Consider the following 72,089-nt stretch of genomic DNA (forward strand, 5'->3'; position numbering starts at 1 on the left):
CTATCACAGAAGTGCCAATGTCAACCAATACAGAGAGCCATATGGAAAGTTCTGGATCTTCTTCAGAAGAAGAATACATTCCTGTTGGATCACAAGAAGGTAATTTCACTGGTAAATCTTCATCTGAAATGTCAGGAATATCCTCTGAAGAAGACACAACTGCTGGATATGAGGGTTCTGGAACAGAAATGTCAAGCTCATCCTCTCAAGAAGACACATCTACTGGACATGAGGGTTCTGGATCTCAACAAATTACTTTTACTAGCAAAGCACCAAGAAGCACCACTGTTAAAAACACAACAACGATGACAGTTAATGTATCATCCACGACAATAAGTGAAGGCCCAAAAACACCTATCACAGAAGCGCCAATGTCAACCAATACAGAGAGCCATATGGAAAGTTCTGGATCTTCTTCTGAAGAATACATTCCTGTTGGATCACAAGAAGGTAATTTCACTGGTAAATCTTCATCTGAAATGTCAGGAATATCCTCTGAAGAAGACACAACTGCTGGATATGAGGGTTCTGGAACAGAAATGTCAAGCTCATCCTCTCAAGAAGACACATCTACTGGACATGAGGGTTCTGGATCTCAACAAATTACTTTCACTAGCAAAGCACCAAGAATCACCACTGTTAAAAAAACAACAACGATGACAGTTAATGTATCATCCACGACAATAAGTGCAGGCCCAAAAACACCTATCACAGAAGCGCCAATGTCAACCAATACAGAGAGCCATATGGAAAGTTCTGGATCTTCTTCTGAAGAATACATTCCTGTTGGATCACAAGAAGGTAATTTCACTAGTAAATCTTCATCTGAAATGTCAGGAATATCCTCTGAAGAAGACACAACTGCTGGATATGAGGGTTCTGGAACAGAAATGTCAAGCTCATCCTCTCAAGAAGACACATCTACTGGATATGAGGGTTCTGGATCTCAACAAATTACTTTCACTAGCAAAGCACCAAGAATCACCACTGTTAAAAACACAACAACGATGACAGTTAATGTATCATCCACGACAATAAGTGCAGGCCCAAAAACACCTATCACAGAAGCGCCAATGTCAACCAATACAGAGAGCCATATGGAAAGTTCTGGATCTTCTTCTGAAGAATACATTCCTGTTGGATCACAAGAAGGTAATTTCACTAGTAAATCTTCATCTGAAATGTCAGGAATATCCTCTGAAGAAGACACAACTGCTGGATATGAGGGTTCTGGAACAGAAATGTCAAGCTCATCCTCTCAAGAAGACACATCTACTGGACATGAGGGTTCTGGATCTCAACAAATTACTTTTACTAGCAAAGCACCAAGAATCACCACTGTTAAAAACACAACAATGATGTCAGTTGATTTATCATCTTCCACAACAAGTGCAGGCCCAAAAACACCTATCACAGAAGTGCCAATGTCAACCAATACAGAGAGCCATATGGAAAGTTCTGGATCTTCTTCTGAAGAATACATTCCTGTTGGATCACAAGAAGGTAATTTCACTGGTAAATCTTCATCTGAAATGTCAGGAATATCCTCTGAAGAAGACACAACTGCTGGATATGAGGGTTCTGGAACAGAAATGTCAAGCTCATCCTCTCAAGAAGACACATCTACTGGACATGAGGGTTCTGGATCTCAACAAATTACTTTTACTAGCAAAGCACCAAGAAGCACCACTGTTAAAAACACAACAACGATGACAGTTAATGTATCATCCACGACAATAAGTGAAGGCCCAAAAACACCTATCACAGAAGCGCCAATGTCAACCAATACAGAGAGCCATATGGAAAGTTCTGGATCTTCTTCTGAAGAATACATTCCTGTTGGATCACAAGAAGGTAATTTCACTGGTAAATCTTCATCTGAAATGTCAGGAATATCGTCTGAAGAAGACACAACTGCTGGATATGAGGGTTCTGGAACAGAAATGTCAAGCTCATCCTCTCAAGAAGACACATCTACTGGACATGAGGGTTCTGGATCTCAACAAATTACTTTCACTAGCAAAGCACCAAGAATCACCACTGTTAAAAAAACAACAACGATGACAGTTAATGTATCATCCACGACAATAAGTGCAGGCCCAAAAACACCTATCACAGAAGCGCCAATGTCAACCAATACAGAGAGCCATATGGAAAGTTCTGGATCTTCTTCTGAAGAATACATTCCTGTTGGATCACAAGAAGGTAATTTCACTAGTAAATCTTCATCTGAAATGTCAGGAATATCCTCTGAAGAAGACACAACTGCTGGATATGAGGGTTCTGGAACAGAAATGTCAAGCTCATCCTCTCAAGAAGAAACATCTACTGGACATGAGGGTTCTGGATCTCAACAAATTACTTTTACTAGCAAAGCACCAAGAAGCACCACTATTAGAGACACAACAACGATGACAGTTGATTTATCATCTTCCACAACAAGTGCAGGCCCAAAAACACCTATCACAGAAGCACCAATGTCAACCAATACAGAGAGCCATATGGAAAGTTCTGGATCTTCTTCTGAAGAATACATTCCTGTTGGATCACAAGAAGGTAATTTCACTAGTAAATCTTCATCTGAAATGTCAGGAATATCCTCTGAAGAAGACACAACTGCTGGATATGAGGGTTCTGGAACAGAAATGTCAAGCTCATCCTCTCAAGAAGACACATCTACTGGACATGAGGGTTCTGGATCTCAACAAATTACTTTCACTAGCAAAGCACCAAGAAGCACCACTGTTAAAAACACAACAACGATGACAGTTAATGTATCATCTCACGACAATAAGTGCAGGCCCAAAAACACCTATCACAGAAGCGCCAATGTCAACCAATACAGAGAGCCATATGGAAAGTTCTGGATCTTCTTCTGAAGAATACATTCCTGTTGGATCACAAGAAGGTAATTTCACTAGTAAATCTTCATCTGAAATGTCAGGAATATCCTCTGAAGAAGACACAACTGCTGGATATGAGGGTTCTGGAACAGAAATGTCAAGCTCATCCTCTCAAGAAGACACATCTACTGGACTATGAGGGTTCTGGATCTCAACAAATTACTTTCACTAGCAAAGCACCAAGAAGCACCACTGTTAAAAACACAACAACGATGACAGTTAATGTATCATCCACGACAATAAGTGAAGGCCCAAAAACACCTATCACAGAAGCGCCAATGTCAACCAATACAGAGAGCCATATGGAAAGTTCTGGATCTTCTTCTGAAGAATACATTCCTGTTGGATCACAAGAAGGTAATTTCACTGGTAAATCTTCATCTGAAATGTCAGGAATATCGTCTGAAGAAGACACAACTGCTGGATATGAGGGTTCTGGAACAGAAATGTCAAGCTCATCCTCTCAAGAAGACACATCTACTGGATATGAGGGTTCTGGATCTCAACAAATTACTTTCACTAGCAAAGCACCAAGAATCACCACTGTTAAAAAAACAACAACGATGACAGTTAATGTATCATCCACGACAATAAGTGCAGGCCCAAAAACACCTATCACAGAAGCACCAATGTCAACCAATACAGAGAGCCATATGGAAAGTTCTGGATCTTCTTCTGAAGAATACATTCCTGTTGGATCACAAGAAGGTAATTTCACTAGTAAATCTTCATCTGAAATGTCAGGAATATCCTCTGAAGAAGACACAACTGCTGGATATGAGGGTTCTGGAACAGAAATGTCAAGCTCATCCTCTCAAGAAGACACATCTACTGGACATGAGGGTTCTGGATCTCAACAAATTACTTTCACTAGCAAAGCACCAAGAAGCACCACTGTTAAAAACACAACAACGATGACAGTTAATGTATCATCCACGACAATAAGTGCAGGCCCAAAAACACCTATCACAGAAGCGCCAATGTCAACCAATACAGAGAGCCATATGGAAAGTTCTGGATCTTCTTCTGAAGAATACATTCCTGTTGGATCACAAGAAGGTAATTTCACTAGTAAATCTTCATCTGAAATGTCAGGAATATCCTCTGAAGAAGACACAACTGCTGGATATGAGGGTTCTGGAACAGAAATGTCAAGCTCATCCTCTCAAGAAGACACATCTACTGGACATGAGGGTTCTGGATCTCAACAAATTACTTTCACTAGCAAAGCACCAAGAAGCACCACTGTTAAAAACACAACAACGATGACAGTTAATGTATCATCCACAACAAGTGCAGGCCCAAAAACACCTATCACAGAAGCACCAATGTCAACCAATACAGAGAGCCATATGGAAAGTTCTGGATCTTCTTCTGAAGAATACATTCCTGTTGGATCACAAGAAGGTAATTTCACTAGTAAATCTTCATCTGAAATGTCAGGAATATCCTCTGAAGAAGACACAACTGATGGATATGAGGGTTCTGGAACAGAAATGTCAAGCTCATCCTCTCAAGAAGACACATCTACTGGACATGAGGGTTCTGGATCTCAACAAATTACTTTTACTAGCAAAGCACCAAGAAGCACCACTGTTAAAAACACAACAACGATGACAGTTAATGTATCATCCACGACAATAAGTGAAGGCCCAAAAACACCTATCACAGAAGCACCAATGTCAACCAATACAGAGAGCCATATGGAAAGTTCTGGATCTTCTTCTGAAGAATACATTCCTGTTGGATCACAAGAAGGTAATTTCACTAGTAAATCTTCATCTGAAATGTCAGGAATATCCTCTGAAGAAGACACAACTGCTGGATATGAGGGTTCTGGAACAGAAATGTCAAGCTCATCCTCTCAAGAAGACACATCTACTGGACATGAGGGTTCTGGATCTCAACAAATTACTTTCACTAGCAAAGCACCAAGAAGCACCACATTTAAAAACACAACAACGATGACAGTTAATGTATCATCCACGACAATAAGTGAAGGCCCAAAAACACCTATCACAGAAGCGCCAATGTCAACCAATACAGAGAGCCATATGGAAAGTTCTGGATCTTCTTCTGAAGAATACATTCCTGTTGGATCACAAGAAGGTAATTTCACTAGGTAAATCTTCATCTGAAATGTCAGGAATATCCTCTGAAGAAGACACAACTGCTGGATATGAGGGTTCTGGAACAGAAATGTCAAGCTCATCCTCTCAAGAAGACACATCTACTGGACATGAGGGTTCTGGATCTCAACAAATTACTTTTACTAGCAAAGCACCAAGAAGCACCACTGTTAAAAACACAACAACGATGACAGTTAATGTATCATCCACGACAATAAGTGAAGGCCCAAAAACACCTATCACAGAAGCGCCAATGTCAACCAATACAGAGAGCCATATGGAAAGTTCTGGATCTTCTTCTGAAGAATACATTCCTGTTGGATCACAAGAAGGTAATTTCACTAAGTAAATCTTCATCTGAAATGTCAGGAATATCCTCTGAAGAAGACACAACTGCTGGATATGAGGGTTCTGGAACAGAAATGTCAAGCTCATCCTCTCAAGAAGACACATCTACTGGACATGAGGGTTCTGGATCTCAACAAATTACTTTTACTAGCAAAGCACCAAGAAGCACCACTGTTAAAAACACAACAACGATGACAGTTAATGTATCATCTCACGACAATAAGTGCAGGCCCAAAAACACCTATCACAGAAGCGCCAATGTCAACCAATACAGAGAGCCATATGGAAAGTTCTGGATCTTTTTCTGAAGAATACATTCCTGTTGGATCACAAGAAGGTAATTTCACTAGTAAATCTTCATCTGAAATGTCAGGAATATCCTCTGAAGAAGACACAACTGCTGGATATGAGGGTTCTGGAACAGAAATGTCAAGCTCATCCTCTCAAGAAGACACATCTACTGGATATGAGGGTTCTGGATCTCAACAAATTACTTTCACTAGCAAAGCACCAAGAAGCACCACTGTTAAAAACACAACAACGATGACAGTTAATGTATCATCCACGACAATAAGTGAAGGCCCAAAAACACCTATCACAGAAGCACCAATGTCAACCAATACAGAGAGCCATATGGAAAGTTCTGGATCTTCTTCTGAAGAATACATTCCTGTTGGATCACAAGAAGGTAATTTCACTAGTAAATCTTCATCTGAAATGTCAGGAATATCCTCTGAAGAAGACACAACTGCTGGATATGAGGGTTCTGGAACAGAAATGTCAAGCTCATCCTCTCAAGAAGACACATCTACTAGATATGAGGGTTCTGGATCTCAACAAATTACTTTTACTAGCAAAGCACCAAGAAGCACCACTGTTAAAAACACAACAACGATGACAGTTAATGTATCATCCACGACAATAAGTGAAGGCCCAAAAACACCTATCACAGAAGCGCCAATGTCAACCAATACAGAGAGCCATATGGAAAGTTCTGGATCTTCTTCTGAAGAATACATTCCTGTTGGATCACAAGAAGGTAATTTCACTAGGTAAATCTTCATCTGAAATGTCAGGAATATCCTCTGAAGAAGACACAACTGCTGGATATGAGGGTTCTGAAACAGAAATGTCAAGCTCATCCTCTCAAGAAGACACATCTACTAGATATGAGGGTTCTGGATCTCAACAAATTACTTTCACTAGCAAAGCACCAAGAATCACCACTGTTAAAAACACAACAATGATGTCAGTTGATTTATCATCTTCCACAATAAGTGCAGGCCCAAAAACACCTATCACAGAAGTGCCAATGTCAACCAATACAGAGAGCCATATGGAAAGTTCTGGATCTTCTTCTGAAGAATACATTCCTGTTGGATCACAAGAAGGTAATTTCACTGGTAAATCTTCATCTGAAATGTCAGGAATATCCTCTGAAGAAGACACAACTGCTGGATATGAGGGTTCTGGAACAGAAATGTCAAGCTCATCCTCTCAAGAAGACACATCTACTGGACATGAGGGTTCTGGATCTCAACAAATTACTTTTACTAGCAAAGCACCAAGAAGCACCACTGTTAAAAACACAACAACGATGACAGTTAATGTATCATCCACGACAATAAGTGAAGGCCCAAAAACACCTATCACAGAAGCGCCAATGTCAACCAATACAGAGAGCCATATGGAAAGTTCTGGATCTTCTTCTGAAGAATACATTCCTGTTGGATCACAAGAAGGTAATTTCACTGGTAAATCTTCATCTGAAATGTCAGGAATATCGTCTGAAGAAGACACAACTGCTGGATATGAGGGTTCTGGAACAGAAATGTCAAGCTCATCCTCTCAAGAAGACACATCTACTGGATATGAGGGTTCTGGATCTCAACAAATTACTTTCACTAGCAAAGCACCAAGAATCACCACTAGTTAAAGACACAACAACTGATGACAGTTGAATTTATCATCTTCACGACAATAAGTGAAGGCCCAAAAACACCTATCACAGAAGCACCAATGTCAACCAATACAGAGAGCCATATGGAAAGTTCTGGATCGTCTTCTGAAGAATACATTCCTGTTGGATCACAAGAAGGTAATTTCACTAGTAAATCTTCATCTGAAATGTCAGGAATATCCTCTGAAGAAGACACAACTGCTGGATATGAGGGTTCTGGAACAGAAATGTCAAGCTCATCCTCTCAAGAAGACACATCTACTGGACATGAGGGTTCTGGATCTCAACAAATTACTTTCACTAGCAAAGCACCAAGAATCACCACTATTAGAGACACAACAACGATGACAGTTAATGTATCATCCACGACAATAAGTGCAGGCCCAAAAACACCTATCACAGAAGCACCAATGTCAACCAATACAGAGAGCCATATGGAAAGTTCTGGATCTTCTTCTGAAGAATACATTCCTGTTGGATCACAAGAAGGTAATTTCACTAGTAAATCTTCATCTGAAATGTCAGGAATATCCTCTGAAGAAGACACAACTGCTGGATATGAGGGTTCTGGAACAGAAATGTCAAGCTCATCCTCTCAAGAAGACACATCTACTGGACATGAGGGTTCTGGATCTCAACAAATTACTTTTACTAGCAAAGCACCAAGAAGCACCACTGTTAAAAACACAACAACGATGACAGTTAATGTATCATCCACGACAATAAGTGAAGGCCCAAAAACACCTATCACAGAAGCGCCAATGTCAACCAATACAGAGAGCCATATGGAAAGTTCTGGATCTTCTTCTGAAGAATACATTCCCGTTGGATCACAAGAAGGTAATTTCACTAGGTAAATCTTCATCTGAAATGTCAGGAATATCCTCTGAAGAAGACACAACTGCTGGATATGAGGGTTCTGGAACAGAAATGTCAAGCTCATCCTCTCAAGAAGACACATCTACTGGACATGAGGGTTCTGGATCTCAACAAATTACTTTCACTAGCAAAGCACCAAGAAGCACCACTGTTAAAAACACAACAACGATGACAGTTAATGTATCATCTCACGACAATAAGTGAAGGCCCAAAAACACCTATCACAGAAGCGCCAATGTCAACCAATACAGAGAGCCATATGGAAAGTTCTGGATCTTTTTCTGAAGAATACATTCCTGTTGGATCACAAGAAGGTAATTTCACTAGTAAATCTTCATCTGAAATGTCAGGAATATCCTCTGAAGAAGACACAACTGCTGGATATGAGGGTTCTGGAACAGAAATGTCAAGCTCATCCTCTCAAGAAGACACATCTACTGGACATGAGGGTTCTGGATCTCAACAAATTACTTTCACTAGCAAAGCACCAAGAAGCACCACTGTTAAAAACACAACAACGATGACAGTTAATGTATCATCTCACGACAATAAGTGCAGGCCCAAAAACACCTATCACAGAAGCACCAATGTCAACCAATACAGAGAGCCATATGGAAAGTTCTGGATCTTCTTCTGAAGAATACATTCCTGTTGGATCACAAGAAGGTAATTTCACTGGTAAATCTTCATCTGAAATGTCAGGAATATCCTCTGAAGAAGACACAACTGCTGGATATGAGGGTTCTGGAACAGAAATGTCAAGCTCATCCTCTCAAGAAGACACATCTACTGGACATGAGGGTTCTGGATCTCAACAAATTACTTTCACTAGCAAAGCACCAAGAATCACCACTGTTAAAAACACAACAACGATGACAGTTAATGTATCATCTCACGACAATAAGTGAAGGCCCAAAAACACCTATCACAGAAGCGCCAATGTCAACCAATACAGAGAGCCATATGGAAAGTTCTGGATCTTCTTCTGAAGAATACATTCCTGTTGGATCACAAGAAGGTAATTTCACTGGTAAATCTTCATCTGAAATGTCAGGAATATCCTCTGAAGAAGACACAACTGCTGGATATGAGGGTTCTGGAACAGAAATGTCAAGCTCATCCTCTCAAGAAGACACATCTACTGGACATGAGGGTTCTGGATCTCAACAAATTACTTTACTAGCAAAGCACCAAGAAGCACCACTGTTAAAAACACAACAACGATGACAGTTAATGTATCATCCACAATAATAAGTAAAGGCCCAAAAACACCTATCACAGAAGCTCCAAAGTCAACCAATACAGAGAGCCATATGGAAAGTTCTGGATCATCTTATGAAGAAGAGAGTTCTGTTGGATCACAAGAAGATAATTTCACTAGTAAATCTTCATCTGAAATGTCAGGAATATCCACTGAAGAAGACACATCTACTGGACATGAGGGTTCTGGATCTCAACTAATTACTTTTACTCGCAAAGCACCAAGAATCACCACTATTAGAGACACAACAACCATGGCAGTTAATATATCATCCACGACAATAAGTGAAGGCCCAAAAACACCTATCACAGAAGCACCAATGTCAACCAATACAGAGAGCCATCTGGAAAGTTCTGGATCTTCTTCTGAAGAAGACAGTTCTGTTGGATCAAAAGAAGGTAATTTCACTAGTAAATCTTCATCTGAAATGTCAGGAATATCCTCTGAAGAAGACACATCTACTGGACATGAGGGTTCTGGATCTCAACAAATTACTTTCACTAGCAAAGCACCAAGAATCACTAATATTAAAGACACAAGAACGATGACAGTTGATTTATCATCTTCCACAACAAGTGCAGGCCCAAAAACACCTATCACAGAAGCACCAATTTCAACCAACACAGAGAGCCATATGGAAAGTTCTGGATCGTCTTCTGAAGAAGACAGTTCTGTTGGATCACAAGAAGGTAATTTCACTAGTAAATCTTCATCTGAAATGTCAGGAATATCCTCTGAAGAAGACACATCTACTGGACATGAGGGTTCTGGAACAGTAATGTCAAGCTCATCCTCTCAAAAACACACATCTACTGGACATGAGGGTTCTGGATTTCAACAAATTACTTTTACTAGCAAAGCACCAAGAAGCACCACTGTTAAAAACACAACAATGATGACAGTTGATTTATCATCTTCCACAACAAGTGCAGGCCCAAAAACACCTATCACAGAAGCACCAATGTCAACCAATACAGAGAGCCACATGGAAAGTTCTGGATCTTCTTCTGAAGAATACATTCCTGTTGGATCACAAGAAGGTAATTTCACTATTAAATCTTCATCTGAAATGTCAGGAATATCCTCCGAAGAAGACACGACTGCTAGATATGAGGGTTCTGGAACAGAAATGTCAAGCTCATCCTCTCAAGAAGACACATCTACTGGACATGAGGGTTCTGGATCTCAACAAATTACTTTTACTAGCAAAGTACCAAGAAGCACCACTATTAGAGACACAACAACCATGGCAGTTAATGTATCATCCACGACAATAAGTAAAGGCCCAAAAACACCTATCACAGAAGCGCCAATGTCAACCATTACAGAGAGCCATATGGAAAGTTCTGGATCATCTTATGAAGAAGACAGTTCTGTTGGATCACAAGAAGGTAATTTCACGAGTAAATCTTCATCTGAATTGTCAAGCTCATCCTCTCAAGAAGACACATCTACTGGATATGAGGGTTCTGGATCTCAACAAATTACTTTTACTAGCAAAGCACCAAGAATCACCACTATTAGAGACACAACAACCATGGCAGTTAATGTATCATCCACGACAATAAGTAAAGGCCCAAAAACACCTATCACAGAAGTGCCAAAGTCAACCGATACAGAGAGCCATATGGAAAGTTCTGGATCATCTTATGAAGAAGAGAGTTCTTTTGGATCACAAGAAGATAATTTCACTAGTAAATCTTCATCTGAAATGTCAGGAATATCCTCTGAAGAAGACACAACTGATGGATATGAGGGTTCTGGAACTGAAATGTCAAGCTCATCCTCTCAAGAAGATAAATCTACTGGACATGAGGGTTCTGGATCTCAAAAAATTTCTTTTACTAGCAAAGCACCAAGAATCACCACTATTAGAGACAACACAACCATGGCAGTTAATGTATCATCCACAACAATAAGTAAAGGCCCAAAAACACCTATCACAGAAGCTCCAAAGTCAACCAATACAGAGAGCCATATGGAAAGTTCTGGATCATCTTATGAAGAAGAGAGTTCTGTTGGATCACAAGAAGATAATTTCACTAGTAAATCTTCATCTGAAATGTCAGGAATATCCTCTGAAGAAGACACATCTACTGGACATGAGGGTTCTGGATCTCAACTAATTACTTTTACTCGCAAAGCACCAAGAATCACCACTATTAGAGACACAACAACCATGGCAGTTAATATATCATCCACGACAATAAGTGAAGGCCCAAAAACACCTATCACAGAAGCACCAATGTCAACCAATACAGAGAGCCATCTGGAAAGTTCTGGATCTTCTTCTGAAGAAGACAGTTCTGTTGGATCAAAAGAAGGTAATTTCACTAGTAAATCTTCATCTGAAATGTCAGGAATATCCTCTGAAGAAGACACATCTACTGGACATGAGGGTTCTGGATCTCAACAAATTACTTTCACTAGCAAAGCACCAAGAAGCACCACTGTTAAAAACACAACAATGATGACAGTTGATTTATCATCTTCCACAACAAGTGCAGGCCCAAAAACACCTATCACAGAAGCACCAATGTCAACCAATACAGAGAGCCACATGGAAAGTTCTGGATCTTCTTCTGAAGAATACATTCCTGTTGGATCACAAGAAGGTAATTTCACTATTAAATCTTCATCTGAAATGTCAGGAATATCCTCTGAAGAAGACACAACTGCTGGATATGAGGGTTCTGAAACAGAAATGTCAAGCTCATCCTCTCAAGAAGACACATCTACTGGACATGAGGGTTCTGGATCTCAACAAATTACTTTTACTAGCAAAGCACCAAGAAGCATTACTATTAGAGACACAACAACCATGGCAGTTAATGTATCATCCACGACAATAAGTAAAGGCCCAAAAACACCTATCACAGAAGTGCCAAAGTCAACCGATACAGAGAGCCATATGGAAAGTTCTGGATCATCTTATGAAGAAGAGAGTTCTTTTGGATCACAAGAAGATAATTTCACTAGTAAATCTTCATCTGAAATGTCAGGAATATCCTCTGAAGAAGACACAACTGATGGATATGAGGGTTCTGGAACAGAAATGTCAAGCTCATCCCCTCAAGAAGATAAATCTACTGGACATGAGGGTTCTGGATCTCAAAAAATTACTTTTACTAGCAAAGCACCAAGAATCACCACTATTAGAGACAACACAACCATGGCAGTTAATGTATCATCCACAACAATAAGTAAAGGCCCAAAAACACCTATCACAGAAGCTCCAAAGTCAACCAATACAGAGAGCCATATGGAAAGTTCTGGATCTTCTTCTTCTGAAGACAGTTCTGTTGGATCAAAAGAAGGTGATTTCACTAGTAAATCATCATCTGAAATGTCAGGAATATCCTCTGAAGAAGACACATCTACTGGACATGAGGGTTCTGGATCTCAACTAATTACTTTTACTAGCAAAGCACCAAGAAGCACCACTATTAGAGACACAACAACCATGGCAGTTAATGTATCATCCACAACAATAAGTGCAGGCCCAAAAACACCTATCACAGAAGCGCCAATGTCAACCATTACAGAGAGCCATATGGAAAGTTCTGGATCTTCTTCTGAAGAACATATTCATGTTGGATCACTTGAAGGTAATTTCACCAGTGTACCTTCATTAGAAATGTCAGGATCATTCTCGCAAGAAGAAACATTAACTGGACATGAGGGTTCTGGATCTCAACAAGTTAGTTTTACCAGTGCAGCACAAACAACCACCATCACTGGAGCCCAAACAACAATGACAAATGTAGACCCAACAACGTATCGCAAAAAAGTGCCAATGTCAGAAAATACTAAGGGCCATATGGAAAGTTCTGGATCTTCTTATGAAGAATATATTCCTGTTGGATCACAAGAGGGAAAGTTCACTCGTGAACCTTTATTTGAAATGTCAGGATCATCTTCTCAAGAAGATACATCTACTACATATTTACCAGCCGCCACAAGGGTAATCTTAGCATCTGGTCCAGAAGATTCAACTGAAAATTCTGGATCTTCTGATGGAGAATTTGTTCCTTTTGGATCAGAAGAAGGTAATTTCACTAGAGACTCTTCAATCGAAATGTCTAATATTTTTTAGTGCTTTTAAGTTTTTTTTTTTTTTCATTCTTATTTCTCACAAAAAGAAAAAAAAACCAATGTCTTAACATGTTTTTTCCCTCTTAAAAAGACTCCTCAGTTGTACATTCAAGTGAAGGAACTACTCTGGTAAGAGCAGAGAATAGTTCTGATGCTTCTGAAGCTTCTGGATCTGCATTTCTGGAACTCACGTCTACTACATCTGAAGGTTCTGTAGCTAATTAAGGTAATTAAATTCATGTCTTCCTACTTGTATTCACTAGTATAATTATTCTGTCAAATCTATATAAATACTGTGTTCATACTTTGTTTTGTTTTTTTCACCACAGCTGCAGTACACTTTACCTCCTCAAACAACTCATGTTGAAGGAACCACTCTGGTGCTCATTGGAGCTGTAAATGGGACCTTAGCAAGTTCTGAAGCTTCTGGATTTTCATCTCCAGAAGAAATCTCATCTGCATCTGTGGATAGATGAAACCTCTGCTAATAATTGACACAACTAATTCTAGAAATTCTGCTAGTTAAATAATGTTAAACTACATATTTTTGCTGATATTTTTCCAAAGTCCTCTTCACACTCAGCAACAATTTTATGAAAAGTAAAATAAATTATGGTCAAATTTAGGTCAATGTGAGTAACTGTCATTCAGAAATTGCTTATAATTAAATAAATGCATCATAGCAATTCTCTGTGTGTTTGTGCTTTATATAGTGCCCAAGGTCTTTGATGAACGTCACTCAGACAATTTTCCATATGTCACAACAAAACTACAGAGTAGATTTTGATTGTACTTCACAGACTTTAGTTTTAAATGCAGACGACAGAAACATTAACTACATACTGTATACACACGTGGACAAAATTGTTGGTACCCATTGGAAAAAAAAAAAATCTCACAATGGTCACAGAAATAACTTGAATCTAACAAAAGTAATAATAAATAAAAATTCTATTGCTTTTCAACCAAGCTTCAACAGAATTATTAAAAAAAACAACAACTCATGAAACAGGCCTGGACAGAAATGATGGTGCCGTTAAGTTAATATTTTGTTGCACAAGGCGACACTGAGGCAATCACTGAAATCAAACGATTGTGAATGAGACAGTCAATGATAGATAGGGAAGGGCCCATGTTAGTAATGACATGGAACTATGTGTAACAGTTTCAGTGACTCAAATGGTCACGATTGCATAAAATTACAGCACACATATGAAATACCACGGTACAAGTCTGCCCTAGAAAGCACACAAGTTCAATATTCACCATCAGGGAACATCATAAAACAAAGGGTGCATGAAAATGTGATTAGCACAATCAACCGGTGACTCTTAGTGAGTCCATAAGTCCCTTTATTATCCAAAACTGTCTTTAACTATTCCTAAACTATATATATATATATATATATATATATATATATATATATATATATATATATATATATATATATATATATATATATATATATATATATATGTATGTGTTTTTATTTATGTGTAGCAAACACAGCGGACATGTCAAAAGTCTTTTGAGCGTATCACATGCTCGGTGCATCACACACCTTTAATATTAAGAGTACCAAACGCTGGAGAACCACATGACACTTAAGCCTACTGGTACCAAACACACAAAACATCCCAAAAAAAGTTTTAAAAGTTATTATTATTATTATTATTATTATTATTATTATTATTATTATTATTATTATTATTTTTAAGCATACCATATAAGAGGTGTACCAAACGCCTTTAATATTATGTGTACCAAACACTTCTATGCATACCAAACATGGGCGAACTAACATGCCACTTCAGTCTACCACAGACAGTGTGTACCAAACACACCGACACACACACACCGACACACACACCTACCGATAAGTCATTCCCCTACTTAGTCATTTGATTAAATATATAGATAGATAGAGAATATCTTATAGATGTCCTGAACATATATCTGTATCACACAGCTGTAGTCTAGTCCTCATTTTCACTTGAGCATTTGTACAAAAATTAACTATAGCAATACCATAATAAACTATAGTAGTGGTTAGACAGGAAAGCTAAGCCGAGTTATTAGCATTTATTTTTAGTGTGACCTGAATAAAAGCCTGTCTGGGGACATACCAATTCCTTGAATCTCTTTTCTTGTCAAGGACGTTGTTTGTCCTAAGATAAAGGTGGAGCTATATAATGCTTATATAATGAAAACTTGTGACCTTACAAATCAGCAATAATCATAATTATAATAATAATAGAAGGGAAATAAAATACATAATTATAGTAGTTATAATAAAGTGAAAATAATCTGTACCATTTTCTTTCTAGGGAGATGTGTTCTATGTAGTATTTTTGTATTGTATGAGGTGTAGGTTTGCCTTGTCAGACATATTGAAGGTGTTACTGCAGATTTGGGCCCAGAAGTCGGCATCAGGGGCAATTCCCAAGTCTTGTGCCCATTTTTCTTTTGGTATTACCATAGTTTTGTCTGATTGTGAGATCATTCTGTAGATATTAGCTGTTATTTTTTTTTTGTTTATTTAATATTTATTATTTTTGAGATGTACGGGGGGAGGGGGAGGTTAATATTTTTTGTATTGCAAACTCTTTGGATCAGAGGATTTGAGTTGGTGGTATTGTAGGTATTGTGTCTCCCTGAAGCCGAACCTCTGGAGCAAGTGTGCGAAAGAAACCAGTTTGTTGTCTTGAAATATACTGTACGCTGTAGATGTGTGATTCCTTTCTCTTTCCATGAGTGGAAGTATATGGGTTCCTTGTCTTGTAGGAGATCTGTATTGTTCCAGATATTGTCAAGTCAGATGATGCTATGGTGGAGGTAGTAATTTTATAAAATTTCCACCAGGCTGTCAGATCTGAGGATTTTGTTAAAAATTTAAAGCATGGTTGATGTTTGCTTGTATGGGCTTGGAATGGGAGGTCAGATTTGGGAGGCCATCACAAATTGCCTGCTCAATATCAGACCAGATGTTTTCTGATGTGGGAGGATGAGTCCATTTGAAAATATATTGCAGTTGCATTGCTATTGAGTAGTGAAAAAAGTCCACTTTATGATTTAAGTTTTTGCAGCGTGGATAGTTTTATTCTGGGAGGTTTATTTTGCCAGTAGAATTTTGATATTGTAGAGTAGATGGATTGGAACCAGTTTTAAGTTGGAGGGGTTGGGATCATGGAGAGGAGATCATTTATTTTAGGGAGAATTGACATTTTAACTGTTGTAATTCGGCCAATTAGGGATAACAGAAGATTCATCCAAAGTTAGAGGTAATCTGTTTTGTTTTTTATTTTTGTCTATTTCTAGAAATGACTGGAACCATTATTTGTCACATACATTTTTCAGTTTAATTTTATTTCTATAGCACATTTAAAACAACTTGAGTGTGCTTCATATGCAGTCAGCAAAAACAAATATACGGACACACAGCACAAAGGAAAAGAACAACCTGCAACCAGGTTCAGGAAACAGCAGAAGAAAATGAGGAAATGAATAGCATCTATGTGTGATCTTTGTGTAATCTGAATAAAAGTACACCTAACAATACATTACTGTCAGGGAAATACCAAATGTTAATTGCTTTTCTCGTCAAGGGTGTTTTTTGTCATAAGATAAGGGTGGAGTTACTTTATATAATGGAAACCTGTCATCTCACAAATTTAAATAATCTCAAACCTCAGACCCTCACATAATGATAATAACAAAAATAATACTAATACATAAATATATGTATTATTAATAACAATAGCAATAATCATAATTTAGGAGCCACTTTTAACACAGAAAACATGATAAAAAAGTAAATATATAACAGAAGGGAAACAAAATACATAATAAGAGTAGTTATAATGAAGTGAACAAGAATCTGTAGCTAAGTCAGTTTATCAGTTTACTTCCATTTTCTTCCGCTTATCCGGGGCCGGGTCGCGGGGGCAGCAGTCTAAGCAGGGACTCCCAGACTTCCCTCACCCCAGACACATCCTCCAGCTCCTCCGGTGGGACCCCAAGGCATTCCCAGGCCAGCTGAGAGACATAGTCCCTCGAGCATGTCCTGGATCTTCCCCAGGGTCTCCTCCCGGTGGGACATGCCCAAAACACGTCCCTGGGGTGCGCCCAGCCACCCTGCAGAGGAAACCCATTCACGATCTTGTCCTCAAAGATCCTCAAAGTATTCCTTCCACCACCTGACAACATCCCCAGTCAGTTTAGTTGTTTTATAAAAAGTGTAATAGGTATTACCAGTCGGGGCGGGTGTTCTGTTGTGTCTGTAATTGTGAATAACTGTTCTATGGAGATGTGCTCTTGAAGTAGATTTTTCCATTGGTTGAGGGTAATTTTGTCTTTCGATTTCCAGTTGATAAGTATTGTTTTCTTGGCTATAGATAATAATATAGTAACAACTCTCGTGTCCTGTTTGCAACGGTAAACAGATTAACAAACCCCCCAGCTCCACTGCCGTTAGAACTAATTTCCACATCTAAGTGCAATGAGTTTGCAGTATCTTTAATGACAAGGTTCAGGGCATTAAAAATGGCATAAATTCCACAACGCAAATAACAACCCTGCACCCACCTAAACACTTAGAGCTGACTCACTTTGCACCTGTAACTGACAAAACTGTCCAAGAGATTGTCACCAGTCTGAGTTCATCTACATGCTGCCTCGATGTGTTACCCACTAAATTTCTAAAGTCTGTGCTCAACAGTTTGCTATCACCACTCACTCTCATAGTTAATATGTCCCTTCAATCTGGAACATTCCCAAGAGCTTTGAAAACTGCGGTTATCAAGCCTCTCCTAAAGAAGAGCAGTCTTGATGCCACAATGCTGAACAATTACCGACCAATCTCAAATCTGCCGTTTTTAGGCAAATTCCTTGAAAAAGTTGTTTACCAACAGCTTATTAACTTCCTCGAAATTAACAACTCCTTTGATGTCTTCCAATCAGGTTTTAGACCCACCACAGCACTGAGACTGCTCTTATCAAGGTGACAAATGACATCCGCCTGAACACTGATGCAGGCAAAGTCTCAGTCTTGATCCTGTTAGATCTGAGTGCTGCCTTTGACACTGTGGATCATGGGATCCTCTTACAGAGACTAGAGGACTGGGAGGGCATATCTGGTACGGCACTAAACTGGTTCAAGTCCTATTTACAAAACAGGGAGTACTTTGTTGAAAGCAATAATGTGTCTTACCACAACTCTGCAGATGACACTCAGATCTATGTCTCACTGCAGCAGGTGAATATGGACCAGTGGATTCACTCACTGCATCAACAGATCAGTGTGTGGAGGAAAAACAAGTTTCTTCTGCTAAACTCAGACAAGACTGAAGTCATCATCTTTGGCCACAGAAACATAGAGAAAGTGTTACCAGTCACCTCCAGTCTCTCTCTCTAAAACCTTCAACTCAGGCTAGAAATCTAGGGGTAATAATGGACTCAGACTTGAACTTTAACAGCCACATCAAATCAATAACATCTGCAGATTTTTACCACCTAAAAAACATGTCAAAAATCAAAGGTAAACTGTCAAAGCCAGACTTAGAGAGACTTATCCTGCATTTGTGTCCAGTAGATTAGACGACTGTAACGTCCTGCTCACTGGACTCTCCAAACGAGCCTTAAGACACAACAGAACATCCAGGACACTGCTGCTCGGGTCAGGACTAGAACCAGGAAGTACTTCACACATAAGTCCTGTGCTCAGGTCTCTGCACTGGCTTCCTGTAGCTCAGAGAATAGACTTTAAAGCAGCTCTGCTTGTGTAAGTCTCTCCATGGCCTAGGTCCAAAGTACATCTCTGAAATGTTAGTGCCATATAAACCATCTCACACTCTGAGGACTTCAGGGACCAGCCTCCTGCTGGTGCCCAGAGTCAGAACTAAACATGGGGAATTGGCATTTCAGTTTTATGCAGCTAAAAACTGGAACAGTCTTTCTGAAGATGTGAGACAGACCTCTACTTTGACAATGTTTAAATCCTGACTCAAAACAGTTCTGTTCAGCTGTGCATACGACTGAAAGGTTTTTATTCTGCACTCTTCTGTTTTAATGTTAATTTTATGATGATTATTTGTGATTATTTATGTTTTGATTTGTGTGATTTTAATGTCTTTCTTATTCTGTAAAGCACTTTGAATTACCTTGTGTACGAATTGTGCTATACAAATAAACTTGCCTTGCCTTGTACGAGGTGTAGGTTTGCATTGTCAGAAATATTGAAGGTGTTATTGCAGATTTGGGTTCAGAAGTCGGCATCAGGGGCAATTCCCAAGTCTTTTCCCCATTTTTCTTTTGGTCTTGCCATAGTTTTGTCTGATTGTGACCAATGAGGGATAACAGAAGATTCATCCAAAGTAAGAGGTAATCTGTTTTGTTTTGTTTTTTTGTTTTTTTTTGTCCATCTCTAGATATGATTGGAACCATTATTTCTCACATACATTTTCCAAATTAATTTTATTTCTATAGCACATTTAAAACAACTTGAGTGTGCTTCATATACAGTCAGCAAAAACAAATATACAGATAACACAGTACAAAGGAAAAGAACAACCTGCAACCAGGCTCAGGGAAAAACACAAGAAAATGAGGAAATGAACAGCATCTATTTTTGTGTGTGATCTGAATAACCTAATGACCTAGTAACCTAATACGGTTACGGTCTGGGGAAATACCAAATGTTAATTACTTTTCTCGTCAAGGGTGTTTTTTGTCGTAAGATAAGGGTGGAGTTACATTATATAATAGAAACCTGTCACCTCACAAACTGTCAAATCTCAAACTTCAGAGCCTGAGCTGCTCACAAACCCAAAATGGACGGCAAGATTATCTGTCTGATGTTTCTGCTGGGACTTTATGAAGGAGGAATGGCACAAGGTAAATTAAAAAACCTATTTTATTATTATGAACATTTTGATGATTATTATGATAATGATGATCATGATTATTATTATTATTCATATTTGTTTATTTAATAGTGGATTATTATAAACATTTTGCACATTTGATAAAGGATGTTTTTTCATCAATATGAATTAATTAATTTTTTTTTACCCTAAATATAGGTACGACTACAGCTGCCCCAACTACGAATACAGCTGCCCCAACTACGACTACAGCTGCCCCAACTACGACTACAGCTGCTCCAACTACGACTACAGCTGACCCAACTACAACCACAGCTCTGCCAACAACAACAGGTGAGACCTTTCACAGACACACAGTCTCTTTAGATTTTTAAACATGAAAGAGCAATGCAAAGGTGGACAATCTTTTTTATGAATGTGCCTTTCCTGTTGCATTTGTGTGTTTTTCTCTCTGTAGATGGCTGTAAACCGTTACCGTGGGACGATCTTACAGCGCTCTATAACTCACCTGTGTTCAATGCTGAGTGGATGGTGACGTCCGTGGGGAACACGCCTGTCCTCGCAGGATTCATCGCCCGCAGTGGAGTCAGGTGAGCTCCATCTGCAACTGAAAACAGTGAACCATCTGTGTTTACAGAGCATAACATTTCAAATATATTGTAAAACTGTTGGTGATGGTTCGGCCAAGATCTGTGGAGAGGGGAAGCTTTTCAGTGTAATTTGTTTTGCAATAAAAACTAACTTGACAAAAATGAAAAAAACTGTGGTACAGTTGTGCTTTACTTGATTTTATGATGCATAAAGATAATGCAGTTTCCTTAAAATTATTTGAAGTGGTTCAGTGGTGTTCTGCTTTATCTAGATGCTTTTCTTGTCATTTCTACCCAATCATTATTTTCATGATAAAAAGTTCACATTTTGTTTTAGGGTGACTTTGTGTGACGGCTCAAAGTGGCTCATTCACCAAGGGCCTAACGGTAACATAGTAGTGAGCAGCGCCACCTACCTGTCTAGCATGTGGATGGTAACAGACACAAATAACATCTACAACATTCCACATTTCTCTCAGAAATAATGTAAAACTCTGTATATGGTTCATATCAGATACGATGCAGCAAGAATTTCTATGGACAAAAGACTGTGTCTGACTTCGTGAATGCTGCTGGAGCGTCAGTAAATTTCCTGCTTAACTGCAACATCTGGGACTTAGCGATCTGGTGGCCGACTCCACCTGTCCCAACTACTACTACAGCTGCCCCGACTACAACTACAGCTGCCGCGACTACAACTACAGCTGCCCCGACTACAACTACAGCTGCCCCGACTACAACTACAGCTGCCCCAACTACTACTACACCGGATCCAACTACAACCACAGCTCTGCCAACAACAACAGGTGAGACCTTTCACAGACACACAGTCTCTTTAGATTTTTAAACATGAAAGAGCAATGCAAAGGTGGACAATCTTTTTTATGAATGTGTCTTTTCCTGTTGCATTTGTGTGTTTTTCTCTCTGTAGGTGGCTGTAAACCGTTACCGTGGGACGATCTTACAGCGCTCTATAACTCACCTGTGTTCAATGCTGAGTGGATGGTGATGTCCGTGGGGAACACGCCTGTCCTCGCAGGATTCATCGCCCGCAGTGGAGTCAGGTGAGCTCCATCTGCAACTGAAAACAGTGAACCATCTGTGTTTACAGAGCATAACATTTCAAATATATTGTAAAACTGTTGGTGATGGTTCGGCCAAGATCTGTGGAGAGGGGAAGCTTTTCAGTGTAATTTGTTTTGCAATAAAAACTAACTTGACAAAAATGAAAAAAACTGTAGTACAGTTGTGCTTTACTTGATTTTATGATGCATAAAGATAATGCAGTTTCCTTATAATTATTTGAAGTGGTTCAGTGGTGTTCTGCTTTATCTAGATGCTTTTCTTGTCATTTCTACCCAATCATTATTTTCATGATAAAAAGTTCACATTTTCTTTAGGGTGACTTTGTGTGACGGCTCAAAGTGGCTCATTCACCAAGGGCCTAACGGTGACATAGTAGTGAGCAGCGCCACCTACCTGTCTGGCATGTGGATGGTAAGAGACACAAATAACATCTACAACATTCCACATTTCTCTCAGAAATAATGTAAAACTCTGTATATGTTTCATTTCAGACACAATGCAGCAAGAATTTCTATGGACAAAAGACTGTGTCTGACTTCGTGAATGCTGCTGGAAAGCCATTCAATTTCCTGTTTGACTGCAACATCTGGGACATAGTGATCTGGTGGCCAACTACACCTGTCACAACTACGACTCCACCTGTCCCAACTACAACTACACCTGTCCCAACTACGACTCCACCTGTCCCAACTACTACTACACCTGTCCCGACTACAACTACACCTGTCCCAACTACTACTACAACTGCGCCAACTACAACTACAACTGCGCCAACTACAACCACAGCTCTGCCAACAACAACAGGTGAGACCTTTCAGAGACACGACTTCAGTGCTCTTTTATATAGTTTTTTTTTTATATTTTCATACCTGATTATTTATTTTGTTTCATTCAGATGTTTGAGTGAATGTGTGTTTTCTGAAGACGTCTAATTTCAAGAAGTGTTTCTCTATGTTTTTATTAAAGTCCATGATATTAAAGACCAATGGCAGAGACGAGTTTCCATGTTGTATACAGTGTACACAAATTAGGGGAGGATTATTTATACAAAAACTAAGTTAGTTACATGAAGTGCACTTGAATTGAACTAAATAGATCTAGACTTTAGATCTCTTTAGATTTTTAAACATGAAAGAGCAATGCAAAGGTGGACAATCTTTTTTATGAATGTGCCTTTCCTGTTGCATTTGTGTGTTTTTCTCTCTGTAGGTGGCTGTAAACCGTTACCGTGGGACGATCTTACAGCGCTCTATAACTCACCTGTGTTCAATGCTGAGTGGATGGTGACGTCCGTGGGGAACACGCCTGTCCTCGCAGGATTCATCGCCCGCAGTGGAGTCAGGTGAGCTCCATCTGCAACTGAAAACAGTGAACCATCTGTGTTTACAGAGCATAACATTTCAAATATATTGTAAAACTGTTGGTGATGGTTCGGCCAAGATCTGTGGAGAGGGGAAGCTTTTCAGTGTAATTTGTTTTGCAATAAAAACTAACTTGACAAAAATGAAAAAAACTGTGGTACGGTTGTGGTTTACTTGATTTTATGATGCATAAAGATAATGCAGTTTCCTTATAATTATTTGAAGTGGTTCAGTGGTGTTCTGCTTTACCTAGATGCTTTTCTTGTCATTTCTACCAAATCATTATTTTCATGATAAAAAGTTCACATTTTCTTTTAGGGTGACTTTGTGTGACGGCTCAAAGTGGCTCATTCACCAAGGGCCTAACGGTGACATAGTAGTGAGCAGCGCCACCTACCTGTCTAGCATGTGGATGGTAAGAGACACAAATAACATCTACAACATTCCACATTTCTCTCAGAAATAATGTAAAACTCTGTATATGGTTCATATCAGATACGATGCAGCAAGAATTTCTATGGACAAAAGACTGTGTCTGACTTCGTGAATGCCGCTGGAGCGTCAGTAAATTTCCTGTTTAACTGCAACATCTGGGACTTAGTGATCTGGTGGCCGACTCCACCTGTCCCAACTACAACTACAGCTGCCCCGACTACAACTACAGCTGACCCGACTACTACTACACCGGCTCCAACTACAACCACAGCTCTGCCAACAACAACAGGTGAGACCTTTCACAGACACGACTTCAGTGCTCTTTTATATAGTTTTTTAAATCATATTTTCATACCTGAATATTTATTTTGTTTCATTCAGATGTTTGAGTGAATGTGTGTTTTCTGAAGTCGTCTAATTTCAAGAAGTGTTTCTCTATGTTTTTATTAAAGTCCATGATATTAAAGACCAATGGCAGAGACGAGTTTCCATGTTGTATACAGTGTACACAAATTAGGGGAGGATTATTTATACAAAAACTAAGTTAGTTACATGAAGTGCACTTGAATTGAACTAAATAGATCTAGACTTTAGATCTGTTTAGATTTTTAAACATGAAAGAGCAATGCAAAGGTGCACAATCTTTTTTATGAATGTGCCTTTCCTGTTGCATTTGTGTGTTTTTCTCTCTGTAGGTGGCTGTAAACCGTTACCGTGGGACGATCTTACAGCGCTCTATAACTCACCTGTGTTCAATGCTGAGTGGATGGTGATGTCCGTGGGGAACACGCCTGTCCTCGCAGGATTCATCGCCCGCAGTGGAGTCAGGTGAGCTCCATCTGCAACTGAAAACAGTGAACCATCTGTGTTTACAGAGCATAACATTTCAAATATATTGTAAAACTGTTGGTGATGGTTCGGCCAAGATCTGTGGAGAGGGGAGGCTTTTCAGTGTAATTTGTTTTGCAATAAAAACTAACTTGACAAAAATGAAAAAAACTGTGGTACGGTTGTGCTTTACTTGATTTTATGATGCATAAAGATAATGCAGTTTCCTTATAATTATTTGAAGTGGTTCAGTGGTGTTCTGCTTTATCTAGATGCTTTTCTTGTCATTTCTACCCAATCATTATTTTCATGATAAAAAGTTCACATTTTGTTTTAGGGTGACTTTGTGTGACGGCTCAAAGTGGCTCATTCACCAAGGGCCTAACGGTGACATAGTAGTGAGCAGCGCCACCTACCTGTCTGGCATGTGGATGGTAAGAGACACAAATAACATCTACAACATTCCACATTTCTCTCAGAAATAATGTAAAACTCTGTACATGTTTCATTTCAGACACAATGCAGCAAGAATTTCTATGGACAAAAGACTGTGTCTGACTTCGTGAATGCTGCTGGAAAGCCATTCAATTTCCTGTTTGACTGCAACATCTGGGACATAGTGATCTGGTGGCCAACTACGACTCCACCTGTCCCAACTACAACTACACCTGTCCCAACTACGACTCCACCTGTCCCAACTACTACTACACCTGTCCCAACTACGACTACACCTGTCCCGACTACTACTACACCTGTCCCGACTACAACTACAGCTGCCCCGACTACAACTACAGCTGCCCCGACTACAACTACAGCTGCCCCGACTACAACTACAGCTGCCCCGACTACAACTACAGCTGCCCCGACTACAACTACAGCTCCCCCGACTACAACTACAGCTCCCCTGACTACAACTACAGCTGCCCCAACTACTACTACACCGGCTCCAACTACAACCACAGCTCTGCCAACAACAACAGGTGAGTCCTTTCACAGACATGACTTCAGTGCTCTTTTATATGTTTTTTTAAATCATATTTTCATACCTGAATGTTTATTTTGTTTCATTCAGATGTTTGAGTGAATGTGTGTTTTCTGAAGACGTCTAATTTCAAGAAGTGTTTCTCTATGTTTTTATTAAAGTGCATGATATTAAAGACCAATGGCAGAGATGAGTTTCCATGTTGTATACAGTGTACACAAATTAGGGGAGGATTATTTATACAAAAACTAAGTTAAGTTAGTTACATGAAGTGCACTTCAATTGCTCCCCCCTTGAACTGCCACCTTATCGTGGTGGGGGAGTTTGTGTACCTGAATGATCCTAGGAGCTATGTTGCCTGGGGCATTATGCCCCTGGTAGGGTCTCCCATAGCAAACAGTTCCTAGGTGACGGGTCAGACAAAGAGCAGTTCCCTATGCCCCTATGATGAGCAGAAAAACAAGGATTGTGACGTCGCCCGGTATGGTGCAGCCAGGGCCCCACCCTGGAGCCAGGCCTGGGGTTGGGGCTCGAATGCGAGCGCCTTTGCCCACGGGGCCCGGCCAGGCTCAGCCCTAAAGGACGACGAGGATCCGCACTCCTGTGGGCTCACCACCCACTGAGGGTCTCATAGCCGTCGGGTGCGAGGAGGTCTGGGCAGCGGTCGAAGACAGGGGTCTCGACGACCCGGTCCACAGACGCAGCATCTGTCTGTAGCGATGTGGAATGTCACCTCACTGGTGGGGAAGGAGCCTGAGCTCGTGCAGGAGGTTGAGAGGTATCGGCTACATATAGTTGGGCTCACCTCCACGCACAGCTTGGGCTCTGGTACCCAACTCCTTGAGAGGGGTTGGACCCTCCACTTCTCTGGCGTTACCCATGGGGAGAGGCAGCGAGCTGGTGTGGGCTTGCTTATTGCCCCACAGTTCAGCCGTCACGTGTTGGAGTTTACCCCGGTGAACGAGAGGGTGGCGTCCCTGCGCCTTCGGGTCGGGGACAGGTTTCTCACTGTTGTGTCGGCCTACGGGCCAAGCAGCAATGCAGAGTACCCGGCCTTCTTGGAGTCCCTGGGAGGGGTACTAGACAGTGCACCTACTGGGGACTCCATTGTTCTCCAGGGGGACTTCAACGCCCACGTGGGCAATGCCAGTGACACCTGGAGGGGCGTGATCGGGAAAAGCGGCCTCCCTGATCTGAACCCGAGCGTATTTTTGTTATTAGACTTCTGTGCTAATCACAGTTTGTCCATAATGAACACCATGTTTGAACACAAGGGTGTCCATCGGTGCACGTGGCACCAGGACACTCTAGGTCGGAAGTCGATGATCGACTTTGTCGTCGTGCCATCTGACCTCCGGTCGTGTGTCTTGGACACTCGGGTGAAGAGAGGGGCAGAGCTGTCAACCGATCACCACCTGGTTGTGAGTTGGATCCGCTGGCGGAGGAGGAAGCCGGACATACCTGGCAGGCCCAAGCGTATTGTGAGGGTCTGTTGGGAATGTCTGGTGGAACCCTCTGTCAGCAGGGTCTTCAAGTCACGCCTCCAGGAGAGTTTCTCCCATATCCCAGGGGAGGTTGGAGACATGGAGTCCGAGTGGGCCATGTTCTCCACCTCCATTGTCGATGCGGCTGCATGTAGCTGTGGTCGCAAGGTCTCTGGTGCCTGTCACGGTGGCAATCCCCAAACCCGGTGGTGGACGCCAAAAGTAAGGGATGCCATCAGGCTGAAGAAGGAATCCTATCAGGCCCTGCTGGCTTGTGGAACTCCTGAAGCAGCCGACAGGTACCGTCAGGCCAAGCATGCCGCAGCCCGTGCAGTCACAGAGGCAAAAACTCGGGGTTGGGAGGAGTTCGGGGAGGCCATGGAGGAGGACTATAGGTCGGCCTCAAAGAAATTCTGGCAAACCGTTCGATGCTTTAGGAGAGGGAAGCAGTGCTTCACCAACACTATTTACAGTACGGGAGGAGAGCTGCTGACATCAACTGGGGATGTAGTTGGGCGGTGGAAAGAATACTTTGAGGATCTCCTCAATCCCACTGTCATGTCTTCCGAGGAGGAAGCAGAGTTTGAGGACTCAGGGGTGGACTCGTCCATCACCCTGGCTGACGTCACTGAAGTGGTTGGTAAGCTCCTTGGTGGCAAGGCTCTGGGGGTGGATGAGATCCGTTCTGAGTATCTTGAATCTCTGGATGTTGTGGGGCTGTCTTGGCTGACACGCCTTTGCAACATCATGTGGCAGTCGGGGACAGTACCTTTGGAATGGCAGACCGGGGTGGTGGTCCCTCTGTTTAAGAAGGGGGACAGAAGGTGTTTGACAATTACAGGGGAATCACACTCCTCAGCCTTCCCGATAAGGTCTATTCCAGGGTACTGAAGAGTAGAATATGACCGATAGTCGAACCTCAGATTCAAGAGGAGCAGTCACGGAACACTGGACCAACTCTATACTCTCCATCGGGTCCTTGAGGGTTCATGGGAGTTTGTCAAACCAGTCCACATGTGTTTTGTGGATCTGGAGAAGGCATTCGACCGTGTCCCTCGTGGTGTCCTTTGGGGGGGTGCCCTGGGAGTATGGGGTCCGGGGCTCTTTGCTAAGGGCTGTCCGGTCCCTGTATGACCGGAGCAGGAGCTGTGTTCATTGCCGGCAGTAAGTCAGACCTGTTCCCGGTGCATGTTGGACTCCATCAGGGCTGCCCTTTGTCACCGGTTCTGTTCATTATGTTTATGGACAGAATTTCTAGGTGCAGCCAGGGACCGGAGGGGGTCTGGGTCGGAAACCACAGGATTTCATCTCTGCTATTTGCAGATGATGTTGTTCTGATGCTTCATCGAACCAGGACCTGCAGCACTGGGGCGGTTTGCAGCCGAGTGTGAAGCGGCTGGGATGAGAATCAGCTCCTCCAAATCCGAGGCCATGGTTCTCGACCGGAAAAAGGTGGCTTGCCCTCTCTGGGTGGATGGAGAGTCTATGCCTCAAGTGGAGGAGTTCAAGTATCTCTGGGTCTTGTTCACGAGTGAGGGAAGGATGGAGTGTGAGATTGACAGGCGGATCGGTGCAGCGTCTGCAGTAATGTGGTCACTGTATCGGTCCGTTGTGGTGAAGAAGGAGCTGAGCCGGAAGGCAAGGCTCTCAATTTACCGTTACTCTATGTTCCTGCCCTCACCTATGGTCACGAGCTCTGGGTAATGACTGAATAGACAAGATTGCGGATACAAGCGGCTGAAATGGGCTTCCTCCGCAGGGTGGATGGGCGCACTATTAGGGATAGGGTGAGGAGCTCAGTCACTCAGGAGCTCGGAGTAAAGCCGCTGCTCCTCCACGTCAAGAGGAGCAAGTTTAGGTGGCTCGGGCATCTCCTCAGGATGTCTCCTGGACGCCTCCCTGCGGAGGTGTTCCGGGCACGTCCCACCGGAAGGGGGGGCCCCGGGGAAGACCCAGGACATGCTGGAGGGACTATGTCTCTAGGCTGGCCTGGGAACGTCTCGGGATTCTCCCGGAAGAGCTGGAGGAAATGTGTATGGAGAGGGAAGTCTGGGCTTCCCTGCTGAAACTGCTGCCTCCGCGACCTGGCCCCGGATAAAGCGGAAGAAAATGGATGCATGGCACTTGAATTGAACTAAATAGATCTAGACTTTAGAGCTCTTTAGATTTTTAAACATGAAAGAGCAATGCAAAGGTGGACAATCTTTTTTATGAATGTGTCTTTTACTGTTGCATTTGTGTGTTTTTCTCTCTGTAGGTGGCTGTAAACCGTTACCGTGGGACAATCTTACAGCGCTCTATAACTCACCTGTGTTCAATGCTGAGTGGATGGTGAGGCCCGTGGGGACCATGCCTGTCCTCGCAGGATTCATCGCCCGCAGTGGAGTCAGGTGAGCTCCATCTGCAACTGAAAACAGTGAACCATCTGTGTTTACAGAGCATAACATTTCAAATATATTGTAAAACTGTTGGTGATGGTTCGGCCAAGATCTGTGGAGAGGGGAGGCTTTTCAGTGTAATTTGTTTTGCAATAAAAACTAACTTGACAAAAATGAAAAAAACTGTGGTACGGTTGTGCTTTACTTGATTTTATGATGCATAAAGATAATGCAGTTTCCTTATAATTATTTTAAGTGGTTCAGTGGTGTTCTGCTTTACCTAGATGCTTTTCTTGTCATTTCTACCCAATCATTATTTTCATGATAAAAAGTTCACATTTTGTTTTAGGGTGACTTTGTGTGACGGCTCAAAGTGGTTCATTCACCAAGAGTCTGACGGTGACATAGTAGTGAGCAGCGCCAAAGATTTGTCCAGCATGTGGATGGTAAGAGACACATTGAACATCTACAACATTCCACATTTCTCTCAGAAATAATGTAAAACTCTGTATATGTTTCATTTCAGACACAATGCAGCAAGAATTTCTATGGACAAAAGACTGTGTCTTACATCGTGAATGCCGCTGGAGCGTCAGTAAATTTCCTGTTTAACTGCAACATCTGGTCCATAACGATCTGGTTTGACTGATGTGGCCCATGCTGGGCCAGTTCTTCAATACACATTTATTTAACCCTCTGATGCATGAATTATGAAAGCCTTGGTCAAGATTTTTTGTTGAAGTGTTTTCTCAAGACATAAAACAACATTGAACTGCCTGTAAAAATGAATTAACTTGTGTTCTATTGTAAATATACAGACACATGTTTCTTTTTATGCTTTGAAAAACATTTCAACAATTTTTTGGGAAATTTCAGCACTGTATAGGTGCAATGTTTAAGCCTGAATAAGAAAAACAATCAAAAACCAAGGAAATTTACTTGCAGTTACACTGACTGACCACTGAATTGACCTCAATGGAGTGTGGCAGCAGAGAGCACTGTAGAAGCTGATATGCAGTTTCACCACATAAACCAGTGCAGAAAGTTCTGTTTTAGTAGCTGTCCACTGCAGTGACCGCTGTGCACCAGAGGGTTAAATCTACAGTATGTATCTTTATAGAGGTGGAATGTCAGGCCCTCCTCCAGAGCAAATAAAAGTCAGGTTTGTGGAGACGCGAGCCCACTTAAAGAAAGGATGCATATTTTTGCATGTTTTTTTCAGTGCAATAAGCACAATTAAAATTTAAATAAAATGTTTTTATTTTTGTCTATTACAAAAAACTTACATTCTGTTTCTTTAATGACTTGTTTATGCAGGACTTCTCATTGTCATGGTGATAAAATAAATGACATGATAATATATAATAAAACATTCTGACATAAGTCTTGTCCCTCATTACATGGCTGAACGTCCGATTCAAAATTATTGGCATTATATGGACTGTCACGTTGGCTCTACACGGGGCAGCAGTGAGGGTAGGATGTAGACTGACCGTTAAATCGAGAGCTTTGCCTTTAGACTCAGCTACTTACCGATACAGCGGCCGCATCACTGCAGACGAACCCAGTGGTGGACACCAGAAGTAAGGGATGTCATCAGGCTGAAGAAGGAGTCTTATTGAGCCTTGTTGGCTCATGGGACTCCTGAGGCAGCTGACGAGTGCTGGCGGGCCAAGTGTGCTCCGGCATTTGTGTGGCCCCTGCCTAGACTGCTGCCCCTGCGACCTGGCTCTGGGACAAGAGGAAGAAAATGAAATGAAAGGAATTGCATTTTATTCTTACAAGACTAACCTGAACAAAAGCACAACTAACAATAGATTATTGTCTGGGGACATACCAAATGTTAGGACAAACAACATTCTTAACGAGTAAAGGAACTAAGATAAGGGTGGAGTTACTTTATATAATAGAAACCTGTCACCTCACAAACTGTCAAATCTCAAACTTCAGAGCCTGAGCTGCTCACAAACCCAAAATGGACGGCAAGATTATCTGTCTGATGTTTCTGCTGGGACTTTATGAAGGAGCAAGTAAATTTAAAAACCTATTTTATTATTATGAACATTTTGATTATTATTATTCATATTTGTTTATTAAATAGTGGATTATTATAAACATTTTGCACATTTGACAAAGGATGTTTTTTTCATAAATATGAATTAAATGATTTTTTTAAAAATTAGTTTTTACCTAAATATAGCTACTACTACAATTGCCCCAACTACGACTACAACTCCTACTACAACCACAGCTCTGCCAACAACAACTACAACATTCCACAGTTCTCTCAGAAATAATGCAAAACTCTGTATATGTTTCATTTCAGACACAATGCAGCAAGAATTTCTATGGACAAAAGACTGTGTCCGACATCGTGAATGCCGCTGGAGCGTCAGTAAATTTCCTGTTTAACTGCAACATCTGGTCCATAACGATCTGGTTTGACTGATGTGGCCCATGCTGTGTCAGTTCTTCAATACACATTTATTTAAATCTACAGTATGTAACTTTATAGAAGTGGAATGTCACCTGGATACATTCCTGTGGTTATGCCATAACTACAGGATGCTGTACTGTGGTATTAGTCAATAGAAACAACAATTCCATGGAAACAAGCAGGAAGAGGCCCTCCTCCAGAGCAAATAAAAGTCAGGTTTGTGGAGACGTGAGCCCACTTAAAGAAAGGATGCATATTTTTGTATGTTTTTTCAGTGCAATAAGCATAATTACAATGAAAGAAAATGTTTTTTATTTTTGTCTCTTTCTAGCAAAAAAATTACATTCTTTGGCTTTAATAACTTGTTTATGCAGGACTTCTCATTGTCATGGTGATGAAATAAATGACATGATAATATATAATAAAACATTCTGACATAATTCTTGTCACTCATTACATGGCTGAACGTCCAATTCAAAATTCATCGATCCATCCATTTTCTTCCGCTTATCCGGGGCCGGGTTGTGGGGGCAGCAGTCTAAGCAGGGACTCCCAGACTTCCCTCACCCCAGACACGTCCTCCACCTCCTCCAGCGGGAGACATAGTCCCTCTAGCGTGTCCTGGATCTTCCCCGGGGCCTCCTCCCGGTGGGACATGCCCAGAACACGTCCCTAGGGAGGCGTCCAGGAGGCATCCTGAGCAGATGCCCGAGCCACCTCAACCGCCACGCGATGTTGCAGAAACGTGTCAGCCAAGACAAACGTGTCCCACAACATCCAGAGACTTGAGGTACTCGGGACGGATCTCGTCCAGCCCCGGAGCGTTGCCACCGAAGAGCTCGCCAACCACCTCGGTGACTTCAGTCAGGGTGATGGATGAGTCCGGGTCCCCAGTCTCTGCTTCCTCCTCGGAAGACATGACGGGGGGATTGAGGAGATCCTCAGTCCCCAGTTGAGGTCAGCAGCTCTCCACCTGCCCTGTAAACAGTGTTGGTGAAGCACTGCTTCCCCTTCCGGAGGCGTCGGACAGTTTGCCAGAATTTCTTTGAGGCCGTCCGACAGTCCTCCTCCATGGCCTCCCCGAACTCCTCCCAACCCCAAGTTTTTGCCTCTGCAACCGCCTGAGCCGCGGCACGCTTGGCCCGCCTGTACTCATCAGCTGCCTCAGGAGTCCCACGAACCAACAAGGCTCGATAGGACTCCTTCTTCAGCTTGACAGCATCCCTTACTTCCGATGTCCACCACCGGGTTCAGGGATTGCCGCCGTGACAAGCACCACAGACCTTACGACCACAGCTACGAGCGGCTGCATTGACAATAGAGGGGGAGAACATGGCACACTCAGACTCCATGTCCCAAGCCTACCCCGGGATCAGGGAGAAGTTCTCCCAGAGGTGTGAGTTGAAGACCCCTCTGACAGAGGGCTCCACCAGACGGTCCCAGCAGACCCTCACAATGCGCTTGGGCCTGCCTGGTCTGTCCGGCTTCCTCCTCCGCCAGCGGATCCAACTCACAACCAGGTGGTGATCGGTTGACAGCTCAGCTCCTCTCTTCACCCGAGTGTCCAAGACACGCGGCCGGAGATCAGATGGCACAACAACAAAGTCGATCATCCACCGTGACCTAGAGTGTCCTGGTGCCACGTGCACTGGTGGACACCCTTGTGCTTGAACATTGTGTTTGTTAAGAGGTATTTCAGCCTCTTCTATCCGTGATCTTGTCCTTTCGGTCATTACCCAGAGCTCATGACCACTGGTGAGGGTAGGACGTAGACTGACCACTAAATCGAGAGTTTTGCCTTTCGGCTCCTTCTTTACCACAACAGACCGACTGCTTTGTACAAGTGTAACCTGAACAAAAGTACACCTAATAATACATTACTGTCTGGGGACATTCTAAAAGTGAATTCCTTTTCTTGTCAAGGGTGTTGTTTGTCATAAGATGAGGGTGGAGTTAGTTTATATAATAGAAACCTGTCACTTCACAAACTTAAATAATCAAACTTCAGAGCCTGAGCTGCTCATAAACCCAAAATGGACAGCAGGATTATCTGTCTGATGTTTCTGCTGGGACTTTATGAAGGAGGAATGGCACAAAGTAAATTTAAAAAACTATTTTATTATTATGAACATTTTGATGATTATTATAATGATGATTATTACGATTATGATGATGAGTATTATTATTATTATTCATATTTGTTTATTTAATAGTGGATTATTTTAAACATTTTGCACATTTGACAAAGGATGTTTTTTCATAAATATGAATATTCTTTTTTTTTCTTTTTTTTTTACCTAAATATAGTTGCTGCTACACCTGCCCCAACTACAACTACACCAGTTTCAACTACAACTACAACTGTCCCAACTACAACTGCTCCAACTACTACTAGACCTGCCTCTACTACAGTTACAACTCTGCCAACAACAACAGGTGAGACCTTTCACCCACACTACTTCAGTGCTCTTTTATATAGTTTTTAAAGTCCATGATATTAAAGACCAATGGCAGAGACGAGTTTCCATGTTGTTTAACAGCAGTGGTCCCCAACCTTTTTATCACCGCGGACCGGTCAACGCTTGAAAATTTTACCGTGGACCGGGGGGGCCAATTTGTAACCCCTTAGCATTCCGGGTCATTTTGGTGAAATTGCCTTTGTTCTGACCTCTCCAAATTAAAATAATCACCATTATTGAACCCTCAGTAGTAACTGCATTAGTTTGGGGTCTTTGTAAAGGTAACACCCTATAGTTTTACCCACAGGTGTCAGAATCACTGTATGTTTGTCTGCTGAGCATTTATACACTTTGGAACACACATAAAAATAATTTTTCTCATCCTCACCAAAAAAAAATTGTGAAAATGAAGGTGTAGAAAGCTGCAGTAGGAGCTGGGGCCAAAAATACACCATACCTCAACTGACGAGATTGTTGACCACTTACATTTCAAATTTGAGGTCAATACCTATAAAAATTTGAGTTTTACAATCATTTTATCATGAGTAAGTCCAGGCCTCTCCAAACCTATCCGAATGAACACATTTGGAGAATGTTTGGAAAAAGTGCAATAACTTTTGAATGTTTCAACCCACAGACATCAGTGAGGCTCTACTGAAAACTCACACTGAGAGGAATCTGTATCTGCACAGCTGCTCTATTACTGTACATTTATATATCATATCAAAACACAATATAAAATGTATATTTGTATATAAAATACAGTCAAAACAAGTGCTATGGGTCAAAATAAATATATATTTACAAACCACACACTGCAAACAATCAACAAACACACACGCTTCAAAATGTAAACAAACACACACTGGAAACTGAGAACACACTGTACATGATCGTACAGCGAGACAGTCATTCTGCAACAGTGGCTCAGTGGTTAGAGCTTTGGTCCCGCAACCCGAAGGTTGGAAGATCAATTCCCACTTGGACCAATTTCTGTCACTGTGTCCTTAGTTCTGTCATTGTGTCCTTAGGCGCAGATTGGCATTAGCTAATGCTAATGATTACACATGATACACATTTGACCCACAATTAAGTTAATAGCAGAATAAACCACACTTACAGATCAGGAACAGCATCCAGTCCATCAAAACATAAGGTCCCTCTACTCTTGAGTCCATCATGAGATCTTCACTTGGTTCCACGAACCGCTCCAGGTCCGAGATGTCTCTAGTTTAACTTATACAAACATCCACAGTGTCCTCGGTCGCGTACTTCCTTTCTTTTGTCCGTTTCGTCATGTTTAAAACACAAAACTGCTGCGTAAAATTACGCAATACGCGCGCGTAATTTTACGCGTGGATCTTTATATCCAGTCTCGTCTTTTTACGCGTGCAGCAAACTCCGTCTGTTTACAGTAAACCACTGCATGTCATGCATCAGCGTGTTCCGCAGTTCATGGGCTTTAAGAAGAAAACATCACTAAACATGTGTAATGCAACAGCTTGATTCTACAAGGGGGAGAGTGGGGTGTACTCTTTCAGTCATCTGTAGCTCTCATTCACTGTCTGCGGCTCCAGTAACCCACAGCCCCCACCTTATTGGCCAACTTTGGTGTCCATCACAAGCTAACAAGTTTGTTTTGCGCTAAGGAACAAAGTTGGCGCTGTCAGAGGTTTATTATGCCTGAAACTGACAAAATAAATGCAGAGAAGTGACGGAACAGATTTCACTTTCCTGCAGCAGATTGAACATGAAGGCTCTAACTTCCTTTGTGGACATAATTTCTCGACTGGATTATATTCTCTGGACCTTTACGGAACGAATGAGACCAACTTTGTGTGAATATGTTGATGTTTGACAGAACCAGAGCGCTCAATGGTAAGTGAAGTCCAAATCCACATTTCTGACTTCTCTGTAAAAACGTCTTCCTGTCAGCACTGTGGTGAATCGAGGTGTAAATGGTTTACATATTCAGAAAGATGAATGCCGTAGCTTTCATTTGATGCATAGATTGTTTGTGTGGGTGACGCAGAAATACACGTACATTGCTGTAAAGTTGTAACGTGTAACGCGGGCGGGTCGTCGGAACGCTAAGTGGTTAAGTTGTCGGCGCTCAAGTGACGGAAATGTAACCGAGACAATCCGGTCATTTTTAAAAATAAAAGATTTTTCAAAATAAACGATTTTTCAGACTCAGATAATAAACACAACGGAAATAATTAATTATTTCTTGGACGGCCGGTGGCCCGGTACCAATTGATCCACGGCCCGGTTGTTGGGGACCACTGGTATACAGTGTACACAAATTAGGGGAGGATTATTTATACAAAAACTAAGTTAATTACATGAAGATCACTTGAATTCAACTAAATAGATCTAGACTTTAGATCTCTTTAGATTTTTAAACATGAAAGAGCAATGCAAAGTTGGACAATCTTTTTTATGAATGTGTCTTTTCCTGTTGCATTTGTGTGTTTTTCTCTCTGTAGGTGGCTGTAAACCGTTACCGTGGGACGATCTTACAGCGCTCTATAACTCACCTGTGTTCAATGCTGAGTGGATGGTGACGCCCGAGGGGAACACGCCTGTCCTCGCAGGATTCATCGCCTGCAGTGGAGTCAGGTGAGCTCCATCTGCAACTGGAAACAGTGAACTATCTGTGTTTACAGAGCATAACATTTCAAATATATTGTAAAACTGTTGGTGATGGTTCGGCCAAGATCTGTGGAGAGGGGAAGCTTTTCAGTGTAATTTGTTTTGCAATAAAAACACCTGTAAGTTGACAAAAATGAAAAAATAAATATGTTTAATGCCATACTGTGGTACGGTTGTGCTTTACTTGATTTTATGATGCATAAAGATAATGCAGTTTCCTTACAATTATTTGAAGTGGTTCAGTGGTGTTCTGCTTTATCTAGACCAGGGGCGTCAAACTAATTTTCACCGAGGGCCACATCAGCAAAATGGCCGCCATCAAGGGCCAGATGTGACTGTGCGACAGTTTAAATATCACTAAATGTAACCGAATGTCACGTAAAATAAATGTAATTACTTTTGTACTTGTTAAATAACGGTTTCTGTGATAAACTGACATTTTTAAAAGTGTGTATCTGGTCGGGACACACCTGCTCACAGACCTTCAGCTCTGCTTCAAATACGGCCTTTGTCCTATTTTACATTATAGGACAAGTTGTTGTTTTTCTTGCAGACTAACTTTTTCATACTTAGATCCATGTCTGGTGTCAAAATGTCGACGTAGACTGTGCCGACCGTGCCTCATAACACAAAAAACATACAGATTTTTCTCCTCAAAGCACAAACTTGTATTCACCTTCACCTTTCTTCCTTCCAACTTCCTTCCACGCCGACAATTTTCCTCTTCATGAACATTTTGTGATGATTATTTAAAAATATTTCTCATTTCCACTTGCTGGGAAAATCTCATTAGTTTATTGTCAGTGCACACATGAAAGCAGCATAGACTTATTTTAAAATGACAGTCATGCCGTTTAATTTATCTTCTCGCGGGCCACATAAAATGACGTGGCGGGCCGAATTTGACCCCAGGCCTTGAGTTTGACACGTGATGTAGATGCTTTTGTTGTCATTTCTACCCAATCATTATTTTCATGATAAAAAGTTCACATTTTGTTTTAGGGTGACTTTGTGTGACGGCTCAAAGTGGCTCATTCACCAAGAGCCTGACGATGACGTAGTAGTGAGCAGCGCCACCTACCTGTCTGTCACATGGTCGGTAAGAGACACATTGGACATCTACAACATTCCACATTTCCCTTGGTAATAATGCAAAACTCTGTATATGTTTCATTTCAGACACAATGCAGCCACAATTTCTCTGGACAAAAGACTGTGTCCGACATGGTGAATGCTGCTGGAGAGTCATACAGTTTCCTGTTTGACTGCAACATCATGTCCATAACGATCATGTGGCCGACTACAACTGCCCCATCTACTACTACAACTGCCCCATTTACTAATACAACTGCCCCAACTACTACTACAACTGCCCCATCTACTACTACAACTGCCCCATTTACTAATACAACTGCCCCAACTACTACTACAACTGCCCCATCTACTACTACAACTGCCCCATCTACTACTACAACTGCCCCATCTACTACTACAACTGCCCCAACTACTACTACAACTGCCCCAACTACAACTACACGTGCCCCAACTACTACTACAACTGCCCCAACTACTACTACAACTGCCCCAACTACTACTACAACTGCCCCATCTACTACTACAACTGCCCCATTTACTAATACAACTGCCCCAACTACAACTACACCTGCCCCAACTACAACTACCCCATCTACTACTACAACTGCCCCAACTACTACTACAACTGCCCCATCTACTACTACAACTGCCCCAACTACTACTACAACTGCCCCAACTACAACTACACCTGTTCCAACTACGACTAGACCTGCCGCTACTACAGTTACAACTCCTTCTACTACAGTTACAACTCCTTTTACTACAACCACAGCTCTGCCAACAACAACAGGTGAGACCTTTCACAGACACGACTTCAGTGCTCTTTTATATAGTTTTTAAAGTCATATTTTCATACCTGATTTCAGATTTTGAGTGAATGTGTGTTTTCTGAAGAGGTCTATCTTCAAGATGTTTTTATAAAATAACATGAAAAACAATTTGATGACATCATACTGGCAGATGAAGGGCAAGAGCCAGTTTTCCCTGTAGATTTGTTTGTACTTTGCCGTGATATATTCAATTGGTAAATCCACAAATGCTGAAACTGATCTTTTCTATTATCGACCAGACTCGAGAACTTAACCCTTTATGTCTTTGACCAAAAAAAACAACAAAAAACATCTTTGTATTAATAATGTAAATAGCTCTTCTCTTAGCTTTGACGCTGTAACTGATGACGTATTAGGCTTGCAAATTGAAGACTGGGGTTGGAATACTGCTCGGAAAATGCCCTCAACTGTTGCCATATTCTTCATAGAGCACGAGTAAAACTAAATTGGATGAGCAGAGAATCCAGCTTACACCAAAAGCCACTGAAACCCAGGATCACGAGCTCAAGTCTGACTTCTTTTAAAATTGTAACTGTCCCTCAACCTTTGTACTTGTCATAGGCCTGTCTTGGCTGCCCTCTTGTGGTTTGTGGAGGTTGGAGGAGGGTTGTGACACATTAATTTAAACAGCTTCCAGTCCATGATATTATATACCGATGGCATAGATTAACTGCCATTTTGTACATACACAAAATAGGGGTGAATTACTTTGTTCTGTTAGCCAAAAAAGGTTAAGTTAGTTACATGAAGTGCACATGAATTGAGCTAAAACAGATCCAGACTTTCGATCTCTTTAGTTTTTTAAACATAAAAGACCAATGCAAAGGTTTACAATCTTATTATATATGAACATTATACTGTTGCATTTGCGTGTTTTTCTCTGTATAGGTGGCTGCAAAAAGTTCACAAAATATGAGCTGTCAAAGGAGGAGCTTACGGAGCTCTTTAACTCACCTGTGTACTACGCTGAGTGGATGGTGAGGCCCCTGTGGAAGCTGCCTATTGTCATAGGACCCATCTCCCACAGTGGAGTCAGGTGAGCTCCATCTGCAACTGGAAACAGTGAACATCTGTGTTTACAGAGCATAACATTTCAAATATATTGTAAAACTGTTGGTGATGGTTCGGCCAAGATCTGTTGAGAGGGGAAGATTTTCAGTGTAATTTGTTTTGCAATAAAAACACCCCCCCCTCCCTGAACCGCCACCTTAAAATGGTGGAGGGGTTTGAGCACCCGAATGATCCTTGGAGCTATGTTGTCAGGGGCTTCATGCCCCTGGTAGAGTCACCCATAGCAAACAGGTCCAGGGGGACGGGTCTGACTAAGAGCGGTTCAAAAGCTCAACATGAGGAGGAATACAACAAGGCCAGTTACGTCGCCCGGACTGGCATTACCGGGGCCCCACCCTGGAGCCAGGCCTGAGGTGGGGGCTCAGCAGGGAGCGCCTGGTGGCCGGGCCCTTCCCCACAGGGCCCGGCCGGGCTCAGCCCGAAGGAACGACGTGGGGCCATCCTCCCGCGGACTCACCACCTGTGGGAGGAGCCATGAGGGGCGGGTGCAAAGGACATGGAGACTGGCTCTGGGGACATGGAATGTCACCTCGCTGGGGGGGAAGGAGCCGGAGCTTGTGCAGGAGGTTGAGCATTACCGACTAGATATAGTCGGCCTCACCTCCACGCACAGTTTGGGCTCTGGAACCCAACTCCTTGAGAGGGGCTGGACTCTCCATTTCTCTGGCGTTGCCCGCGGGGAGTGGCGGCGAGCTGGTGTGGGCTTGCTCATTGCCCCACAGCTCAGCCGCCACGTGTTGGAGTTCACCCCGGTGGAGGAGAGGGTCGCGTCCCTGCGCCTCTGGGTCGGGGACAGGTCTCTCACTGTTGTCTCGGTCTACAGGCCTAACAGCAGTGCAGAGAACCCGGCCCCATCTTGGCGTCCCTGGGAGGGGTACTAGACAGTGCACCGACCGGGGACTCCGTTGTTCTCCTGGGGGACTTCAATGCCCATGTGGGTAATGACAGTGACACTTCGAGCGGCATGATTGGGAAGAACGGTCTCCCTGATCTGAACCTGAGTAGTGTTTTGTTATTGGACTTCTGTGCTAGTCACAGTTTGTCCATAACGAACACCATGTTCGAGCACAAGGGTGTCTATCGGTGCTTGTCGCGGCGGCAATCCCCGAACCCGGTGGTGGACACCGGAAGTAAGGGATGCCATCAGGCTGAAGAAGGAGTCCTATCGAGCCTTGTTGGCTCATGGGACTCCTGAGGCAGCCGATGAGTACCAGCGGGCCAAGTGTTCCGTGACTCGTGCAGTTGCAGAGGCAAAAACTCAGAGTTGGGAGGAGTTCGGGGAGGGCATGGAGGAGGACTCCTCGGACAGCCTCAAAGAAATTCTGGCAAACCGTCCAACGCCTCAGGCGGGAGAAGCAGTGCTTCACCAACACTGTTTACAGTGCGGGTGGAGTGCGGTAGTGTGGTTTTCGTCCCGGTCGTGGAACACTGGACCAGCTCTATACTCTCCATCGGGTCCTCGAGGGCTCATGGGAGTTTCCCCAACCAGTCCACATGTGTTTTGTGGACCTGGAGAAGGCATTCGACCGTGTCCCTCGTGGTGTCCTTTGGGGGTGCTCCGGGAGTATGGGATCCGGCGCTCTTTGCTAAGGGCTGTCCAGTTCCTATATGACCGGAGCAGGAGCTGTGTTCGCATTGCGGGCTGTAAGTCCAACATGCACTGGGAACAGGTCTGATTTACAGCCCGCAACGCGAACACAGCTCCTGCTCCGGTCATCTATATACTTTTGTTGTCATTTCTACCCAATCATTATTTTCATGATAAAAAGTTCACATTTTGTTTTAGGGTGACTTTGTGTGATGGCTCAATGTGGCTCATTCATAAAGTGCCTAAAAATGGCACAGTAGTAACCAGCGCCACCTACATGTCTGACAGGTGGTCGGTAAGAGACACATTGAATAACTAAAGCATTCCACATTTCTCTCGGTAATAATGCAAAACTCTGTGTATGTTTCATTTCAGACAAAATGCAGCAAGGATTTTAATGGAGAAAAGACTGTTTCTGACTTGGTGAATTCCGGTGGAAAGTCATACAATTTAATCTTTAACTGCCATGTCGCGTCCATAAAAATGATGGTTTAGTGATGTGGCCCATGCTGCGTCAGTTCTTCCATACACATTTATTTAAAGCTACAGTATGTAACTTTCTAGAGGTGGAATGTCACCTGGATGCTTCCATGGAAATAAAAAGTTAAAACCAGACTCCAGAACATTCCTGCAATTATGCCATAACTACAGGATGCCATATTGTGGTAGGTGACATAAAAGTCAGGTTTGTGGAGATGCGAGCCCCCTTAGAGAAAGGATGCATATTTTTGTATGTTTTTTTCAGTGCAAGAAGCACAACAAAAATGATGGAAATTTTTTTTTATTTTTGTCTATTTCAGGCAAAAAACTTACATTCTGTGGCTTTAATAACTTGTTTATGCAGGACTTCTCATTGTCATGGTGATAAAATAAATTACATAATATATAATAAAACATTCTGACATAAGTCTTGTCCCTCATTACATGGCTGAACGTCCGATTCAAAATTATTGGTATTATATGGACTGTCATGTTGGCTCTACAGGGGGCAGCAGAGTGCAAGAATTTGACTAAGACAAAGAAGTTAAGATTTACTGACAATAACCTTCTGCCTGGAACCATTATTTGTCACATTATTTTTTCGATTCAGTTTTATTTATTTTGCCAATTTACAACAACTTGAGCTGACCAAAGTGCTTCACATAAAAGTATAGAAAAAAAAAACAACATACATGGCTGCTTTGAAAGATATTACACTGAAACAATGCAACAGAATTATATGAATATGTTCTATTTAGAATTTATATGCATTTTGAATTTTGTGTGAAATTGTTTAAAACTATGGCAGGATTTAACTGGATCCATTAAATAGTTTTTTTATGTGAACCTCTAGAAGAATAAGTTGCGTTAACTGTCATGTTCCTAGTTTAAACTGAGCTGGAGACAGGTGCATTTGCTTTAACTGTCAGACTGCAGATGCGTCGACCTGGTTTATAGTTAATATTTATGTAATTTCTGAGCCTATTCACATGAAACGAAACTGGCACAAAGGTAAACTTCTCAGCCAATATAAATAAACAAAAGTGAGATTATTTTTTCACAGTGGCCTGAGAAAGGAGGAGGAGCAGTGCGGTTTTCTCCTTCAGGTGCTCGAGGGTTCATGGAGGTTTGCTCAACCGGTCCACATGTGCAGGCTCTGGGGCGGTTTGCAGCCGAGTGTGAAGCGGCTGGGATGAGATTCAGCTCCTCCAAATCCGAGGCCATGGTTCTCAACCGAAAAATGGTGGTTTGCCCTCTCCGGGTGGGTGGAGAGTCTCTGCCTCAAGTGGAGGAGTTCAAGTATCTCGGGGTCTTGTTCACGAGTGAGGGAAGGATGGAGCGTGAGATTGACAGGCGGATCGGTGCAGCGTCTGCAGTGATGTGGTCTCTGTATCGGTCCGTTGTGGTGAAGAAGGAGCTGAGCCCAAAGGCAAAGCTCTCGATTTACCAGTCAGTCTATGTTCTGCCCTCACCTATGGTCATGAGCTCTGGGTAATGACCGAAAGGACAAGAATGTGGATACAAGCGGCTGAAATGGGCTTCCTCCGCAGGGTGGATGGGCGCTCCCTTAGAGATAAGGTGAGGAGCTTGGTCACATGGGAGGAGCTCGGAGTAGAGCCGCTGCTCCTACACGTCGAGAGGAGCAGCTGAGGTGGCTCGGGCATCTGCTCAGGATGCCTCCTGGACGCCTCCCGAGGGAGGCATCCAGGAATGTCTCACCAGGAGGAGGCCCGAAGAAGACCCAGGACATGCTGGAGGGACTATGTCTCTCGACTGGCCTGGGAACGCCTTGGAAATATTTCTTTCAAAAGCAGCACATCTCCCATAGATTTATATTGAACTTAGTCCAGAAGTTGCCGTGGGCGCTGCCTTAGTCATTGGGGTTTTCTTATTTTCCATGGAGTTGCCGATCTTGACAGTAAATAAGTTCTTTAGTGACTACGGAGCTGTTTTAAAGCCTCCAGAGAATCATTTCAAACAGATTAACAGACTTTATATCTGATTTTAGTGGCAAAACTCCCAAACTGTCCATTAAAATGAATGGGATTCCCGCTTAACTCGAAGTGCCAACAAAAAGAAAGCAATGTTTAGTCACATTTATGGCAAACGTGGGCGAGGCCGAATAAGGTCAATAGGCCTTTGTCCACCATTTGAGATTATAATATAACATCATCCAATTCCAAAAGTGAATGTAAACTATAGCAGTGTTAAAGCAACGGCTAATGTGGAGCCTAATCAAAAATAAGGCACCTCTTTGTTTTGTAACACCCCTTTTTATCTGTCTATTAAATAAACTCATAAAAGTCTGTAAGATGGATAGATGTATTCTTTGGAGTCCCATGACTGAACAGAGCAGAGTTGGAATTTGTTGTGGCCCGAGGCGTAGGTTTGTGTTTCCTCATATCTATCATTACTGCCTGTGCCTCAAAATACGTATTAATTACTATAAATTCCAAGAAGGAAGCAAGGCCAGGGTTTTACCTTTTAAAATTTAGATTAGATTAGATGAAACTTTACTGTTTTACAAATACAGTGAAACAAAATGCAGTTCAGCATCTGACCAGAAGGAAGTTTGTATATAACAGGACTCTTATGTAACAGTTTGACATGCTACAAGTGATGTGTTTTGGTTATGAACTGACATTAACACTATGAACTACCATTACTTTTGACAATAATCACTCTCAAATGTAAAAAATTAAACACATGGATTAGTTGTAAGTGTGATCCCCAAATTCAGAGCACTAAATGTCGGTCACTATGGCAACACATGGACAAACTACCAATAATATGCTGTTAATTTATTTTACTCTAAAACATGTTTATTAAATATGTTTAAGTTAAATATGAGCCAAACATTTGTATAAACACATGGAATTGCTTCTAAACCCGAGGAAACACACACACACACACACATATATATATATACACACACACACACACACATACGACAGTGGCTCGGTGGTGCCCCAGTTCCCACATGTTCTGTTGTTGTGTCCTTGTGCACGTCACTTAACTTACCTTGTCTAGTATAAAAGTGGTTTGTTTGTGTGTGACTGTCGGTCTGTCGGTCAGCTATGGCTATAATAGTAGCTCACCACTACAGAGTGTGGAGTAAATGAATAATGACTTTAAGAGGCTTTGTCAATATCAAGGAGAACTCAGAGAGATTTGTTTGGTTACAACTTATATTTTATGTCTTTACTGTTAGAGAAATTCAGTTTCTGTGCTGTGCTGAGGGCTCTCACTGCCAGCTCAGTCCTTTTTTATTTAGGTCTATGTCATCAGAGGTATAATACTCCCTACAATGGAAGCATAGCCAGACTGGACCACACTTTCACAGTGGGTTGAGGGTTCATGTCTCTGGTGATGGGTCCTGTACTGATGGTCAATACATTTCTCATGCGTTAGAACTCTGCATCGAACATTTTATTCAACATTTAACTGAAAATTAACTCTTGGTAACACCTCTCCTTCTAGGTTCAGATTCCCTGTTGTAGTAGTCCGGACACTACACCACAGAGCTCAAGTGGTGCCTACAAACAGAGGGAAAAGTAAAGGAGGAACAACATGTGGAGAAAGCCCTCTCTGCCTGTGGATATCCAAAATGGGCCTTCAATAGATCTAAGCTAAAAGAGCTAAAAAACAGGACAACAGGGAATCTGAACCTAGAAGGAGAGGTGTTACCATCCCTTACACTGCGGGTGTGTCTGAAAAACTTCAGAGAATCTTCAGACAGTATGAGATTCCTGTCTTTTTCAAACCCACAAACACTTTAAGGCAAAAATTGGTTCACCCTAAGGACAAAACTCCGAGCCATAAACAAAGTAATGTGTTCTACTCCATTCAGTGAAGAGTGCAGTGAGCGTTACACCGGAGAAACTAAACAGCTGCTCCATAAGAGGATGGACCAACACCGGCGGGAGAGTTCCTCTGGACCCCAGTCCTCCGTGCATCTCCATCTTAAAGCCACTAACCACTCCTTTGAAGATAGTGAAGTTCAGATCTTAGCCAGAGAAAAGAAATGGTTTGAGAGGAGAGTTAAAGAAGCTGTTTTTGTTAGGAAAGAGAATCCTTCCTTAAACAGAAATGGAGCCTGAGACATAATCTCTCCCCCATCTACAACTCCATCCTCAGACCCAGAACAAAGAGAAAAATAGCAGGGTCATTAAGGGCTTAATAGGGTAGTTCCAGCTGAAACTGGAGACAACAGCTGTTTACAGTTTCAGTGTAGTTAGCCCCTCCCCTCAGTTAGATCTAAAAGGCAGTGGCCACCAGCAATCTGACCAGAACTGAAGAAGAGGCCTGGATGAGCAGCGAAACGTCTTCACTCCTACAAGATTTGTCCAGTTGACAGATTTAACTTCGTTGTTTGCATTTTACTTAATAGTACAAATATATTCGCACAAACTGGCTACTCTACCCATCTCTGAATGCTAAAAATAACTGTCTTTAATGGATCAGAAACACCGGCTGTTACTGGCGATTCATGTTTTCTGTAAATTATTATAAAACCATCACGTGCATGCGACTGTTTTAAAGTGCAAAAAAAACTACTTACAGGAGAACATATTTTGGCAACACTGTTATAGTCACTGGTTTTTCAGGTTATTTGTGACTGGGTATGTTCCTCCCCCCTGACGCTGCCTTTAGATTGAGTATTAACAGCCTGGGACAAGGTGAAGACTTTAAACTACTCGTGTCCACAGCACGTTTGCCAGCATGGACGGAATGCTTCTCTTGATATTGTTATTCGGATTTTTAAACACAGCACTGGCACAAGGTAAGCACTTTTCAGCTTTAATCATGATTCTGTACATTTTTGTGGCTTTAGGGGTGAAAGCTGATTGGACCATAAATAGTTGCTTCATAACTTATACAATAATAGTAAAAAAATGCAATGATTTTGACAAGCTCATGCTGGTATGGACACTGCAGCTCATCCACTAAGCCCAGATCTTAATATCTTTAATTTCGAGGGTTGAACTGATGGGGAAGTGTAAATTTAACACAATGGTATGATAAGGGATGAGACTGAATTTTAAGTCATAGCAAATTTGAGCAGGAATCACAGATGGTTGATGGCACAGCTGCGACAGTCGTGTTTAGTCGGGGTTTAGTCCTGGTCCAGTCCTGGTCAGGTCCTGGTCCAGTCCTGTTTCAGTCCTGTTTCAGTCGTGGTTTAGTCCTGGTTTAGTCCTGGTCCAGTCCTGTTTCAGTCGTGGTTTAGTCCTGTTTTAGTCGAGGTTTAGTCCTGGTTCAGTCCTGGTCCAGTCGTATTTCAGTCCTGTTTCAGTCGTGGTTTAGACCCGTTTTAGTCCTGGTCCAGTCCTGGTCCAGTCCTAGTCCAGTCCTGTTTCAGTCGTGGTTTAGTCCTGTTTTAGTCATGGTTTAGTCCTGGTTCAGTCCTGGTTCAGTCCTGGTTCAGTCCTGGTCCAGTCGTATTTCAGTCCTGTTTCAGTCGTGGTTTAGACCCGTTTTAGTCCTGGTTCAGTCCTGGTTTAGTCTTGGTCCAGTCCTGTTTCAGTCCTGTTTCAGTCGTGGTTTAGTCCTGTTTTAGTCCTGTTTCAGTCGTGGTTCAGTCCTGGTTTAGTCCTGTTTCAGTCGTGGTTCAGTCCTGGTTTAATCCTGGCACACCTGCAACAGGGATCCTTCCTGTGGCTTTAGAAACGGGGAGGTTTCTCAAGACTTTATGGTTTATGTGAGTTGGAGAAGTGGAAAGTGAAACTCATTTTTTGTTGTATTGTCCATTTTATGATGAATTTATTTATTTAAATCTTTTATTTGATGAAATGTTCACCCAGTGCCCTGATTTGTTCTGGTGTAATGACGAGAACAAGATGAAATGGTCGTTTAATTCTAATGTTTATAAGTTGGCTTCATTTCTTTGTAAAGCCTGTTTAAGCCTAGTTTAAATGAGAGTATTGGTGGTTGTCGCACATGTCTGGCCTATTGTATTTTGTTAATAGTGTCTTATAAGCCCATTAATGAGCTCGACAGATTTTGTAACCTGAGATCCATAATATGCACTTCAAAACAAACAAAGTATCTACAGTCATTTCAGAAATATGTGAAGTTCAGTAAAACAAAAAATGTTCACAAGAATGTTCACTGAAATACTGTACACAGTATTACAGGTCACCAGGTTACACTAACAGATGCACAGCTAAGCTCAGGAAATGTCAAAAGTATTACAATACTGGCAACATCAGTTTTATTGCCATCGTCAGTGAACAGAATCCACAAACTAGGAACCTGCTTTGGCATGATACAACATAAAAAATAAGATAAATTAAAATAGAATAAAAATGAAAAATATATAGAGGAATTAGTCAAAATACTATTTAAAAAGTAAACAAAAGAGCTGTAGATATGATACACGATACTTTTGTGTAATAATAAGTAATACTCAGTTTAGTATTTGACATTTTAAAATCTACACTGATTTGACGTTAGGCACTATCCCAATCTCTACAGCAAGTAATGTGCAGTGTGTTTCATTTTCTGACTTTCTGTTGGTTCAATTCACCATTTTGTTAAATGGCAACACAAAAATGAATTGATTTGAAATTGAAGTGAAATCGACACATCTCCACAACATTTAACTCTTATATTGATACAAGTGCTAACCGACTGCTTTGGTGGAGAGAGAAATTAAAATAATAGTTATCAAAATGCAGTTTATCAATAGAGTTGTTTTTTTTATTGGTGTAATCTTCTTTTTGTAGTGTCAACGACACTTCCTCCAACAACAGCCTCTCAGAACACGACAATGAGCACTACAGCCAGCACTGCAACCACTTCAACTACACCGCTTCAAACTACAACTGTACCCCCTTCAATTATCGCAGCTACAACTACTGCAAGCACTACAACAGGCTCTCCTACCACTTCAACTACACCCATTCAAACTACAACTGTACCCCCTTCAACTACTACAACAACTACTGCAAGCACTACAACTGGCGCTCCTACCACTTCAACTACACCCATTCAAACTACAACTGTACTCCCTTCAACTACTACAACTACTGCAAGCACTACAGCCAGCGCTCCTACCACTTCAGCTACACTGCTTCAAACTACAACTGTACCCCCTTCAACTATCGCAACTACAACTATTGCAAGCACTACAACCGGCGCTCCTACCACTTCAACTAAACCCATTCAAACTACAACTGTACCCCCTTCAACTATCGCAGCTACAACTACTACAAGCGCTACAACCGGCGCTCCAACCACTTCAGCTACACCGCTTCAAACTACAACTGTACTCCCTTCAGCTACTACAACTACTACTGCAAGCACTACAACCAGTGCGGCAACCACTTCAGCTACACCACTTCAAACTACAACTGTACCCCCTTCAACAATCGCAACTACAACTGGCGCTCCTACCATTACAACTACGCCCATTCAAACTACAACTGTACCCCGTTCAACAATCGCAACTACAACTACTGCAAGCACTACAACCGATGCTCCTACCACTTCAACTACACCCATTCAAACTACAACTGTACCCCCTTCAACAATCGCAACTACAACTATTGCAAGCACTACAACCGGCGCTCCTACCACTTCAGCTACACTGCTTCAAACTACAACTGTACCCCCTTCAGCTACTACAACTGCTACTGCAAGCACTACAACCGGCGCCCTGACCACTTCAACTACACCCATTGAAACTACAACTGTACCCGCTTCAACTATTGCAAGTACAACTATTGCAAGCACTACAACCGGCGCTCCTACCACTTCAACTACACCCATTCAAACTACAACTGTACCCCCTTCAACTATCGCAACTACAACTACTGCAAGCCCTACAACCGGCGCTCCGACCACTTCAGCTACACTGCTTCAAACTACAACTGTACTCCCTTCAGCTACTACAACAACTACTGCAAGCACTACAACCAGTGCGGCAACCACTTCAGCTACACCGCTTCAAACTACAACTGTACCCCCTTCAACAATCGCAACTACAACTACTGCAAGCACTACAACTGGCGCTCCTACCATTACAACTACGCCCATTCAAACTACAACTGTACCCCCTTCAACAATCGCAACTACAACTACTGCAAGCACTACAACCGATGCTCCTACCACTTCAACTACACCCATTCAAACTACAACTGTACCCCCTTCAACAATTGCAACTACAACTATTGCAAGCACTACAACCGGCGCTCCTACCACTTCAGCTACACTGCCTCAAACTACAACTGTACCCCCTTCAGCTACTACAACTGCTACTGCAAGCACTACAACCGGCGCCCTGAACACTTCAACTACACCCATTGAAACTACAACTGTACCCCCTTCAACTATCGCAACTACAACTACTGCAAGCCCTACAACCGGCGCTCCGACCACGTCAACTACACCCCTTCAAACCACAACTATATTCCCTTCGACAACCACTAGTACAACTGCTGCAAGTACTACATCCAGTGCTACAACCACTTCAACTACACCCCATCAAACCACAACTGTACCACCTTCAACTACCACATTTTCAACTACAAGTACAGCTTTTCAAGTTACAACTTCAACCATAGCTACTCCAACAACCTCTCCTTTAACTAATACAAGCCCAGTTCCCACTTCACAAATCACCTTCATTACCTCAACACCTCCAGGTAAAAATGCTGTCTTTCATAGTTGAGCCAATCACCAAAAGTGTCAATTTTTTTGATCGAAAATGATAAAAAATATCACATAAAGTCATAAAGGGCCTGTACCCGATTTACTTCCATGTATCTGAGAAAAAAAAAAAATCCCCAGTACAGATATATATTGTATAAGCAGATCTTAAGGTTAACATAAGTCTGCTGTGTCATGACTGCATCTAATTACAAAGCATTGTATTGGGAAGTGCGCGGTTAGCATCCTAGTTGTTAGCATTAGCATTACTGTTATGGCAAAATTCAGCTTTTTCCTCTTAAAGTTGAGCAAAATCCTTCATAAGCTCATTGTTATGTATAATTAAGTTACTTGTAAAGCATAAGGTAAGTGCGCAATACCTTTGAACCTGAAGTGAAGTTCTGTTTTTCAGCTTTTTAAGACTATACTTTTATACTTTTGTTTCTTTTTGATGAAGGTCCGACCTCAGTCGCTCAACTTCAAATGACAATAGACTCGTATGTTGACCTCAGCAGGGAAACGCTGACTGAACTCGTCCAACAGGTAAATATTCTGTGTGGACAAAACACCACCAAGAACTCGCCCTGTGCCGATAAGTGAATCAGCTTAAATGAGGCAGAAAATAAAAATAAAATAACGGAACAGACAGAAATTTTGAGAGTGGGTCTGTTGAAGGTGTTTAGATTCTGAGGAATATTCTTGGAGCGACAACACATAACAAACTGCATTTACATCACCTTATTTTAACGCATATTTTAAAGTATTGCACAAGGCGCCCTCTGCAGGATGAGCACTGCCATGACACAGGGCAGACAAGCAGCGTAGTGTGATCTTTACTTTTGTTTATTTCTTTTATTAGTAGTTTATTGTGTCCTAGTGTATATAGTAAAAGAAAAAATTTATTATGTCAACTGGACAAAACAAAACTAACAAATAAAAATCTGAAACTACAAAAAACTTTTCATCCACTTGACAGAATGAAATTTTTCTTTTATTATTATGGATCATACCTGGACGACTGAGGGATTTAACATTACACATTACAGTACAGTATTTCACAAACGTTCTATTCTTGAACGGCACGAGTTTGGACACAATATTTGGTTTGATTGAACTTTAATTAAGAGGAGAGAAAGAAAATAAAAAAATAGCCCTATATATTTAAACAACAAACCTTGAACAGCCGCACACTAAAGAGGGACGTATAAACAAGTGAGCTAAACTGAATAATGTTCCTCCTGGACTCTGTTGGTTAGATAATCTTTCTGATTATCATTTATGAGCACGAGGCTATTTTAAGTCTTAAGAATAGAATAGGCTACTGTCTAGAAAAGATGAATTGCGTGGTTTGTAATTATTTCTTTAGTTAAAAATCTAACCTTGCAGTGAAATGTGACACTGTTTGGTTAAACTTATAGTCCGTATTTGTGCAGTAAGTGTGTGGCCTTATTTCAAGGATAGACACAAAATGAGAAAAAAAGTGTATTTATTTATGTGTTTATTAATTTAGTTAATGAACAGACATGAACGTAAACACACTGGATTATAGCCAAAAGCCCGTTTCCATTCATTCGTAAAGGGCTGGGGTCACAGAAGGGTCCAAATAAAAATTGCGCAATCCCCATAGTTGCACATCCCACATATTGCACATCCCACATATTACACATTCCACATATTACACATTCCACATATTGCACATCCCACATATTGCATATCCCACATATTGCTCATTACACTTATTGTGAAGTTCCCATTACTGCAGTCAAGTCATATTTGAAAAAGCGCTGCAGGAAACATAAATGTTCAAATCATTTCTTAAGTGGGAAGAGTAACCAACACTTTTACTCAAGTAGGAGTACAATTACTTCAATAAAAATATGACTGAAGTAGGAGTAAAAGTGAGCTGCTAGAAAAGTACTCTGAAAAGTGCAATTTCTATAGAAAGTTACTTAAGTAAATGCAACCGAGTACGACCCACCTCTGCTCTCCAGTGTGTTATTTAAAGTCCTGAGCTTATGGGAAAAGTTCAAACTGAAACCTTTGTCGTGCTAAACTTAAACGCGGTGCCTCATGTCGCTGCTTTTACAGGGAGAACAATGGATGCGTTTTAGCTGTAAAAAAAGAAAAAAAGAAGTACTCATAACGTAAAATAAATTAAAAATAAATAAAAATCTCAAGTAAAAGTAAAAAAGTCACATGAAAATCTACTAGTATTAAAAAAGTATTAAAGTACCTATTTAAAAATGTACTTAAAGGGTAAAAAGTGAAAATATTCCGTGCAGATTTTGAGTCTTATAAAGCTTCAAATGCATTACACATTACACATTACAGTGGTTTGCTCAAATTATAACTGCGTAAAAAAATAAACCCTCAGGCTTTTCAGCAGGTCTCAAACAATAAAAAAATACTTTTCACTCGTCAGTCCAGTTCAAAAATGTAGTGCGGTACAAAAGTATAGATACTGTTCTCAATTGTAGTGAAGTAAAAGTAAAAAGTATCCACTGTAAAATGCATTTAAGTACATTCCACTGCCTCCAGAGAGTATCACAGAGGAAACATGATTAGTTAAACACTCACCAGGAAACTGTCTCAAATCACATGTGCTTTGTAAAATGATTAAACTGTTATTTGCTCAAATGATTAAACTGCAGCAGGAACTTGGTCAATAACAGGTTAATCATTTCTGGGGTGGATGGATATGTTTGGACAGATCTGTTTGAACATAATTTCAGATGGAGGGAAGCGGATTATGTAACTCTATATGGGAGCTTTACTTTTCATTATTTATTTGGGCTTTTTATGGCTTCATGTCCTTTTAACTGACAATCACGTTTTTAGGGTTGAATAATGGCACTTCGAAAGCTATTGTGGAAAAAATAATTAAACTTTTGTCTATTTACGCTAACAGAAAAGGTGTCAATCCTCATTCTGAGTTTTTGTTTCACGGTCTCGCTGTTTTGCAGATTTTTTTTTTGTGTAACCGTAGACCATTGTCATTAAATCTCCTCCGTGCCGCGTCGTCCGTACAGTACAGAATGTGTTCAGCCAAATTTATGTAACTTTGGATTTGACGTATATTATTTTATATATTAACATTTATTTGGTTTATTATTATTTTGTACTTATTTTATTAACAATTAATGCCATTTATTATATTATATTGGACACATTATTTACTTTCTTCATAATAATATTGGTTCCTACTTATTGTTTCAGTACAGCGCATTTGAGGAGCGCGCTGATAAAAATGTAACAAGAGTGAACACGCACAGGGCACGCACGAGTTGAAATGAGATAAGTTGTTGAGTAAAGACGAGCTGTAACTGTCCTGCCGTGTTGGTTTATTTAAGCAAAGAAGAGCAAGAAAATACATCAAATTAAATCTAACTGTGACCCGTCAAACCACAGCCTCAAGAGCCTGAAGAGAACAATATATTAATGTCAAATTTACATAAACGTCGGATCACAGTGTGACTCTGAAGTGCTGTATGTTTGCGATTTGTTTTCTCCACGACAAAACCCACAATGTCGATTAAACAATGTCGTTCTGCACCGACAAAGACGCCTACGAAGGTTTGAACTTTGTGTTTAAACGAGAGAGAAATGTGAGAAAATGTTAACGCCTGTGTGAGGAAAGTGTATAAAGTGTGTGGTGAGGGGTTTTACAGACAAAAACATATATACCATATTTTCCGGACTGTAACTTGCACTTTTTTTCATAGTTTGGCCGAGGATACTCAGATGTGATTGTGAAATATATGTTTTTTCTTCATTTTTTGGCTGGTGCAACTTATAACTTATAAAATACGTTAATAATTGTAAAAAAAATAAAGCTGACACTTCGCAGATTTCACCTATTGCGGGTTATTTTGCAATTTGTTTTCTCCCCGACAAAACCCACAATGTCGATGAAACGTTCCGCACCGACAAAGACGCCTACGAAGGTTTGAACTTTGTGAAAGTTTAAACGAGAGAGAAATGTGAGAAAATGTTAACGCCTGTGTGAGAAAAGTGTATAAAGTGTGTGGTGAGGGGTTTTACAGACAAAAACAAAGAATTGTAAAAAATAAAACTGACACTTCACGGATTTCCCCTGTTGCGGATTATTTTTTAGAACGTAACTCCCTGCGATTATAGGAATAAAGAAAGAAAAACGATTTGTAAAGTTTGTCAAACCTGTTCAATTAGAGCAACTAAGATAAGAAACACAATACCAAGCCACAAACCAGACGCGATACTATTTCCTCCATGTGTTTCTGATGCTCACTAAGCAAAAAGACGTGTAAGAATCGTCTTTTAACATTATAAAAAGTAACCTAACTTTTCCCATTTTCTCTCTTTCAGTTTTTCCGTGATAAATTGGGTGAAGCGGATTACAGTGTTGCAGTGAAACAAATTACAGCAGCAAATACTTCACTTACAACAGAAGCTACTCCAACCGCACCTACTACAACCCCCGTGCCATGAACTCCAACTGCAGCTCCACCTCGGGATGCACCAATACCGATACTGATACTTTGGCTTTTCACATCTGTCGATACCCGATACCGTACAGACTGCAAAAGGTTATTTAAAGGTTTATTTTAGTGAACTTACTACAAAACTTATTCAATTGTGTTATTTTTCCAGCAAGTAATGGCTTTGTATGAATAAAAGGTCCAAACATTATGAAAGTTCCAACATTTGCCACTAAAAAGTTTTATAAAATCCAATAGTTGAACCGAAGAAGCGGCTTGGATGAGCAGTGAAACAACTTTTTGTCCAGTTCACAGATTTTACTTTGGCTTTTATTACGGATCTGACCTGAACAACTGAGGGATTACGCAGATAACATCCAAAAAAAAGCCCAACTAAGATATCGTCTGAACTGATACCGTGGAACCGAGACCCCGGATCTGTGCCGATATTCAACGTCAGTATCGGAACGCAGTATTGAATCCCGCTTCCACCTGTAACACGGACATTTTCATCAGCGAGTTCCTTCTACAAGCAAGTGTTTTGGAGCATATTTCAGAATTTAAAAATGCTAGGTCTCATCGTTTCCTGTAAAATGTGAAAAGAAAGTGCACTGTATTGATTTGACTGACGGAGAAATGTTTTAAGAGTATTGTTTTCATATATATGTGACAGAAAAGCAATATAAAGTTACTGTTCTGAAACTATAGTGGTCATTACTGCAGCATTAGTCGTAGAAATGTCTGTGCTTTGTCTAGTCTTTATTTACATGTAGACAAATAAGGATGCACTTCCACGCTGCAGATCAGAGGCAGAGTGCATCCTGCAAGTACAACAAAATAAAAGTCCAAAGTTACCGACATGCTTCATATGAAATAACACAGCCTTTTCTGCATGACGACTCAATTAAATCTACATTTTACAAACCGAGTGATGACAAATGAGCAGAAATTCCCCGCAGTTCTATCTCTCTGCAGTAAACTTCGACTGCATTGCAAACAAAAAGAGCAGTTAGCAGAAAGTATTGTGGGCATCTACTGCAAAGAACTGAAGTTAACTAGACAAAGTTTTAAGAATTAAGATCACTTTAGTCCAGATAATTTAATTTGAACCTGATGCTTGCAGTTTTCTGACATCTCAGTACGTCAAACCTTGCAGATTTCCTCATTTCTCTTTCAAATTCCACTGAATAGACCCCAACTAGAAGGACAATACATTACAAATACACAAAAAGAACATTTATTTCATTTAAGTGCTTCTTTTTATAGACAGGGGATTTAAATGATCGTATAATTTAAGTGGTAGATAATACGCTGTTTAAATGAACAGCCATAGGGCAAATCACGGCGGAAGTTGGAAACCAGCTTGACTACCTTGGTGTTCAGCTGCAGGAGGAGCGCCGCAGAGCTAACAGAACACAGCCAGCAGGGTCAGGCATATAAATTCAGTGGACCACGGAAAATCAGCAGCTATGGAAACAAAGGGGATTTTTTATTTATTAGTTCTAGTCTTTACAGCTTCACCCGCTCAAGGTAAAGATTTACAATACAGATTTTTTTTTTTTTTTTACTAATTTGTGTCTAGTAATGGCAAATAATGACAGGTTTATACTTCACAGTGTTATTTAAAGTAGCATTCATCATAATATAAAGGGCCATTAAAGGACCATTAAAGTTCTAATCCACAGCTATTTATGAAGAGTGTCGGTCACAGGAAAAACTAATAGAAATTATTGTGAAACTTATTAAACACAGATTCAAAATAGATAAATGTACAAGTAAAAAAATATGTCTTTTTAAAATGTATTTTTTTATATTATTATTATTATTATTTATACATTTATTATTATTATTTTTACATTCATTATTATTATTTATACATTTATTATTATTTATACATTTATTATTACTATTATTATTTATACATTTATTATTTTTATTATTATTTTTTTATTTATTTTTTTGTTTTGCAATTGGTGAATTCAGGTGTAACATATCTTATAATATATTTTCAAATCTTTCTCAGCGGCAACAACAGGAATTCCATCAGTCACGACTACATCATCAACCATAACAACTACAACAACTACAGTAGTTGCCACCACAGTCTCTCCACAGCCTACCACAACTACAACCACACCAACTACAAGTACAGCTCCACAAACACTGCTAACTACAACCATTCCAGCTACTACCACAACTGCACCAACCGCAACAACAACTTTGCCTTTGACAACTGCAATAGTCCCAACCACGTTAACTACAGTTTCTCCAATTACAACTACAGCTCCTCCAACCACAACTACAGCGTCACAAACAACAATACTAACTACATCTACAACCATTCCAGCAACTACAAGTGCACCAACCGCAACAACAGCTTTGCCTTTAACAACTACAACTGCTCCAACCGCAACTACAGTGTCACTAACTACTAGTACAGCTCCTCAAACAACAATGTTAACTACAACCGCGCCAACCGCAACAACAACTTCACTTGGAGCAACTACAAATGCCCCAACCACAACAACTACAGTTTCTCCAGTTACAACTATAATTGCTCCAATCACAACTACAGTATCTCAAACTACAAGTACAGCTCCTCAAACAACAATGTTAACTACAACCGCGCCAACCGCAACAACAACTTCACTTGGAGCAACTACAAATGCCCCAACCACAACTACAGTTTCTCCAGTTACAACTATAATTGCTCCAATCACAACTACAGTATCTCAAACTACAAGTACAGCTCCTCAAACAACAATGTTAACTACAACCGCAACAACAACTTCACTTGGAGCAACTACAAATGCCCCAACCACAACAACTACAGTTTCTCCAGTTACAACTATAATTGCTTCAATCACAACTACAGTATCTCAAACTACAAGTACAGCCCCTCAAACAACAATGCTAACTACAGCTACAGCCATTCCAGCTACTACCACGACTGCGCCGGCCATTCCAACAACTACAACCGCATCAACTACAGTTTCTCCGATTGTAACTCCAACTGTACAATCTACAACTAGTGTTTCTCAAGCCACGACTATAAACTCCTTAAATGTAACTACTACGGCTGTTACAAATATAACTACATCTCAACCAACTACAACAATCGCGCAAAACGCAACAACTGTTCCGGCCACAAGTTTTCAAAATACCACAATTTTCAATGCTTCAGAAACAACAGCAAGCGTCACAACTACACTGCCTGTGACTACAACAACTACACCTAACGTAACTGCTAATCTGACCACAGCCATGACAACAACAACCGTCAATATCTCAACTACAACAGGTGCAAGTATAAATTCTACTCTTAATTCAACGATTACTACGACTAGTGTAGCTATAAACAATGAAACAACTACACTCCCTCTGACTACAACAACTACACCTAATGTAACTGCTAATCTGACAACAGCAATGACGACAACAACCGCCAATATATCAATGACAACGAGTACAAGTATAAATTCTACCCTTAATTCAACGATTGCTACTACTACTAGTGTAGCTACGAACAACGCAACAACTACAGGTAACGTAACCACGGCAACAACAGCTGAACCGACCAACTCAACTTTAACTACTGCAACTCCAGCGCTCCAAAACGCGACGACCATGTTTGCTTCGAATATCACAACTACAGTTCCTTCGTCTACTGCAGTACCACCAAACGCAACTACTATTGTTAACTCCAATATGACCACAACGAGTCCTATGATCATACCTACAACAGCGCCCCCTGGAAATGTCACACCAGCCGTATTAACAAATACAACCGCCCTCAACAATTTGTCATCTACCGCGGCTCCGTCGGAAAACGTCACGACTTCTAGCCCTGGAGTTCTAACCACTTTGATGCCAACTGAACCGCCAGGTATGTTTTCTTTACTTAGAGTTGTTTTTAGAGCAAAATGTTTTTTTTATCCCATCAATTTAATTTTTTTTTTTAAATGGGAAAGTGTGTGATGTTGCATAGAAGCCCCACCCAAGCATTTGTTTAGTTTTACATCGTGGCAGCAATAAGCAAGAAAAAGATGACGTTTTTTCTTACTCTACTAAATTAACAATCCATGTAAGCAACTATTCTGGTGGAGGGGAGGGTCTGTAAAACTAGTACTTTGCCTGAAATGTTTCACAATATGGCATTAAACATACATTGAATTGACGCTTTTATTGCAAAGAAAAAAAACGCCTTGAACGACACGCATTCTCGCAGAGCGGTGTGTCACAGATCTAACCTGTAACATGAACGGGTGGCTAGTTTCTGTGGAGATAAATCAGATAAATGCCATATTGCTCCAGGTACGATATTCCAGGGAATTCAGTAAAAACTCCATGGAGACAAGCACGGGCAGACCTCCACCCTAAAAGTTCCTGCCTATGTTCATCAATAATAAAAAACGGCAATGACTTATTTTTTAAAACGCACAGTCTGGCCAGAAAAAAAGTCGCCACCTGGATTTAACTAAGCAAATATGTTGAGGTCACTGCAGTTGGTCCAGTTCAGCAGAATGAGGTCAGCTGACACCGGAATAAACTGAATGACCCGGTTATTCCATCAGTGGATTTGTTCTTCCCTGATGACACGGGCAGATTCCAAGATGACAATGTCAGGATTCAACGGGATCAAATTGTGACAGAGAGAGACAGGGAGCATGAGACAGAGAGAGACAGAGAGAGAGGGAGAGAAGAAGGGAGAGGAAGGGAGGCTGAGAGGGAGAGGGGAGAGAAAGAGAAGCAGAGAGAGAAAGAGAGAGGGAGAAACAGAGGCAGAGAAAGAGATGCAATAGAGAGAGAGAGAAAGCAGAGAGAGAGAGAAACAGAGAGAGAGAGAGAGAGAGAGAGAGAAAGCAGAGAGAGGGGGAGGGAGAAACAGAGGCAGGGAGAGAAATGCACAGAGAGAGCAAGAGAAAGCTGAGAGAGAGAGGGGGGAGGGAGAAACAGAGGCAGGGAGAGAGATGCACAGAGAGAAACAGAGAGAGAGGGAGAGAGAGAGAGGCAAAGTGAGAAAGAGAAGCAGAGAGAAGGAGAAGTAGAAAGAGAGAGACAGACAGAAACAGAGATGCACAGAAAGAGAGAGAGAGGGAAACACAGAAAGAGAAGCAGAGAGGGAGGAGCAGAAAGAGAGAGACAGAGAGAGAGAGACAGAGACAGATGCACACAGAGAGAGAGGAAGAGAAAGAGGGGGAGAGAGAGAGAAAAAGAAGCTGAGAGGAGAATCAAAAAGAGAGAGAGAGGGAGAGACAGACAGAGAGAGATGCGCAGAAAAAGAGAGAGAGAAAGAGGGAGGCAGAGAGAAAAAGAAGCAGAGAGAGAGAGACAGAGACATCATTTTCACACATGGATCGTCCACCACAGAGTCCAGACCTTAACCCCATTGAGAATCTTTGGGATGAGCTGGAGAAGCTTTGAGCAGCGTCAGACTCGACCATCATCAATGTGAGATCAGGGAGGAAAATTAACCAAAATACCAACCAAATATTAGAGTGTGTGACCTTTTTTTTGGTGGCGATTTTTTTCTTTTTTTGTTTTTTTTTGGCCAGGCAGTGTATAAAATAAAAAAATCCTGGTGCTACCATGTTTACAGAGTTTTACATTGTCTTTTGTTGTTCTAATGGTTTTGTTTCCAATAGAGGAGCCTTCATTTGCATTTCTACAAATGACAATGGCATCACCAGATCTGATGAACGATGAAACCGTGATCAAAGCCATCAAACAGGTCAGAGTTCATTCATTTGGCGATGAATCCTACGAATCACATAACGTTTTCTTTTTATTTGCAGTTTTTCAGACTCAGAATGGAGGGTATTGGCCATGTTGTTACAGTGAAAAGCATTCGGAGAGTGTTTCAGACCCCGTAGTGGATTTGGATGGACTTTGCCTCGCACTAATGACTTTTCTGTTGTAATGTTGTGGAAATAGTTGACAGAGTGCACCTTTACAAAACATTTAGCTTCCTTTGTTTTCAGTTCACAGTTCTGAAGATCATGTTACGCAGTATTTGCACAAACACAATGGGAACCAAATTCAAAATGACCAGTTCTAACTACAATGGAATACAAAGGAATTCATCTGCAGCATTTAAAAGTATAACAGTGGGACCAGCTAAATCCAATTCAATGAAAACAACCATGAGATATAGTGAAATATGTATTTTTTAGATTATATTTTTAGTCAATATATTCAGCAATATCATATAGACTTGATGGCTTAAATATGTTGCTGTTGTAAATTGATTTTTAAGTAAAAAGTACTCCAACCTATCGCTCTAACCGCTTCCAAGGGATTTCTGAATTACAGTCCAATGAGCTTCTTCTGGTCTTCCGGTAATTTATTTTAATAGATTATTTTTCCAGACCAAGGTTTAGTTTTGTTGTTTGTTTTCATACCTGACAGATTGTTGAACTGCTCGCTAGCGCTCTTCCTCATAGTGGCCGTGTGACGTTATTGCGTGTCAGCTGATTTCAACAGGTTTTTAAACGGTGGTCGCAGGACGACAGCGCCATCTGCGGTCCAACGTACTGCACTGAATAACTCAAATGTGGTGAATTAAATACCTATTGCCGTCGTAAATGTGTCGATGAAAAACTTTTATAACCGGTAATAATGGTTTATGCTTCATAGGCGTCTAACTGTTCTCCCTCTAAGGCTCGCCATGGCTCTTATTTACTCCATTTCTTGCGACCGCTTAAATTAATAGCCTTCTTTTCATTTTGTAAAGGTAGCTCACAGTAGGCAAAAGGCTGCAAACCCCTGGGATATGTACAGTAAAAAACATAGGACACTGAAAACTATGTATAACTTCTTGACATTACGCTTCGTGCTTGGCTAAGTTAAGCTATACATTTGTGCGTTGTACTTCTCAAGTTTACTTTTTGAACATAAATAGTTTAGAGTAAATGTTTTCTGACAGATTAAACGTAAAAAATGAACAATATCTGGTAAACTATAATAACTATTAATGTTTGTTTAAGTAAAAACCGAAGGCGCAAGGTCAAAGGTCAGACTTACAGTGGAAAGAGCAATGAAAACCTGCGTTAAGTAAAAATATTGTTACGTTAAATTATATTCAAGTATAAGCGAGGTCAATCTGAGGGTATTCATCACATTGTGGAGACTGAAATCTGGGTACAAAGTTACTTCATGGGTCACTTTTGCTTTGTGGGATAAACCACTTAAACCACATGTGTCAAACTCAAGGCCCGTGGGCCAAATGCGGCCCGCCACGTCATTTTATGTGGCCCGCGACAAAGTAAATTAAAAGGTATGACTGTTTTAAAATGTCAGTTTATCATTAGATACACAGTTAAATAGCCATTTTTTCATATCTATGCAAATCCATATGTAATATTTGTAACTTGAATAAGCAATAAATATAGAAACGGTTAATTAACAAGATTCAAAAGTAGTTGCATTTATTTTACATTAAATTTAGTTACATTTAGTGACATTTATTTTACAGTTAGTTACATCTGGCCCTTTGAGAGCGACCATTTTGTTGATGTGGCCCTCTGTGAAAATGAGTTTGACGCCCCTGGTTCAAACATTACATCAACCACATTCTTTAAAAGTTCAGATAAGGGTTTGTTTACGTTAAGGTCACAGTTTAGGTTCCGCCCAATTATGGTTAAGGTTAAGTCCAGGAAGTCGATGTGAATCAATGCGTATGTGCAATTCTTAAATAAGATAAATATAACCACCAGATTTGATTATTATTATGAAAGTTGAAAAGATAAGGCAAAAAGAGAGAGCATTCAAAATGTAATTCAAATGTCAGTCAAATGTACGTATGCATTTGTGTGTATTGCATGTAGAGCAACTCAATAAATCTGAATATGTAAACATAAGCATCATTCTGGGCCATGGTTTTTCCGAGCACGCTTCCACGCCGCACGCTCCTCTGACGTACAACTAAATACTAGAAAAACAAAACAACAGGCATATATTATAAATTACATTAATATTATATTGAAGACGAGCAGCTGAACTATTTTGAATCTGATCTGATATTTGTCACAGATGGGAAAAAATATAAAAAGACTGATGTTTTAATAGGGATTTATGGGGTTAGATAATAATGATAAAAGATAATCCCCATTAAACACTGAATAAAGTCAAATTCTGACCTGTACAGGCGTATTTTAATTTTTCTGGATTTAGTCCCAACATCTGATAAAAGAACCATCAGTGCAAAATATAAAAAGAAAGATAAAACCTTACCACCTTTTTAAGTCAAATCAACCACTGTGGCAAAAATAGAGATCAGTTTGTATACGAATCCAACAAATAATAATAATTTCATAGGAATTCTGCATGGATTCGGTGCCTAAAATCTTATTTTGCTGATATTTACTGTTTATTAGACAATATCTCAACAGCAGTTTTAGTCTTAAAACTAATACAGGTGGGATTTGAAAGGAAATTTTTGCTAGAAATCTAGAAAATCTACAGAGTTTGCATTTCACAGAGGGCCCAGCCGTTTGTCTGTCCTTCAGTGTTCAGAAACAGTTTGTTTTAATTGGGGATTATTTTAGTCAGGTGTTTAATAATGTAATGTTTGTTTACTCGTACATGAGTGAAACACGCCAGTATCATCTCCCAAAAGAATAGATGACCTTCTGGGATTAATAATCTGGTCTAAGAGCTGTGCACCTGATAAAGGCCTGACTTTCAGAATAGTATGTGGTTTGTGAAAGGTTTTTATTCTGCACTCTTCTGTTTTAATGTTAATTTTATGATGATTACACTGGGTTACAAAAAAAACATTTTTGAAAGTTGTCTGTGTTTTTTCAACTGAATTAACCATTTTGCACCGCTGAATCCCAAAATGATATCCATTTTTCTCAGTCAGGTCAGGTTTTTATGCTAATTTGATTTTGAAAAATCCGATCTTCTGACTAAATTGATTACAATTTTGTGACATTATCAGTTGATTTTCTTTAATATTTCTCATCCAGAAAATGTTTTAGGAGATAAAATAGTTTTCTAACAGAATGTATTAATTAAATGTTATGTTGTGTTAATTGATAAAGGTAAGTACATGTAAATTGGAACGTTACGTTATCATTGTGCAAAATTCAGGACATGAACTTCTGTTTCTATGAACCTCTTGAATGCTCAGCAGCAGGGATGTCTCTCTTCAGAGTCCAACAGTAATCACCATCATGACTGCCCCTGCGTCCCTGATACCTGGTCTCCATCTCTTTTATGTCCTGATGGAATCTCTCCACCTGCTCATCACTCAGTGATCCCAGATTTTCAGGAAACCTGAACATTTAGCTCCTTTTGGGAAAAAGGATGTGGAGCATCATCATTAAAACCACACTGGAGGAATCTTTGTCACTGATGTCAGGAACTTCTACAAAGACAGGTACTGGAATTTCATCACAGTGAGCTAGAGGACGACGTGCTGATTCACGGTCAGGATACTTGAGGCTTCGGTTCTTTCTGTTGATCCCAGTCACATCAATAGCCCAGAAGTAGCTACTGATGTCGGCTCCCTCCAAACCATGGGAATTCCAAACTTCAGACAACTTCTCTTTCCTTTAGTCCACTGACGCAGACACTCGGTGCATGACTTGCCATGTGTGGCGCCCAAGCTTCATCTTGGTCACCAAGTTTAATCCCAAAATAATCATGGTAAGCACGCTTTATGAAACTTGTGACTTGATTCCTGTTAGGAACATTGGTGTATTCACCGCAGATGTAGCAGAATATGTCAGGCTTATTTTTGCAAGATCTTCTAGTCGAAGCCATTTCATTCACTTGTAATATAAAAAAAAACAATTTGTCATAAGTTGGCACATGCAAAATCTTCAGAATTTGTTTATAGCGAGAAATATAACAGAATTTTGCATCATATGACGTGAAAATACTCATACATGTAAACAAAATCGTCCAAAAACAAATATGTAGCTTAGTTCAGAACGTTGACCTGATTGAGCAAAACCAATGTGATTTTTGGATTCAGCACATCAAAATTATCCTAAATGAGCTAAAAAATCTTGGACAATAAATTTAGTGTTGACCGGTGTTATTTGTGATGTTTAGATTTGTGTGATTTTAATGTCCTTCTTATTCTGTGAAGCACTTTGAATGACTTTGTATGCTAATTGTGCTATACAAATAACCTCGCCTTGCGTCCAGTAGAGGGCTCTAGAGATCTTTTCTCAGTCAACATGTGCTGGGATTGGTACTTCACAGCACTAAACAAACTCAAGTCAAATATTTATCAAATCGAAATAACTGAAACTTTGCTTTTTAATGCATTCTTAAATCAAAACTACTCGGAAATGAAATAAATAATAAATATTAATCAAAAGATAAGACAAAAAGGACGCTGAATGAATGTTCCCTGCAGCTGCTGTGTCAAACTCAAGGCCCACGAGCCAAATGTGGCCCACCGTGTCGATATATGTGGCCCACAACAAGATAAATTAAAAGCCACAACTGTTTTAAAATGTCAGTTTATCAGGAGATATTCAGTTATACAGCCATATTTTTTTACATCAATGGAAACGCACAAGCAATATTTGTAACGTCAATAAGAAATAAATACAAAAACTGTTAATAAATAAGTTCGAAAAATAAAAGGAGCTACATTTATTTTACATTACATCTGGCCTTTTGAGAGGAACCATTTTGCTGACGTGGCCCTCGGGGAAAATGTGTTTGACCCCCCTGTTGTAAGGTATCTACATCTAGCAGTGCAGATTGTACCATTAGTAAATCAAAATACCAGTTTGATGAAGTAAATAACACCCTCATCTTATCCGTCCCGTAGAGTCCTTTACTTCTAACTTCATGTTTCAGACTCTCTTACACCAAAAAAGAATATTCTTACATACCGGAAAGACACCTTTTTGTGAGCGTGGGTAGTACTCAGTCATGTTTACTTGAGTAGCTGTAATTTTAATAGTTTTATGACATATATTTTACTCCTAAAACAGCATACTCTGCGATGGTAAGCAGGTAATCCAACTACAGCTCCCCTGGAATCGACCGACAAGCGCGGCAGCACCGTCGGCCCCCCTCAAACCTCCACCGATCACTAAACCCACACATCACATACGTTCTAGGCAAGGTGAGCGCAGCATCTTGCCTAAAGACACAATAAAAATAACTTACAAACAGGGCCCCGACTGTTTACTTCCTGAAATGACATGAGATCGAACGCTGACAAGGTGGTACGGTGACACTACTCATGGAAGTTCTCAAACTTTAGACTTTAGAATAAAAAAAAAAGAATTCTCTTTTAAGTCTTGTAATGCGTTTTGTGATTTTAATGTAATCAGCTGGTGATCATAAAGGAATCCCATTTACCCTAAAGTCTGGGTGGATGATTTCTGGGCAGATGAGTTGATTACAGTGGTGGGTAAAAGTGATGTTTAGGTCAAGTGTTCATCTACATTCAGATCCAGTTCTTGACATTTGTAACGTCAACCTGTCCGTGGACTACAGGTGGAAATTAACATGTTTTGCTATAACCTTTTCTTTTTTGGTCAATGTAATATTGTGCCATACCAGGAATTACTATTCAAGAGCTGATAAACACGTGGTATAACTAGTTTCACCGGGTTAGTCATAGTTACAGGATTAGCATCATAGTTACAAGGTTTAGGTGCAGCATATGCCTTTTAAACAAATGCAGCCTGTGTTTGGACTGGCCACATAGAAATAAAAAAAAATATCTGCACAAAATGGATGGACCAATAGAAAAAATGGATGTTTGTTTGATAATATTGTTTGGATTATCCTTGGTGACTCCTGGAAAAGGTATACACTTCTTTTACTCAAATGCTTGCTTGTTACTGCAACCAAATGGTATTAAGCTTTAAGTATTTTAATCGTTTTTGTGGTATAAAAATATACTGTAAAAACTAGGGACATGACAGAACAAAGTAAACAAATTTATGATAGCAGTTAATTTAGATAAATTACATTATTTTCTTAATTATAATGCACCAAACGGGCAATGTAGACACAGCATAGTTAAAACTTTAAAACATTGGATAAAAGATTAACTATAACCATAACTACCGCAACAACAACCACCACGGAGCCTCGGCAAATCATCACCACAAGCGGGCCTCTGACAAGTACCACTACCACGGAGCCTCCGACAAGTACCACTACCACGGAGCCTCCGACAAGTCCCACTACCACGGAGCCTCCGACAAGTACCACTACCACGGAGCCGCCGACAAGTACCACTACCACAGAGCCTCCGACAAGTACCACTACCACAGAGCCTCCGACAAGTACCACTACCACAGAGCCTTTGACAAGTACCACTACCACAGAGCCTCTGACAAGTACCACTACCACAGAGCCTTCGACAAGTACCACGACCACAGAGCCTCTGACAAGTACCACTACCACGGAGCCTCTGACAACTACCACGGAGCCTCTGACAAGTACCACTACCACAGAGTCACCGACAACTACCACTACCACAGAGCCTCCGACACGTACCACTACCACGGAGCCTCTGACAACTACCACTACCACAAAGCCTCTGACAAGTACCACTACCACGGAGCCTCTGACAACTACCACTACCACAGAGCCTCTGACAAGTACCACTACCACAGAGCCTCCGACAAGTACCACTACCACAGAGCCTCCGACAAGTACCACTACCACAGAGCCTCTGACAAGTACCACTACCACAGAGCCTCTGACAAGTACCACCACCACAGAGCCTCTGACAAGTACCAGAAATGTTTTTGTAACCTTGGACAGATCTGTGCGTTGCCACAATTCTCTTACATAGACAGATGTGTGGCCTTCCTAATCACGTCCAATCAGTTTAATCAAACACAGCTGGACTCCAATGAAGGTATAGAACCATCTCAAGGATGATCAGAAGAAATGGACAGCACCAGTGTTTTTCTTTTTTAATAAATCTGCAAAAGATTCAACAATTTTGTGTTTCTCTGTCAATATGGGGCACTGTGTGTACATTGAGGGGAAAAAATGAATGATTTTAGCAAATGGCTGCAATATAACAAAAAGTGGAAAAATTTAAGGGGGTCTGAATACTGTCCCGTAACTACTCACAATTACTGACTAAATACTTTTTTGCCCCACTGTACACTGAAACAAACACACCTGTTTTTAGAGTTTGTTAGGTCTAATGTCTTCACTCTACATACTTTTTGCCCAGGTGACAGAATTGAAAATCTCACTACGGATCCTACTTGGATGACCGAGGCATTACACAAACCTTTTTAATGTATGTTTTTTTGTTTTGTTTTTTTCAATTTAATAATCTAAAACCTTTCAAGGACCAAATGGCAAATGTTCAGAATATTTCTCTTCATTGTGTGGTGGAGACGGGATTATTCAGCCGTTGAATGTGTTGGAGAAACATAAGGAAACGGCTCTGTCCATAACGGTCACCGGCCAGAGAAAGGTAAGTCTTTGTGGGTCGGGGCTAATTCTAATGCTAATTTCCAAGCTTAATTATAAAATATATTGAAATAACCCCACTGACTGAAATAATCAACACCTAAAAATAATTGAGTCATCCTTACAACGAATTTACTTTTTTTGGATTAGCACTGACACATTAAGATGTACCTTTCTAAAAGTAGAAATGTCCTACGGTGAAGTTTTCCTCACATTTGCAAAGTGTTTAACATCTGTCATTATTTACAGGTTTTAGTGCAATTCTATTAACAAAAAAAAAACTGAAGCCATTGCATTATACCGGAAATGATTAGAACTACCCAGCGTGACTCTGACTTTCTGTAAGCGCTTACATTTTTGAGTGGGAGGAGGATTTGTTGACAAATTATTGATATATAATTGTTTTAGCAATTAAGGGCTGATCTTTTAAACATGCATGTACGAAACTAGTTTGACAGGATTAGTTTAATCATCTTTGAAGGTGCAGCATACAACTTTTAGACATATGTACCCAGCTGACTATGAGAAACAGATGGCTGTGTTTGGACTGGCCACCAAAATCTGCAGCAATGGACAAAATGGATCTATATTTGATAGTATTATTTGGATTATCTTTGGTGACTACTGGGAAAGGTAAATACTTCCTTCTCCTGCTCATATGTTTGGTTGTTATAGTTTGTTTTGTTTGCTTATTTATATATCACTTTTTTTAAAGTTCAGTTTATTTAAACCAATATTACAGCCAAAGATTTAAAAACACGTGTATAATGAACAGCAGTTATGTGCGTGGGAGTGGTAGGAACCAAAAAAAAACATAAGTAAATCATGATCAAAGATAGAAAAGTAACAAGACAATTTACTTCTGTGCTTTTAACATATCACTTTTATCGCTTTAATAACTCAAATATGGCAACACATCAGTTATTGAACAGATTTGTATATTGACAGTGACACTGGGGTTTCTAGAATGTCTCTAGAAACCCAATTTAAAATTGCTCACAAATTCTCTTGTATAAAGGTATATGCAGCTTATCACAGATTGTATTGTAGAATAATATTGGAATAATCATAAATAAAAAATAATTAAATAAATACAATATATGCTGTCTAAACCAGACTGAGAGACTTATCCATACGTTTGTGTCCGGTAGGTTAGACAACAGCTCACTTGCCTGTCCAAATTAGCGGTAAGACAGGACCTGAGCAGCAGCATTCTGGATGTATTGCAACTGACTAGAACCAGGAAGTCTCTCTATAGCACCAAAGTACATCTTGACATGTTAAGGCCATGTGACGCATCTCGCTCCTGCTGGCGAGTGTGAAGATGCGATACAGCCTTCCACTTTCACAATGTTTAAATCCAGGCTTAAAATGGTTCTGTTTAGTTGTGTATATGACTGAAAGGGTTTTAAATGTATAATGATTATTTATTTATTTATTTATTATTTATGTCTTTCTTATTTTGTAAAGCACTTTGAATTACTTTGTGAATGAATGCCTTTATTCCTAACCTTTATTAACGTAACAAGTGATTTTAAATGGCAAGTTCTGTTTTACGTTCACATCTTCAGTTAAGTTCACTTCATACTTCATGTTCCTTTCCAGCACAGTCATTAATTTAGTTCAATAAAATATTGTTCAGTCTATGTAACTTATTTAAAATGGGATGTTACACAGTTGTCTTTATAGTTTACATACAAAATCAAAACAGCAGCTCCCAAAAAGGGCCATTGATGGAGAGAAATGTTTGTTAGTTTTCACTATAGTTTAACTTGGTGAGAGAAGAGCCAGGGCCACTGAACATACCCCTGGACGTAAATCATTTTTTAAAACAGCAGAAGCTTTTACTTTCTAACTCTTGTGCATTTTTATACTTATTTTCGCTTAACCAACACAAGAATCAGCAAAGAGGAAGAACAGGCAACATAAGTCTTTTTTATTATAATTATTGCAATGCAGTGTTGTTTTTTATTGCACCATTTTATGGTAAACACGTCAACTCTCAGTTTGAAACATAAAAAAAAAAAAAAAAACCTTAGCCATGGTTAGTTCTTTCTGTGATTAGTTTGTTGTTAAATTGAGTTCCCAAATTGGCATTGTTGTATAATTGAATATAAAAAAGAGGCAGTCTTTGACTTCCAAAAGATTCAGATCCTATAAAAAAGCTCAAAGTCCCATCACTAGAGCCATTTTTTCACAAGCTGAACTGTCAAGCACACTGAGGATGCCAATGCTGTCATCACATTGACAACAAATGAGACACCATAAAGGTGATGTGGTGCCACCTGATGTGGGGCCACAACGTGGCACTAAAAATAATTTTTATTGGCAACCATAATGCTATATATCACATAGATTTCAAACATATTATAGAAACTGTGTCTAATAACTGATTTCTTATGAACACATACTATTTTCTGTCAGTTAAATAGACACAAAAACGATTATACATTTATCTGTAAAACCATATTTATGTCATTGTAAAAGCAGAATATCATGGTAAATGGTATCAAAAGATTTAGAAAGGTCTAAAAACACAAATCACTGCAAATTCACCTGAAGCTGAATGAACTCAATCACTAATATCTGCAAGCAGAATTAGAGCAATATAAGAGGAATTATTTTTTTCTAAATCAATGCTGATTAAAATGCAAGATCCCATTTGTAACCAGGTATTAAAGAAGTCTATTTTATGAAGTTAAAGTAAAATAAAGAAAGTGGCAAGACTTATGAATGGCAATGATTGGAGAAAGATGTTTGGTCACCATTTTCACAAATATGAAACTTTTAAAACTTTTTCTATCTTTAGGTCAGACAACCACGATAGCTACTCTAACCACAAAAACAACCGCTACAACAACCACGACAGATGTTCCAACAACCACAACAGTCACTCCTACCACAACGGCGGCAAAAACAACCACAACGGCCACACCAACAGCCACCACAGCGGCACCAACAACCACGACGGCCACACCAAAAACCACAACAGCCACTCCAATTACAACCACAACGGCCGCACCAACATCCACAGCGGTGCCAGCAACCACGACCGTCACACCAACAACAACTACAGCAGTGCCAACAACAACCACTACTACTGCATTAACAACCACGACAGACGCGGCAACAACCACGACAACTGCTCCAACTACAACTACAGCAGTGCCAACAACCACAATAGCCACTCCAACAACCACAACAGCCGCGGCAATAACCACGACAGTCGCTCCGACAACCACGACACCTAAAACAACCACAACAGCCACGACAGCCGTGATAACAACCAGTACAGATGCTCTAACAACAACCACAGCAGTACCAACGACGACGACGGCTG

General features: G+C 40.6%; 4 protein-coding genes across 4 annotated transcripts; all 4 read left to right on the plus strand.

The window, feature by feature from the left end:
• The first annotated feature begins 20,358 nt into the window (after nucleotides 1-20,358).
• Nucleotides 20,359-30,981, plus strand: LOC129456211 (integumentary mucin C.1-like). Its single transcript, XM_055221532.1, has 17 exons — nucleotides 20,359-20,466; nucleotides 20,655-20,789; nucleotides 20,914-21,046; nucleotides 21,384-21,480; nucleotides 21,561-21,852; nucleotides 21,978-22,110; nucleotides 22,447-22,543; nucleotides 22,624-22,936; nucleotides 23,342-23,474; nucleotides 23,812-23,908; nucleotides 23,989-24,217; nucleotides 24,624-24,756; nucleotides 25,094-25,190; nucleotides 25,271-25,736; nucleotides 29,480-29,612; nucleotides 29,950-30,046; nucleotides 30,127-30,981. Exons 1-17 carry the CDS (start codon nucleotides 20,403-20,405, stop codon nucleotides 30,247-30,249), a joined length of 2,772 nt encoding a protein of 923 aa, XP_055077507.1. The 5' UTR covers nucleotides 20,359-20,402; the 3' UTR covers nucleotides 30,250-30,981.
• A 3,071-nt stretch (nucleotides 30,982-34,052) lies between these two features.
• Nucleotides 34,053-42,550, plus strand: LOC129456213 (integumentary mucin C.1-like). The gene is made up of 8 exons (XM_055221533.1): nucleotides 34,053-34,134; nucleotides 34,345-34,473; nucleotides 36,986-37,118; nucleotides 38,154-38,250; nucleotides 38,331-39,036; nucleotides 39,965-40,112; nucleotides 41,934-42,030; nucleotides 42,111-42,550. Exons 1-8 carry the CDS (start codon nucleotides 34,071-34,073, stop codon nucleotides 42,228-42,230), a joined length of 1,494 nt encoding a protein of 497 aa, XP_055077508.1. The 5' UTR covers nucleotides 34,053-34,070; the 3' UTR covers nucleotides 42,231-42,550.
• A 3,971-nt stretch (nucleotides 42,551-46,521) lies between these two features.
• On the plus strand, nucleotides 46,522-56,015 carry LOC117369912 (mucin-5AC-like). Its single transcript, XM_033965255.2, has 4 exons — nucleotides 46,522-46,998; nucleotides 48,944-50,863; nucleotides 51,325-51,410; nucleotides 55,212-56,015. Exons 1-4 carry the CDS (start codon nucleotides 46,938-46,940, stop codon nucleotides 55,332-55,334), a joined length of 2,190 nt encoding a protein of 729 aa, XP_033821146.1. The 5' UTR covers nucleotides 46,522-46,937; the 3' UTR covers nucleotides 55,335-56,015.
• An 11,041-nt stretch (nucleotides 56,016-67,056) lies between these two features.
• Nucleotides 67,057-72,000, plus strand: LOC117369915 (histidine-rich protein PFHRP-II-like). Its single transcript, XM_055221555.1, has 3 exons — nucleotides 67,057-67,062; nucleotides 67,355-68,049; nucleotides 71,559-72,000. The coding sequence occupies exons 1-3, from the start codon at nucleotides 67,057-67,059 to the stop codon at nucleotides 71,998-72,000; spliced, it is 1,143 nt and encodes a 380-aa protein (XP_055077530.1).
• The last annotated feature ends 89 nt before the right edge of the window (nucleotides 72,001-72,089 follow it).

This window comes from Periophthalmus magnuspinnatus, chromosome 4, assembly GCF_009829125.3.
Source record: "Periophthalmus magnuspinnatus isolate fPerMag1 chromosome 4, fPerMag1.2.pri, whole genome shotgun sequence".
Taxonomy (NCBI): domain Eukaryota; kingdom Metazoa; phylum Chordata; class Actinopteri; order Gobiiformes; family Gobiidae; genus Periophthalmus; species Periophthalmus magnuspinnatus.

What these genes read in the sequence shown, in the direction of transcription:
- LOC129456213 (XM_055221533.1), top strand. Translation starts at nt 34,071, where the DNA reads ATGGACAGCAGGATTATCTGTCTGATGTTTCTGCTGGGACTTTATGAA. An exon ending in AACTCTGCCAACAACAACAG is followed by an intron (nt 34,474 to 36,985) that starts GTGAGACCTTTC and finishes TTCTCTCTGTAG; the next exon opens with GTGGCTGTAAACCGTTACCG. An exon ending in AGCTCTGCCAACAACAACAG is followed by an intron (nt 39,037 to 39,964) that starts GTGAGACCTTTC and finishes TTCTCTGTATAG; the next exon opens with GTGGCTGCAAAAAGTTCACA.
- LOC117369915 (XM_055221555.1), top strand. An exon ending in CACCACAGAGCCTCTGACAA is followed by an intron (nt 68,050 to 71,558) that starts GTACCAGAAATG and finishes TTCTATCTTTAG; the next exon opens with GTCAGACAACCACGATAGCT.
- LOC129456211 (XM_055221532.1), top strand. Translation starts at nt 20,403, where the DNA reads ATGGACGGCAAGATTATCTGTCTGATGTTTCTGCTGGGACTTTATGAA. An exon ending in ACCTGTCTGGCATGTGGATG is followed by an intron (nt 22,544 to 22,623) that starts GTAAGAGACACA and finishes GTTTCATTTCAG; the next exon opens with ACACAATGCAGCAAGAATTT. An exon ending in ATCGCCCGCAGTGGAGTCAG is followed by an intron (nt 29,613 to 29,949) that starts GTGAGCTCCATC and finishes ATTTTGTTTTAG; the next exon opens with GGTGACTTTGTGTGACGGCT.
- LOC117369912 (XM_033965255.2), top strand. Translation starts at nt 46,938, where the DNA reads ATGGACGGAATGCTTCTCTTGATATTGTTATTCGGATTTTTAAACACA. An exon ending in AAACACAGCACTGGCACAAG is followed by an intron (nt 46,999 to 48,943) that starts GTAAGCACTTTT and finishes TTCTTTTTGTAG; the next exon opens with TGTCAACGACACTTCCTCCA. An exon ending in TGACTGAACTCGTCCAACAG is followed by an intron (nt 51,411 to 55,211) that starts GTAAATATTCTG and finishes TCTCTCTTTCAG; the next exon opens with TTTTTCCGTGATAAATTGGG.